The following is a 69,871-nucleotide window of genomic DNA, read 5'->3' as shown; positions in this document are numbered from 1 at the left end:
CAACACTGATCAAGTGACCCATCACTTGCAAAAACATTATATTATAAATATATCATATATGTCGTTATGATGAGTATGACGGGTCAAAACCACGCATGTCGTTAGAAGAAAAAAAATAGTAGTGTATTATGTTTCTAGAACACTTATATATATGTTTTGTAAAGCTTAGACCTAAAAGTGACTGCACATACCGTGTTGAATAAAGTACTTATTTTGAGTCTACCCTATAGACTAGATCGCGGCGCGTTTTTGACATCCAATACTAAGAATGTAAGCGGATTTGGAACAGAAAACGCTGCAGTTGAATGCTATAGAAATTAACCAAATAAAACTTGCTGCGCCTCTAAGTTGTGATTAATAAGAAAATCAGTATGTGTGACACTTTTTCAGATCGGCTCCTATCCGGTGATGACTTTCCGTGGCCACCGTATCACCCAGTATCTCTCTTTGGTGGCTTATAAATAGGTGTTCTCCAGCTCATTTTGAACTCTCTCTCTAATAATTCCTAGCTTGGGCAAACATACCTTGGGAGATATATTGCTAGAGGAGAGCATACCGATGATTAATTGCAAGATCAAGGACTTTTTTAGTGCAAGTGAGTAGCAAGTGTGAATTCCTTTATGCCATTGCCCGGTTCTGGTCAAGTGGAAGTTAGCTTGTTACTAGTGGTGATTGTCATGAACTCATGACCTAAATGAATTGGTACTTGTGGCTTAGTGATCTTCCTCTTGGTGGTGTTTGTTGAGAAGGCCTAGGATTTCTTTGTGCTTAGTTTGAGACCCTCCAATCCAGAGACAAAGAAGGGATACTCTTAGTGGAGCTAAGGCCTTGTGACCCAAGTGTCGGGTATCGATATTAAGGATACCCAAAGCAAGGGAGTTAGCGCCCAAGGTCTCACCCGACCCCAAGGCCGTGGGCTTCGTCTCGCCTGACCTCGAGGCCGCGGGCTCCGTCTCGCCCGACCCCTTGGGTGCGAGCTCCGTCTCACCCGACCCCAAGGACGCGGGTTCCATCTTGCCCAAGGCCACGGGTTCTGTCTCGCCTGACCTCAAGGACGCGGGTTCCGTCTCATCCGACAGGGACCCATACGGCCAACCACTCCAGGTCCAAGCGTATGGGCCTGGGTCAAAACTCTGACGCTAGGGAAGAGGCTAGCACACCTCGATGTAACCCGTGGCCATAACGGGCCATACCTGGGGATTCACATCAAGAACAGTGTCGGGCGTGCCGGTGCTGTTCTGCCTAATCCTCGTACGGACGCTGATAGGAGCGTCAGTTCACCACGACGTCCACCGGGACGGAGTGAAACGCCATGACCGACAGATGATGCCTGCGCATGGCGCTAGTGACGAACAGGGCCACGACACAAAGTCGTCCCTGTTGACATGTACAGGATCGACGACACCGGCATGAAGGAGAAGAAGGACCCGGCAACCCTGGAAGCCTTCTTGTTGGTGCAGAAAGTGACCAACTAGTAAATATTTATAGTTTTGCTGTACGTTATGATCGGAGGTGGCCTAGCACTCAATGACACAGGATTTATACTGGTTCAGGCAACGTGCCCTACGTCTAGTCAGGGTCGGTCGGTGACTTTATTCCTGAGCCCAGGTGCTCGAAGTCTGTAGTGGGGTTACAAACTAGAAGGAGAAAGGAGGGGGTGTACAAGAGGTTCGGTTGGCTCCGATCGGAAGGGTCGCGGTCGGAACTGGGTGGTCTTGTGGTTGGGAGTGTTGATGTCGATCTAGTGAGTCTGAGCTTGAAGAAGTCGATCTCCCCTTGTTGGAGGGAGCGCATCCCCTTTTATAGATGAAGGGGATGGCTTTACAAGTGAGAGGGAGAGAGTAGGAGCCTTTGCCGTCGAAGCCGAAGGCGCTGGGGGAAGATGTGGCTGGGCTAGGGTCAGGATGCCTGGTGGCGGCCTAGGTCGACGAGGTGGTGGAGATCCCGTTTGACGACGAGGCAGATGTCCCGGTAGAGCCGTCGGTGCCGTTGCGGCAACCCGCCGGTGATGTCACAGTAGAGCCGTTGGTGCCGTCATGGGGCCTAGCGGTGGTCCAGTCGGTGGCTAGGACCTCTGGCAGGCCGGTGGTGTCACTGCAGGACTTGGCGGTGGTCTAGTCGGTGGCTAGGACCTCTAGGGGCCTGTGGTGTCACCGTGGGACTTGGCGATGGCACGGTTGGAGGCTGGGCCCTTCGGCAAGGTGCCGGAGGGTGACCTGGAGTGGCCCTGCCCTGAGCACCCAACGAGCGTGTGGTTCATCCTTTGGGACTCCCGAGAGCATCAGCTCTGGGACATCTTTGGGGGCCAAGGGCACGTCGTGGTATTAGAACTCACCAAGCTGACCGCGTAGCTTGAAAGCGCCCGAAAGCAGGCTCTGTTTGCCCGGCAGTTGGTTGAGGGTGACATACAGCTCGCGGCGAAGGTGATTTTCTAGTACTTGTCCTTTACCCTTTGAATCCCTTGTCGGTTGTTTTTAGCGTGCTTACCTTTCATAGGAGATAAGGAAGACGTCGTCCCGCAAGTCCCACTTCCTCCGGTTGGAGTACACTTGGATGGCCGAGCTCGAGTGTTGGGCGGAGTCTGCTTGCCGCAAGTCCCAGGACCGGGCGGCCGCGGTGCGGGCAGAGGGGCAGCGTGTGGAGGAGCGGGCGACTGTAGCTGAGCAAGGGCTCAAGGTGGCAAGGGCCCGCCAGGTGGAGACTGAGGCGGAGTTGTGGGCGTCCCTGGCGAACACCGAGGTGGCGCTTCAGGAGGCCTTGGCGGCCCTTGATCCGGAGCGCGCTGCCATAGAGTCGGCGGAGAAGGCCCTGGAGGTGGAGTGGAGGGCCCGGTCGAAGGCGGATCGAGAGGTGCTCGCGCTCCAGGGCCGAGTGATGGAGACAGAGGATGTGAGTGCCTGGCTGCGTGAGCAGGTGGCCCAGCTGCACGAGCAGGTGGCTCGGCAAGCGGGGGATCTATCCACCCTCGAGGCTTCTCACATCGGTATGTACCCTTTTTGTTTTTTGTTGTGTTGGCTTTTCCCTTAGCCTATTTCTGAGCTCGTTGCTCTTCTCATAGAGCTGGGCAGAAAAGTAGAGGTGCTGGAGCGGGACCTGGAGACGACTAAGGCGATGCTTGGCCGGTGTACGGAGGAGCTGGCCAAGTCCCATGAGGAGCATCGTGCTCTTGAGGGGATCTTGACTAGATTCGCAACGTTGCCTAGCACGTCATTTCGGAGATCTTTGGGTCGGCGCCGAGCACCAGCGCACCCACTGTCCAGCTAGCAAAGGTCCCGGGGGAGGTCCGGGATCTTATCAGATCCGAGCTATTCTACGGAGCGTCGGGGGTGCTGACCGCGGTGGGGATGCACCATCCACACCTGGACTTTGCCACCATATGTAGCAGATACGCTGAAGGCATGAGCATGGTGGACATCCAGTCCATCGGGGAGAGCTTGCTGCCGTATGTGCGATCGGTGGTAGACCAAGTCTCCACCAAGTGGGTAATGGACGTCCGTCGTGAAGACCTAGCTAAAAGCGCGCGTGGAGAGGATGCTACAGAGCTCTCGGATGGCGAGGAGCCTAGGTCGGAGGTGAATGTCACCCCAGTCTTGGCCAAGCCAGATGCTGTGCTGTCGGGAAGTGAGCAGCTCGCGCCTTCGTCGGTTGCACCGTCATCAGATGTCGCTGGGCTGGCCCAGTAGCATGTAAAAATAATAGTAGTTTAGTGGAAGTATATAGTTTTAAGTTTGTGGGGGAAGCCCCCGTATAAAATGTTCGCGTGCTTAACAGTTATAATGACTGCAATTGCTTTTTTGTTTTTGTAATGGAGTTGCTCCGTTCGGGGAAGCTTGTTCCCTTTCGTTCCTTAGTTCTCCCTTAGCATAATTTTGTTTTAAATTTCTTTCTCTCTCGTACCTACCCGTTTGTTCTGTGGGCTGCAACTTTATGAGTCTAGGGCATGGCTTGCGAGGCTCGGCCGGTCATAGCCATAGGAAAAGGCAGGGTGCAATCAGTCGGAATGTTCTAAAGCAAAGTTACATAAGGTAAAACAAAGGAACGAATTGCCCTTTTATTCAGGTAGGAAGGAGTTTCTTTATACAAAAGCAAAAGAGTACTTAAGGTAAAAACAACAACAAAGGGGTAGTAGAGCCCCCTAGTGGAGCCCCCGAGCGCCCCGAGCCGAAAAGTGTTCGGGTCGGGTGCTCTTATAGGAGCGTTCGCTAAGTAAAGGTAAGACTGAAACTTAGGAAAAGAGTAAAAGACATAGCTATTCCAAGGTCGTCGAAGAGAGCGTCATCGTCGTTGTCCTTCAATTAGTAGGCTTTCGGTTGGATCCCCTCGTGCTCCAGTCGTCTGGATCTTTGTCCGCTGTGCCCCCTTCTTCGGTCGCTGCCTCCTCGCCCTTTTCCTCCTTTGGCCTACCGACCTACCTTAGCAGGCGCTTGAGGAGCTGGCAGTCCTTGTAGAGATGGTTGATGAGATAGTTGTGGTTGGTACATGGGCTCTCCATGAGCTCATGAAAGTGGCCTAGAGGGTCTTGCTAGGGATGAGTGCCCACGTAATCTACTGTGGTGGCCAACGCAGAGTTGGTCGGTCGGTGGCGATCCTTTCTATTCTTCTTTCCCCTCTGTGTGGAGGAGCCCTCGTCTTGATCCTAGCGCTTGGCCTTACCTTTGTCACGGCCCTTGTTGAAGCGCGGCAGAAAAGGCGCTTGCTGGGGGTGTTAGACGAAGGTCCGTGGCTCTAGGCTGTCAGGTCTAAAACTCCGGTCGATGCTACGTGTGTCTTGGTTCAGCCCGAGGCACGCGTAGATAGGCGATCGGCACAGGGTGGTCGTCAAGTCAAGACGAGGTGCGGTTGCGGCTTCTTGTGCCATAATCGGTGGTTGTGGCGATGACAGGGTGTAGTGCCCCATCTGTTGCGTCCCTATTCCCCAAATAGGGAGCGAGGTCACGAGTCGGCGTCGAGATACGAAGCACTCCGCTTGTTCAACAGTGGCAGTCTTCAACAGTGCCCGGAGGTTCTAGTGGATTGCTCATCCACGAGGGTCGTTCAGCTCGGGCAAGTCACGTAGGAGCATTGCCGCCGCGGCAATGTTCTAACTGGCCTGAGCAAACTGTGGGGGTCAGTCCCCCGAATCGGAGCGTTACACTAGGGCTAACGGGCGCGACCCTGAGCGCCGCTCGCCGGTCTATGCGCACGGGGCGCAGTATGGTGCACCAAGCATGTTGGTACAGTTGGTGGCTGATGTGGCTACTACCGTCGTAGATCCTCCCCGTGCTCACATGTGAGCTCGGGGGTCCCTACGTGGTGGCCCGATAGGGCATGGGTCCAAAAGGACTCCGTTACCCCTAGCGGATGTTCTGGGGCGTTCGTCGCAGCATACTCCTAGGACCAACAGTGGCTAGGCGCCACGTCGCTAATGCTGGAGCCGTCACTACCGACGTCGTCATCCATGATGTCAAGGAAATAGGTGGGAGCATAGCTCACCATCCCCACGAACTCAGACGTGAGAGGGTGCGGCGCCAGCACCTTTTGGAGTCCCCAGGCGTATGCGTCCGTGGAAGATGCGAGGCCATAGGGGAACCAGCCGTATGGCGGCTATGACGGGGACAATGGTAAACCACCGTGTATTTGGCAGAAGATAGAGCGCAGTAAGTAAATAACAACATGTATATTACTCACAGCGGGGTTTAAGCAGAGAGTTTGCTCGGAATGAAGCGCAGATGTCACGCCGTTGAAGTCGCACGTCCCAGAGTCGATGGAGGACGTCCCTCCGATGGGTGTTGGGTTGCGAGCCTCCTCGTGGAGGTGGAGTACACCGAGCCGGTCGGCGACAAAGTCCAGGCTCCCAAAGCGGAAGGCCTGGAATGGCTCGAAGATGGGTGGAACCCGCATTCTAGCGGGCGAGAGTGTGGGGAACTCAAGCGAGCCGAAATGAATCGTATCGCCCGAGCCCGCCACGACAGGGGTGGCAAAAAAATGGGCCATCCGATGACCAAAAGAGTGTTGAACGTACAACGTCTTCCCCATGGACGGCGCCAACTGTCGGTGCAGAAAGTGACCAACTAGTAAATATTTATAGTTTTGCTGTACGTTATAATCGGAGGTGGCCTAGCACTCAATGACACAGAATTTATACTGGTTTAGGCAACGTGCCCTACGCCCATTTGGGGTCGGTTGGTGACTTTATTCTTGAGCCTAGGTGCTTGAAGTCTGTAGTGGGGTTACAAATGAGAAGGAGAAAGGAGAGGGTGTATAAGAGGTTCGGTTGGCTCTGACTGAAAGGGTGACGGTTGGAACTAGGTGGTCCTACGGTTGGGAGTGTTGATGTCGATCTAGTGAGTCTAAGCTTAAAGAAGTCGATCTCCCCTTGTTGGAGGGAGCGCATCCCCTTTTATAGATGAAGGGGATGGCTTTACAGGTGAGGGGGAGAGAGTACGGATGTTTCTAAGCCTTGCTGCCTACGGTGATGAAAACTGGATAATGGTTGATGCCCCCCCCCAATACTGTCGATGTCACTGTAGGATGTTAGATGTGCACAGGAGGTCGAGCTATCTTCTTCAGGAAGGATGATGTTGGTACCTGCAAAATACTTCTTGATGCCTAGTGGCATGTGAGGAGCCGCGCTATGTTCACTTGGTATGGCAAATACTGGAGCCCATACCGCGATCGATGTCCAGAGACACGTGGGGGGCTTACCATATGAGAGTTTGTACCAGCCCCTATAATACTTTGTGTCAGGGTGGCTGTAGAGCACTATTTCGTGCAGGGTATGGTCCCTGGTATAATGGTTTTGACTTGTGAGCCATGCCTTGCCTTTCTCCGCACGTCTTCTGGTTCCTTTCGAGCGGGGTGTCCCCGGTCGGATGGCCCCAGTCGGCTCTCAGTGTGCCGGTCGGAGAAGAGCGGTGAGGAGGGTTCCCACGAGCCCCAGTCGTGGGGTCGGGGTCAGAAGCAGCGTTTTGGGCTAGGCCTTCCGATTGAAGAGACTGCTTGAGACGGCTGGTGCCTAAAGCGAGTGCTCCGGTCAAAGAGGTGGGTCGAAGAAGTTGACGAACGGACACTTGCTTCTTAAGGGTAGTCCCTCCGGTCGGCGACCGGACTACCCTTCTGGCCCACTATGTTTTAGATTTTTGGGCTGGCCCATGAATTATATGTTGCTCTCCTAGGCCGAGCTCGGGCATGGAAGCCGGTCCTCGAGGGACCCCAGGTTTATAAACCTGCCACTTCTTCTCTCTCTCGTTCTTCTCCTTTTCCTCCTCTTTAACCCGCGCTTTCCCTTCGCCTATAAAAGGGGAAGCAGGGCGCCCCATAAAAGTGGAGATCGGGACGGGGGATCGAGATCTTGACACAAGAGCACGACACAAGCACACAGCTGAGCGACAAGCGAGCTCTCAGCACCCATTCACTCCTTCCACCAGAGACTTGGGATCCTCTCTCTCTCGCCTGTTTGTAACCCCTACTGCAAACCAAGTACCGGTAACACGAGCAGCAGCGAACTAGACATAGGGACGTTCCGCCTGAATTAGTATGAACTCTTGTGTCCTCCAAACACACCATCTGAGCCAGACTTGCAAATATAAAATTACTCATTGGTGGTCCGAAAACACCGACAGTTGGCGCGCCAAGTAGAGGCTTTTTGCGCATCTCGATGTCCACATCAGGCCTCAGATGGCTAGTCATGGCATCAGCTAGGTCCCGGGCGCGCACATACACTTCTGGAACCAGGACTTCATCATTATAATAGAGGGAGAGTTGGCGTAGGTTTTGGTTGTCGTCCAGCCTTTCCACTCCGCCAGCCTCGATGCAATCACCGAGGCACTTGAGGAGCTACAGCTGCACGCACCGGAGGCCCATGCCCCGGGAGCAACCAGCTCCTTGGCTTCGATTACCGAAGGCTAGAGCACCAGCTCAGCACCTTCTTGGGACTTTGACCGTCCCAAGAGGACCTATGCCACCTCACCTTCTTGTTCACCAACATCATGATGCAGCTTGCTAGAGGAGAGCCGCTCTCTCTAGAATACCTCATTCGGAGCGCCCCAACAGTGCTCCCATTTGGTCTACGCAATGCCGTAGAGACCATTAGCCACCTTATGGTGTAGCGCACGCCCCATCCCCTATGAACGATGAGTTCGTGGAGATGACCGAATATGTCATGGAATCTTTCCACGACCTTCTCGCGGGAGAATCGAAGTCGCCCTCCAACTCTGACTCTAGTAGGGGGAGCCATTACCCCTCATGAGAATGTTTCATGGTAGGTACCCCCGAGGGATACATCAAAAGCATCCATGTGGGAGGGGCTACCCTAACGGACGATGCTCGCGAGTTCGTGGAGATGACCGAATACGTCGTATAATCTTTCCATGACCTTCTCATGGGAGAATCGGAGTCGCCCTCTAACTCTGACTCTAGCAGGGGGAGCCATCACCCCTCGCTAGAATGTTTCATGTTAGGTACCCCTAAGGGATACATCAAAAGCATCCATGAGGGAGGGGCTACCCCCAACAGACGATGCTTGTGAGTTCGTGGGGATGACCGAATATGTCACGAAATCTTTTCACGACCTTCTTATGAGAGAATCAGAGTCGCCCTCTGACTCTAACTCCAGCAGGGGAGCCATCACCCCTCAAGAGAATGTTTCATGGCAGGTACCCCCAAGGGATATATCGAAAACATCCATGAGGGAGGGGCTACCCCAATGGATGATGCTCACCAGTTCATAGGGGATGACCGAATACATCGCGAAATCTTTCCACGACCTTCTTACGGGAGAATCGGAGTTGCCCTCCGACTCTGACTCTAGCAGGGGGAGCCATCACCCCTCGTGAGAATGTTTCATGGTTGGTACCCTCGAGGGATACATCAAAAGCATCCACGAGGGAGGGGCTACCCTAACAGACGACCTCGACGATGAAGTCTTTGTCAATGCCTAGAACATCGAACAGCTACATCGCTTTTACCCTTAATCTATGCATGCTTTCTCTTATCGGTTTCCCTATCAACTCCTCGATCTTTAGTGACACCCGACCCTAGCAACGGTAAGGGGTTGGGCCTCACTCGGGGGCTGATAAGAGTATATCTATCCGGTAGACATTCTCTATGTCTGACCCTTTCTCACGTTAAGATCTAGAAGCAAGGGTTGAGGAAAGAAACGCTGAGTAAAACTGGTCGGACCACAAGAAACCTATGCCCCAGCGGCTACGGCATTTTTGCTCACCAGCGTGATCAGGGTTTTGTGCCCACACCCCGAGCTTTTTAGCCTTAACTATAGAAAGAGTCAGAATGCATTAAAGAGTATATTTACCTGACATACATTCTCTGTGCCCGACCCTTTCTCATGTTAAGATCTAGAAGCAAGGGTTGCAGAAATGAAAGCTGAGTAAAACTGGTCAGACTATAAGAAACCTACGTCCTAGCGGCTATGGTGTTTTTGCTCACTAGCGTGATCATAGTTTTTTCACCCGCACCCTGAGCTTTATAGCCTTAATGACGGAAAGGGTCAGAACACATTAACCTTTTTATACAAAAAGGGGAGAAGAGCTAAAAATATGTTTGGCCATAACAAAATTTAAGAGTTTGTCCACTTATTACAAGTTCATTGCCTATCTTATCTACCTAACTAATTTCTTAGGGAGGATGATCTCATCCTCTATCTTGGTAGGTAAGTCCTATGCCAGAGGGGCCACCTCCTTCTCAATGTCGTCTAGCTCGGTGTCGGTGTAGACAGGCATGAGAACCGTCATAGGTAAGGAGGGATACGGAGCTAAAAATACTCCTATGGCCCATTCAGGCTCAGGAGTTCGAAGGCTAGCCCTTCGACGGGTTCACAGCCACTCTAGGGCACCCTTAGAGTGAGGGGTGGAAAGTGATGGGTCCACTAGCGGCCAGTACCTAGGCGCACGAGCGCCATAGGCATCTCAGCCCATGTTTGAGTCTTGGTCGGTTCCTAGTCCATGGTTTTTCCTCGAAGAAAGGCAACGAGCCCTCAGGACCGGTCAAATAGACCCGAGAACTATATGGATTGGCCACTGAGAATCTGGAGTACGCCGGACCCCCCACGAGTGAGAAACCAGGGCCCCACTCGGACTAGCCCATTAATAGTTCACCGAGCACTATGTTTCGTCCATCGAGAAAAAACATGGCATAGATCAGCCCCTCCGTTTTATCGAAAAAACGCTTGAGGGATGACGATCACAAAGACGAGTAGACCCTCGATCGGACCCCTGCTATGCGCGGGGGCTCGAGGGAGGTTGGACTTGCAAGGAGACCGAACACGCGATCATAGTACGCCGGTGGACCGATCAGATCCTAGGGGACTGGAATCAAGAAAAATCTTTCTGACCTCTCGAATCCTATGGTTACATGCCCCCAAGGAGACCGATCATGACAAAAGGGAATCGCCGTCCTACTAGGACATGTCGTGGGCTACAAAACGAAGATCAAGGCCCTAGAGTCCCCCCATCCGAAAAAACCTCCAAAGGAGTATTCTACTCCTCCACAGGATCAGGGGCTACTGTTGGGTATCGATATTAGGGATACCCAAAGCAAGGAAGTTAGCGCCCATGCTGACTTCTCTGGATGGCTTAAGGCATATTAAAAGGTCTTGCCTGACCCTAAGGCCGCAGGCTCTATCTCGCCCGACCCCTTGGGTGTGGGCTCCATCTCATCGGACCCCAAGGACGTGGGTTCCGTCTCACCCATGGCCGCGGGCTCTGTCTCGTCCGACAGGGACCCATACCACCGTGAACCACTCTAGGTCCAAGCGTATGGGCCTAGTCAAAACTTTGATGCCAGGGAAGAGGCTAACACGCCTCGATTAACCTGTGGCCATGACGGGTCATACCTAAAGATGGCAATGGGGCCCCGATACCCGATACTCGATGGGTATTTGATCCATTAGGGGACAGGGATGGGATCATATCTTTACCCATAGACATCTAAATGGGTAAGAATCCATCCCTGACGGGTATAGTGGGTACAGGTACGTTCCCTGTTTACCTGTCCCCGTTACCCATTGGGAAACCTGACTATTTGAGCTATCATGCGAGTATTAGGCCCAAAGAAGCTCAACATAGGTATTTTGGCCCAAATCTGAACAATCATATATATAGTTTGTGTGTTCTAGGAACCCTAGTTCAATTTTTCCTCACCATCTCCGCCAGCAGCACAAGCACGCCTGCCTCATGAGCACTCGTGCCCCTCGCTTCCTTAGTTCGGTCTCTCTACCATCATTGATCGTCCTCCTCACAACCTCGCTCCTTCTCCTCGGCATCTCCGAGACTCTGACACTTATACCCGAGTGAAGAAGAAACGTCTCCGATTGCAAAGCTGCGACCCCAAGTGTCCTTATTTATCGGGTATGCAGTACCCGTCGGGTATCTGTTACCCGACTGATGCTCGACGGGTATGGGGATGGGTAAGAATCTATACCCAAGACAGTTAACGGGGATGGGGATGGGATGAATTCTCTGTAGCGGGGAAGAGAACGTTCCGGCGATACCCGATGGGTACATCCCCGTTGCCATCCTTAGTCATACCTAGGGATTCACATCAAGAATAGTGTCAAGCGTGCCAGTGCTGTTTTGCCTAATTCTCGTACGGACGTTGATAGGCGCGTTAGTTCACCATGATGTCCGTCGGGACGGAGTAGAATGCCATGACCGGCGGATGACGCCTGCGCATGGCGCTAGTGATGAACATGGCCACGACATAGAGCCGTCCCTATTGACATCTACAGGATCGGCGGGGCCCGCATGAAGGAGAAGAAGGACCTGACAACCTTGGAAGCCTTCTTCTCTCTCGTTCTTCTCCTTTTCCTCCTCTTTAACCCATGCTTTCCCTTTGCCTATAAAAGGAAAAGCAGGGCATCCCATGAAAGTGGAGATCGAGATGGGGGATCAAGATCTTGACACAAGAGCATGACATGAGCACACGGCTAAGCGCAAGCAAGCTCTCAACACCCGTTCACTCCTTCCACCAGAGACTTGGGATCCTTTTCCTCTCTCGCCTATTTGTAACCCCTACTGCAAACCAAGTGCCAGTAACACGAGCAACAACGAACTGGACATAGGGACGTTCCGTCCAAACTAGTATAAACCCTTGTGTCCTCCGAGCACACTATCTGAGCCAAGCGGGCAAATACAAATTTACTCGTTGGTGGTCCGAAAACACCGACACTAAGCTAGGGAGCTCTTCCTTTATATTATTAGTGAGTGCTCCAACATAAACTAAGGGTTGTGGCAACACCTCACTAGCCGGGGGGATATATTGTGTCCTATTCCAGTTATTTCTTGCACTTACTTTCTTGTCTTTACTTGTGTAGGTGTACTTCTCTAGAAGCTTAGGGACAACTGTGGGCCTATAGAGAAAAACTCAGGGATGAAGCTGCCTATATATTCTGCTAAAATCATTGTTAGGTCATCACATGCATGGCGGTGGTTGACGTATGCATCATGCAGGCATATGGCTAATTGCTTGCTATCAATAATGTATCCGCGTGTGGGTGGTCCAGTTAGACAAGCAATCCAGCAATCAGAGACCGGTCTCAGATGAACTTCTGTGCCTAGCTTGAGAGCAATAGGATGCTTGTGTTACTTGCTAACAATGTGATTGTGCTACTCATTGTACGAACAAATTAAAACATACCGTACGCACAGCTAGTCAACAAGAAGGCCGTGTGTTTTACCACACCTTCCCTTCTGTGGAAGACCACCTTGCAACTTGCATTGCCCTAGCAAAATCAGCTTGCTCTTCTTTTTGTTCACAAAGATAGTCATCATGGTCTGATGGTCATGGATGTTCTGTTTCAAATGCATGCAGCATGCATGCATGTGCCCTTTGTTCCTGGTGTTGAGCTATGATCCAAATTTAAGCTTGGGCCGAAGCGAAGCGGCCCATTAGCGTTAAGAGGTACTACACCATCTATTAGTTCCGTATTGCTAATAGACGAGGGTGTGGGGTTTTTTCTCCCTATATATACGGACCACCTCCCTCATAGGTATCATAGACTTATATATGGGAAGGCCCCTATAGGTTAGGGTATCCCTAAGTTATAAATCTCCGGCATTTGTAACCTCACCCGATACAGTGAAGATTTGCTGGCTGGTGCCCGTGATTTTTTTTCTTCCACCTTGGGAGGGTTTTCCACATTAAAATCTCATGTCCCCTGTGTTTGATCTACTGTTCTTCGTCGTTTATATTGCCTATCGTTTATAACAAGTGGTACCAGAGCTTGGTTTGACCTTAGAGTTTCATGATGGCATCGATGAAGTTTGATCTACCGCTGCTGGATTACAAGATGAGATTTGCACTGTGGCAAGTCAAGATGCGGATGATTCTAGCACAATCTTCAGATCTTGATGAGGCGCTAGACGGTTTCGGAGAAAAAGGGCAGAAGTCATGGACCACTGAAGAGAAGCGGAAGGATCGTAAGGCTCTGTTTCTGATTCAACTTCATCTATATAATGATATTTTGCAAGAAGTGCTGTAGGAGAAAACTGCCGCAGAACTTTGGCTCAAGCTGGAATTGATCTATATGTCCAAGGATCTAACCAGTAAGATGCATGTGAAGATGAAGTTGTTTACGCACAAGCTGCAAGAAGGTGGTTTGGTGATGAACCACTTATCGATCTTTAAGGAGATCATTGCCGACCTAGTGTCGATGGAGGTAAAATATGATGATGAAGATTTAGCTCTTCTACTACCTACTTCGTTTGCAAATTTCCGAGATACCATATTATTAAGCCATGATGAACTAGCCCTTGCAAAAGTATATGAGGCCCTCCAGACAAGGGAGAAGATGAAAGGTATGGTTCAGTCTGATGTGTCGTCCTCCAAGGGCGAAGTGTTGCAGGTTAGAGGCAGGCCTGAGCAGAAAACCTACAACAACAACAATAATCGAGACAAGAGCAAGAATGGTAAAGGTCGCTCAAAGTCCAGAGGCAGGAATAAGTTCTACAGGTATTGTAAGAAAGATACTCATGTCATTGAGGATTGTTGGAAGCTGCAGAATAAGGAGAAAAGAAACGGTACATATAAACCAAAAAACAAATCTGATGGTGATGGTAAGGCCTCTGTTGTCTCCGCTGTTGATACTTCTGATTCAGGAGATGTTTTGGTTGTTTTTGCTGGTTGTGTTGCTGGTCGTGATGAATGGATACTTGATTCTGCATGCTCGTTTCATATATGCTCTAACAGAGATTGGTTTAGTTCTTATGAGTCTGTGTAGAGTGAAGATGTCGTGCGTATGGGAGATAACAACCCACGTGAGATTGTGGGCATTGGCTCCATTCAGATCAAGATGCATAATGGCATGATACGCACACTAAAAGATGTGAAACACATACCAGGGATGGCCAGAAATCTTATCTCCCTCAGCACACTTGATGCCGAGGGATACAGACACTCCGGTTCAGGTGGAGTGTGTAAGGTATCAAAAGGTTCTCTCATTCATATGATAGGTGATATGAATTCTGTAAAGTTATATGTTCTTAGAGGAAGTACTTTATATGGTTCCGTCACTGATGCTACTGTTTCTAATGATGAACCAAGTAAAACTAATCTCTGGCATATGCGTCTTGGGCATATGAGTGAACTTGGTATGGCAGAATTGATCAAGAGAGACCTGCTGGATGGCTGCATTATGGGTAAGATGAAGTTCTGTGAGCACTGTGTTTTTGGTAAGCACAAGAGGGTAAAATTCAATGCATCTGTTCATACCACCAAAGGTACACTTGATTATGTACATGCTGATTTATGGGGACCGTCTCGTAAGCCCTCTTATGGTGATGCTCGTTACATGCTTACCATTATTGATGATTACTCTAAAAAAGTGTGGCCTTACTCTCTAAAAAATAAAGATGACACTTTTGCTGCTTTTAAAGAGTGGAAAGTTATGATAGAAAGGCAAACTAAAAAGAACGTAAAATTGCTTCGTACTGACAATTGCGGTGAATTCTGTTCGGATGCTTTTAATGATTACTATAGGGAAGAAGGCATTGTTAGGCACCACACCATCCCGTACACTCCTCAGCAGAATGGTGTGGCTGAGCGCATGAACCAAACCATCATCTTGAGGGCTCGTTGCATGCTGTTCAATGCTCGTATGAACAGGCGTTTTTGGGCTGAGGCTGCTAACATCGCCTATTACTTGATCAACCAGTCACCTTCTACCCCACTTAATAAGAAAACTCTCATTGAGGTATGGTATGGTATGCCTGCTAATTATTCACAGTTGAGAGTTTTCGGTTGCACTGTTTATGCTCATGTTGATAATGGAAAGCTAGAACCTAGAGCCATTAAGTGTCTGTTTCTTGGTTATGGTTTTGGAGTTAAAGGATATAAGTTATGGAATCCTGAAACTAAAAAAAACTTTCATGAGCAGGAATGTTGTTTTCAATGAATCTATTATGTTTAACGACAGCTTGTCCACGGATGTTTCACCAGTTGGTTCTGATAAGGAGCAGGAACATGTTAGCGTGCAGGTGGAGCACGTAGATGATCAGGAAACTAAAATTGTTGATAACAATGTTCATGATATTGTTCAGCACTCACCTCCTGTTTTGCAGCCTCAAAATCAGTCTATTGCAGATCGTAGAACAAAGAGGAGTTGTGGACCTCGTCCACGTTTAATTGAGGAATGTGATATTGTTCATTATGCCTTTAGTTGTGCTGAACAGGTGAGAACATTCATGAACCAGCTACGTACACTAAAGCTGTTGTTTCTGGTGACCGCGAGAAGTGGATTTCCGCTATGCAAGAAGAGATGCAGTCACTTGAGAAATGGCACATGGGATGTTGTGCGCTTGCCTAAACACAAGAAGGTCGTTTGTTGTAAATGGATCTTCAAAAGAAAGGAGGGTTTGTCTCCTAGTGAGCCTCCAAGATTTAAGGCAAGGTTAGTAGCAAAAGTTTCAGTCAGATTCCTGGTGTTGATTATAATGATGTGTTCTCTTCAGTTGTAAAGCATAGTTTAATTCGTACATTTTTTGGTATTGTTGCTATGCGAGATCTTGAGCTTGAGCAGTTAGATGTAAAGACTGTGTTTATACATGGAGAGCTCGAGGAGGAGATATATATGGACCAGCCAGAAGGGTTCATAGTACTTGGTAAGGAGGATCATGTTTACAAATTAAAGAGGTCCTTATATGGTTTGAAATAGTCTCCTCATCAATGGTATAAAAGGTTTTATTCTTTTATGATGTCACATGGTTTTAAGAGGTCTGAATTTGATAGCTGTGTGTACATTAAATTTGTTGATGGATCACCTATATACTTGCTGTTATATGTTGATTGCTGCCAAGAGCAAGAAAGAAATCACTACGTTGAAGAAACTGTTGAGTAGTGAGTTTGAGATGAAGGATCTTGGTGCTGCTAAGAAGATTCTAGGTATGGAAATTATAAGAGACAGAAATTCTGGTTTGTTATTTCTTAGTCAGCAAAGTTACATTAAGAAAGTTCTTCATCGTTTCAACATGCATGATGCAAAGTCTGTTAGTACTCCTATTGCTCCTCATTTCAAATTATTAGCTTTACAATGTGCTAGTACGGATGAGGATTTTGAGTACATGTCAAGAGTTCCATATTCTAGTGCTATTGGTTCTTTGATGTATGCCATGGTTTGCTCTCGTCCTGATTTATCATATGCTATGAGTTTGGTTAGTAGATACATGGCTAATCCTGGTAAATAACATTGGAAGGCCGTTCAGTGGATTTTTAGGTACCTTCGTGGTACAACAAATGTCTGTTTGAAGTTTGGCAAGACTGATAAGGGACTCACTGGCTACATGGATTCAGATTTTGCTGCTGATTTGGATAAGAGGAGATCTCTCACAGGTTATGTGTTCACTATTGGTGGTTGTGCTGTGAGTTGGAGGGCAACATTGCAGCCCGTTGTTGCCCTGTCTACCACTGAAGCAGAATATATGGCTATTGCTGAAGCATGTAAAGAATCAGTTTGGTTAAAATATTTGTTTGTTGAGCTTTGTGGAGATGATTCTTACATTAATTTATTGTGGCAGTCAAAGTGCTATATATCTCACTAAAGATCAGATGTTCCATGAGAGAACAAAGCACATTGATGTCAAATACCATTATGTTCGCGATGTGGTCGTGCAAGGTAAGCTGAAGGTATGCAAGATAAGCACACATGATAATCCTGCTGATATGTTGACAAAGCCAGTTCATGTTGCTAAGTTTGAGCTTTGCTCAAGCTTAGTTGGTATAACTGTTTAGCCCAAGAGGCTATTTGGCACCGGAAGTATTTCTTTGTTGTTTCAGGGTGAAGGTTCGTTTAATGCTACACGAAGGAATTTGTCTCAAGGTGGAGTTTGTTGAGCTATGATCTAAATTCAAACTTGGGCCGAAGCGAAGCGGTCCATTAGCGTTAAGAGGGACTACACCATCTATTAGTTCCGTATTGCTAATAGACAAGGGTGTGGGGTTTTTTCTCCCTATATATACGGACCACCTCCCTCATAGGTATCATAGACTTGTATACGGGAAGGCCCCTAGGTTAGGGTATCCCCAAGTTGTAAATCTCTAGCATTTGTAACCTCACCCGATATAGTGAAGATTTGTTGGCCGGTGCCCGTGGTTTTTTCCCTTCCACCTTGAAATGGTTTTCCACGTTAAAATCTCATGTCCTCTGTATTTGATCTACTGTTCTTCGTCCTTTATATGACCTATCCTTTATAACACCTGGCACCGTACCTGCTGGAAACTAACCAGTCATGCAGCGAGGGACCGGAGAGGCAACATGCTGACTGAAAGCATCTGAAAGAACTGAAAGCATCTGAAAGATTTGAACCCGTCCAGGACTGTGTGACGATGCATTTGCATGTTGGAGGAAGAAAGGAATCGGAGAGGCAAGGTAAGACTTTTCCTGCTGGCAAGTGCAGCAATCGACAGCGAAACAAACCACCACGATCATCAGCGAAAGGGAAGGCGAGGTTTCAGCAGCTGTAGCTCTCAAGAATTCCCCGCTCGTTTCTTTTGTTTTTCTTGTAAGAAAAGAGAATCAAAGTAGAAGTAGCTATCATCCGGCATGAAACTTAAAATACACGCTAGTAGCACCCTCGCTCCTGTTTTCTTTTCAACGAGGCACGATTTGACCTGACGAGTCACCAGCGCCAAGCTTAATTTGATACTGTAACGTTCATGGCCATAAAATTGATATAGCATGGAAGTGTACGATGAGTACTTAAATCTGAATGAATAGCACGTCCCACTACCAAAAAAAGCTATGGCTAGTTTAATTGATAGCGTACTCTCTCTGTTCTAAATTATAAGGGCAGTCCCAATGATGTATTGATGATAGTTTCTATCCTTATTAAATGACTTGCCACGTAGATAAAACGCTGACCTGGCAACGTAATTAATGAAGAAAGAGAGCAAAAATCCTAGAAATGGTTTCCTCATGAAGAAATCAGGTCTTCTCTTGACCCAATGCACCAAGAAACCATGAAATCGCCATTGGGGAGAAACCACCAGTTTCTAGGGGGCTCGTGTCGCACTTTCATTGGAGAAAGAAGATAGAGTTGGGAGCGAGAAAGAGAAAATAATTATTACTCATAGAAACCATGGGTTGGAAAGCAGTACTTTTTTTTGTACGGTATCCTATGTTATAGAAACTACCAGTTTCTTTCGTTGGGACTGCCCTAAGTCATTCTAACTTTCTTGAAGAGTCAAAGCATCTCAAGTTTAACTAAAATTATAGAGAGAATTAAAAAGATTTATCACATCAAATAAATATAAATTAAAAATATAATTAATGAAGAATGTAATGATACTTATTTGGTATCATAAATGTTATTATTCTATTATATAAATTTGGTCAAACTTAAGATGCTTTGTCTTTTAAAAAAAAAAGAGTTAGAATGACTTATAATTTGGGATGAAGGAAGTAATATAGTAGATTTTTTTCCTCAAACTTGTCTTGGCACATGCTCTGCATTTCACTAAGAGAATTGATAATTTGATATAGTATGTCTGTATGTGATGATATAGTACATGTTAATAATTAAATTTGCTCAAACTTAGATGAGTTTAAACTAGAAAACTAAAATGACTTAATTTAAAACGGGCCGGCAGTATACGTGTTAAGGCACGTTCGTGAAAAAAAAGAAACAGGATAATATGTAATACTAACTATATGGCTTTATAATGTTGACTAACTAGTAGTAATTGCTAGTACCTATCAAGACTACTCCCTCCGTCCGTTGGTGTACGTGTCGTAAGTTTGATTTGATTTGTAAAAAATATGTGCAACATTTGTATCTTGAAATAAATTTATTAAAAAACTATATTCAAATATCTTTCCAACGATACTAATTATGTACCATCAATATTAATATTTTTTAATCCTTATTCGTTTGAACTTATCAGCGTGGGCTTATCAGCCACAGAAACTATCAGCCGAACAGCTTCGCTCATAGTCGTTTATCAGAAAGCAAAAACAACAAATATATATTTTGTTCTAGAGGTGCAGAACAGGTCAATTTGCTACAGTGACGAACATATATAGCTCTTGGTCTCGGAGCAATGCAGCTGTCAACTTGAGTGACAACCGCAGCGATTGGCACAGGAGTAAGAAAATAGAGCATGTGCGCGTATTAAAAATGTAGGGTTGCTGCCGATTCGTGCCATCCTACAAACAACAACAATGACGGGGTGCGTGCAGGATAGGATCTTATCTGTTCCAGGCCCAAAGATTCGCCGGTCCATTCTCGCCCGGCCCAGCTATCCGAACCAAAGCAAGCTGTTGGCTGTTGGCAGTTGCCACGCATGTGTACTGCCCTCCTCTCCTCCCAGAGCCACAGAAACGCCTGAAGCATACGTATACTATACGCACGTCTCTAGACAAACACACACATGACACATCTCTCTTTTTCCCAGAATCGAAAAAGGCCTTATGCTTGTTGAGGCCGATCCGATCGCAACCGAAATTAAAGAAGCCTTTCGGCTGCTCACAATTTGAGCCGGAATTCACTGTGCGCGGATGGAAAACACTGTTCATGCTCTCGCAAATTTCTTCAGATTCATCTAGATTTCTCTAAATTCCTCTGAACAAACAGGGCCACGACCACGAGATGGGATGGCGATGAGGAAAATTCAGCTGACCGTGATCGATAAGCAAAAACCCTGCCATGAATGACCCGTGAAATTTAATTCGTGGCGCCTCACTGTCCAAAAAAGGTTGGCAGATAAATTAAAACCCGTGAACTGACCCATCTTGGAATCTTGGTACTGGTAATCACTTTCAAGTGTAACTTTGGAACACTACTATACGTAGTAGTCTACGGGCCCCGTTCGCTTCGCTGAAAAAACAAGCCGAAACATTGTTCCGATTGATTTGCTGTGAGAGGAAAATACTGTTCCGGCTAAAAAAATAAGCTGAAAAGTACGAATTATAAGAGAAACGAACAGGACCACGAAGTACTCCCTCCGTCCCCTCAAAAGAATACAATTCTCACTTTTTAAAGAGTTGAGGTCCCCTCAAAAGAATATAATTCTCACTTTTTAAAGAGTCAAACGATTTTAAAGATGATCAAATTAAATCTATAGAAAAAAATTATAAACATTTATGATACAAAGTAAGTATTATTAAATTAATTATGAAATATATTTTTATAGTAAACTTATTTAGAGACATATATGTTGATACTATTTTCTATAAATTTGGCTAAATTTTTTTAAAAATGATTTGCCTTAAACCTAAAATTGTATTTTTTTTAGGGGGGTGGTGAAGACAGGTGAAAGTGAAACAAGAGCAGCTTGGTATGCTCGTTATAATCAAACTGCATCTGAGTTATCCCCAAGCCTCACTGATCTGATCATGGCAAGAAGTAACATCTTGCAGTTTTGGCCCATTAAACATCGAATGTACAGCCCAGCCCAACAGAAACCTGAAATTAAAAGCTGTAGCCATGTGAGAGGTGAGATCATAGGGTTCTCCTTTCCTTGCTGATATGCTTAATAATAATAAGAAGAATACTGTATATATTGACAGCATACATTTGTTGCCAGGAAGGTTCTGGCGATACGAAATGTTCATGGCCAAATCACCGGTGAGATACAATCAGCCACTGTAACTGTAAGCAAACCTATCAAGAGGAGAATCTCCTCTCTATTTATAATTCTAGATCAACAAAAAACCTGGAGAACTGGAAAGCGGCCGGGAGAAAATTGATTTCTGAGGGTAGAGAGCTTTCCCACTACTACAACTATCAATGCTGTGGTATGGTACGCGCCTCATATATCGTAGTCAAGTTCTGTGCTGTTCAGGGCCACTGCCCGCTTGACAAGCTGCCCTTGCTCATCATAGACGTCCAGGTTCTCACATGGCTTCGGGAACACGGGCCTGACGACACGCCCCTCGACGTAGGAGCACTGGAAGATGTGCTTCTTCTTGTAGCTGATGCCTACCGACATGTCCTGGAAGCTTATGTCCCTGATGGGGATGACGTCGCTGCCATGAGCGCGGACAGGCACCCGAACACCCCTCCCATGGATTCCCTTGAACGATATGTTCGTGATGTCTGGGAAGGCTGTCCGGTCATATCCATCATCAGCATGCTCGTTGTAGTCGACCTTTATCACAATCCCAGCACGGAGGTTGTCAAAAGTTATGTTACGATAGGAGATGTTGCGGATGTAGCCGCCTCTTCCTGTGGCAGTCTTTATCCTCACACCTCTCCTTGATTCCCAGATGCGTACATTCTCCACAGTAACATTTGCAACTCCGCCAGACATCTCACTGCCTATTGAAATTCCAGCACTGCACAGAGAGAGAGAGAGTAGATAGTGTAAGCCTGATTGATAATGCTCAGCAATATGCACCATAGTAATTTACTATCTTGAGGTTTGACTTCAAAGGGCTATGCACAAAAGGCAGATCATTTTAGACAAGCAATGTAGTCAAGATATCTCAATTCTCACCTCACAAGAGAACGGGCGGTTACATTGCGGATTAAAATGTTAGAAGATGGGCGACCGTATGCAATACCATACTGATCCCAACCACTCTTTACAGCTATTGCATCATCACCAACTGATATGTAGCAATTCTCAATAAGCACGTCTTGACAAGAATCTGCACACACTTATATGTCAGAAATAGGAATATACATTACAATTTGTGGTCAGCATGACCTGTAACTAGTGTAAGAGTTAATATAGACAGGATGTTATAGTCCGAGAAATGGGTGTATATCTACTGGTACTTCAAATGCTTGGTACAGTGTCAAAGTGTTTAAAATTTGAAAGACGTACTGGAATGCTGTTAAATACAGGTGTAGCAAGAATACCTGGATCTATGCCATCTGTGTTTGGAGCACCAGAAACAGGAGATAAGATAGTAACATTTGAAACAGTTACATTCGTGCAATCATAAGGATGCAAGTGCCAGAAAGGTGAATTCCTCAATGTTATGTTGGCAACAATAATGTCCTTGGACCACATCAGCTGCACAAGAGGAGGTCTTGTGTTATTCAGAATTCTTCTGCGATGCTTCATCCACCAAACTTCACCCTGGCCATTTATGCTCCCATTATGTCCTATTTAACACATCGAAGAAGGAAAAGGAAATATACGAAGATCAGATAACGATATTCAATTAGACAGTGAAATAGAAAGAATCTCATTGTTCTATCAGTATAAGATTGGGAAGGCAAACAAGCTTGATAAGTTACAGCTAAAGAATCTCATTGAGAAGTGCACTTGTTGCATTTGAATGAATTTGCCTGTTTAGTTAGTAAAATATCATTACAGAATATGACAGTTCAAGCTGTAAATGCTAGATCCTATTTCAACAGAAGTGCAGGAGCTCCAGCTATTAATATAGGAAGCACAGGGTACATTTAGACTGGGGGTCAAGTAGTTGCTTTTATGCTACAGACACATGATGCTACAGAGTTGCAACACTTATATTGCTTAAGATGAACATGAGGCACTTTTGCACTGATGTTGCTTAATCCACAATTATGCAAGATGTTCTGTACTGTATAGCTTAAATGCTAGCTATCCAGAGAAATTGCAAACCTGTAATGACTACATCTTTCAAATTCTGTCCATGAATGAGACTCCCAAAGCGCGGTCCTTTGCGCTCCAGCCCATACCCGTACGATGGTAATGCTGGCATCAATGGCCAGTACTTCTCATCCTGTCCAGAAAACATCAGAATGCCAGTTAAATAAGATGGCAACCATAGGCATTCACCAAACTTTGAATGCATACTGGTACTAGTCTAGAGTCTAGATGTTTTCAGCACTAGAGTATTGCCATTTTGTCCAAGAAAATCTCACTCTCCAGGACACATCAGAGATCAGACGGCAAACATTCTTATGTTTGTCGTTAATATATGTCCATAGTCAACTAGCCAAATCACAGAGAGAGAATTATCTATTTGGCACTGAAACAAATCAGTGTTTCGTATTTAGCACTTAAAAATTTGAACTTTCTTATCTGGCACCTAGTTGAAATTTGCTTTCGTAAATGGCACTACCGTCCATTTAGGACAGTAACGGTGTCAAGTGACTGACAAAATGACATGAATACCCTTGTTTGCAGCAGAAACCCATGGTGCCAAATAGGAAAAGAATAAATAAACAGGTTGTCAAATAAAGAAATCATAAAAGGTTATTTGAATTGATGACATTACAATTTTTACAAATTGGAAATAAACCATTACTATTTAGGCTAATATAATTCCACTTATGTTTGAAATCTGTCTTTTTAAATTCTTTATAGACGTTATATAGAGCTTTCCTGTATTCTTATTGCGTAAACTGCCCTTCTACTATTATCTGACATGTGGGCCAACATGACATCTTCCTTTCTTCCCCACGGAGTCCCCTACGAAGTCGAAGCCCCGCGCACAGATGCCCGCCGCCACGAGTCCGCGGCCATGGAGCAGAAACAAAGCTTGACAGCAACAGAAAAGAACATGAAGAACAGCAGCAGGGAAGTGCGGGTGTGCGTGACCGGAGGCGCCGGGTTCATCGGCTCCTGGCTCGTCAAGAAACTCCAAGAGAAAGGCTACACCGTCCACGCCACGCTGCGGAACACCGGTGCGCGAGCTCCTTCTTTCCTTTCCTAGTTTTGGTCGGCGTCCCTCACTCTGATCCGATTGATTTGGTGACCGCACGCAGAGGACGAAGAGAAGACCGGGCTGCTGCGGCGGTTGGTCCCCGGCGCGGCGGATCGGCTGCGGTTGTTCGAAGCCGACCTCTTCGACGCCGCCACCTTCGCGCCGGCCATCGCTGGGTGCCAGTTCGTCTTCCTCGTCGCCACGCCATACGGGCTCGAAGCCGCCGCCGGCTCCAAGGTGAAGTATACCACATCGCACTTCCGTTAGATCCCCTTCGTTCCAAACAAAATTTTCGACTTGGATTTGCAAAGGAATCAAAGGATCTTGATTTATCGTGGGTGCTGTGCGGCGGCTGGTAGTACAAGAGCACGGCGGAAGCTGCAGTGGCCGCGGTGCGCGTGATCCTCCGGCAGTGCGACGAATCCAAGACGGTGAAGCGCGCCCCCCGCGCCCCCCCCCCCCCCCCCCCCCCCCCCCCCCCCCCCCCCTCCCTAGGCCGCGGCTCGTCGAGCAGAGGCCGGGGGCGGCCTCCCGCGGGGTGGCCTGCTCGCGCTCCGGCCGTGGAGGCAGGGCAGCCTCGCAGAGCCGAGAAGAAGGGGAAGAAGGTCGCGGGATCTTGGATTTTTGGGCTCAGTCAAATTTCAGTCTTCTATGGTATATTGGACGTAGGAAGAAAAAATGAACACGATCAAATAAGTCAACTAATAGATGACAAAAAAAAAAAAGAAGCCAGCAGTGTCATTTAAGAAAAAAAATTTTAACTAAGTTTAAATTTTTTAATACCAAATATAAAACACTGATTTGTTTTAGTGTCTCGTAGATAATTATCCGGCAACATGAAAGCAACATTAACTTTTGGTTGGAGGCTTGGAGCTTAGAAAATGCACGTGAGAAGATCTATCTATCTATCTAATTACTAAACTCCCACAGGTAAGTTCACAGAAACAGTGAATTCCTTACCGTAATGCCGAGGATCTCCGCGCCCTCGGCAAGAAACAGCGTCATGTGGCTGGTGAGGTTGAAGGGCGCTGTGAGCCAGCGTCCGGGGGGCACATTGAGCTGCCCACCGCCTCGCTCCGCGAGCGCGGCGATGGTCTCGACGGCGCGCTCGAACGCCTCGGTGTTGACGGCCCGGCCGTCCCCGACGGCGCCGAAGTCCGTGAGGTTGTACGCCGTGGGGCGAAGCCGCGGCGCGGCGCGCGGCGGCGGAGAAGGCGCCGACAGCAGCCTGAGGAACCCTCCGCCGCTGGAGCCGCCAGCGGCGCCTGCGCTGCCGAAGGACATCGAGGCGCTCTGCCACAGGAACACGAGCGCGAACCCGACGACCCACGCGGCGGCCAGCAGCGCCTTGTTCGCCGCGACGAAGGCGACCGCGCCCCGGCGCTGGTGCAGCCTCCCCACGCCCGTCTCCACCATCGCGCCGGCGCGGCGGGGCTCCGCTCCCCCGAGATCTCGCGACCTAGGTCGGACGCCACGCGGCGCGGCGCCGGCCTGGGCTCAGTCGGTGGCGCGGGGCGCGAGGGGCTCGTGTTCCCGGGGGGCGGGCCGTGGGGGAGGGGGTCGGTGTGGGAGGGCGAGAATTTCCGTCATGGGAAGTTGGTGAGGAGGTTTTATAGGATGCGGGAGAAGCCGTTTGAGTGAAGCCGACGCGATGGGATGGCCGAACGGTTGTCTGCGCTCCTCCTGATCATGGTGAGTGCCGCTGTGCAGTGGAAGAAGATGGCCAGAATTACTATGCTGCCACTGTGGAGCCCTGGCCCCTCTGGGGTGTATATGGGCCATTGGATGGACATCGGACGGTGGAGGATTAGCATGCTTGGTGCAGCTTTGGCAACACGGTAATTACAGAAAGATTGCACAAGAATGGATCAATGAAATATTGTAACTCTTAATAAACCTTGTGAAGCCACCACGTTTGATAAAAAAATTTGTTCAAAGAGCTCAAAGAGAAATCAAATTAGTTGGACAAGACATGCAAAAGGCATCACAGATGTTTAGCTAAGCAAACGGATAACGGGACAAGACATGTAATCGTGGAGGCAATTGGCCACCGGTAGATGCTCTAGGGGCGGATCCAGGGCCTGGGCTGCAGCCTAGGGCGAGTTCATGTAGCCCCTGTAACATATGTGGTGTTTAGCCTAAAAAACTATGATCTTAATTAGACAAAAGGAGGCCTAGAAAGCAAGATCAGACTGTTTTGAACGTGAATCAGCAGCTTAGCCCGGGGCGTAGCCCCGTTCTGGATCCGCCCCTGAGATGCTCCACTCTGTCTTTTCTAGGTTCACTTATAACAGACATTATTTGTTGCAGCGTTGAGAGTGATATCTAAATACACTTTCTATTTTGAGTATTACTTTAGACATACACTCTAAGACATATAATGGCCGAATCTAGCCACCATCAGTCCATAGTGGCAGGATGGAGGTCGATGAGGGACGCGTCGCAGTTGGGTTTTAGCCATGCAATAGCTCAGCATGGGTGGACTTTAATTGATCCTGCAAGTATAAAACCTTTTAGATTCAGTTTTCTTTATAAACTGGGTCAGTTTTTTTGACTTAATCGATCGTGACAGTTATGTTAAAGAAAAACTTAGTCTAAATTGGAGAGTAATAAGGGCAGTCTTGACCTAAAAACTAGATGTATTTTATGTTTATTAATTAGGGTATCAACTAAATAAAATGGTGATGTGACATTAGAATTAATATATATATATAGAGAGAGAGAGGAGGCAATGGTTTCTAAGATAAAAAATCATGTCTACTCAGGAATCAAGATATATGGAGAGATCTAATATAATAGGAAAGACAAGAGATGTGATTGGACAAAAAAATATTTTGAAAAAGTCATTTATTAGGATTATGGTTTCTAAGGGCATCTCCAACAATATAGGGCTTGTTCGGCTGGCTTTAAGCCGGCCGGCTGGCTTGTTCCAGCACTCACGAAATCACTGTTCACGTCCTGTCAGAACAGTATTTTTCTCTCACAACAATCAGCCGGAACAGTATTTTTCAGTCCTGCCGAACAAGCCCATAAACTAGCACCGGCTCTAAACTATTAGTCATGGAAGAAAGAGATAATAACATTTATATCACAGTGAGAGAGAGAGAGAGCGGTATCGTGAAACATAGACTATCTCTTTACTCCATGCTAGCTTCTTGTCTTTTGCACTATTCAATGAATAACAAATTAATTCAGTTTACTCAAAACTAGACTATTACATATGTCCTAAATAAAAGACTATTAAATATAGAAACTACTCCATCCGTCCACGAAAGAATGCAATTCTCGTTTTTCGAGAAGTCAAACAGTTTGAATTTTAACTAAATTTATATAAAAATGTGTAAACATTTATGATACAAAATAAGTACAATTAAATTAGTTATAGAATATATTTTTATAATAAATTTATTTAGAGACATAAATGTTAATAATATTTGCTATAAATCTGGTCAAACTTGAACTTTTTTAGCCGGTACGCATCCCATAATTACATTCTTTTGCTGACGGAGGTAGTATCTTATAGGTTTTTTTTGGTTAGGACTATCCTGACAAGAAGCCATGGACTCATAGGCTTTAGCTCTGGACCTAACCTTTTGTAATCGCAGTCAACACTCTGTCGGGTGGGAACAAAACAACTAGAAATCTATCAAACGGAACAACGAACAGCAAGAGCGTACAGCAGATTATAGTTTTCCTTGTAGTTGGAACAATATACATGCAAAAGGTGTCTGCTCTTGCTTTTGTTCAGGTAGCGTCAGCTGTTGGCTAGGCTACTCACTCATGGTAGCATAGCATCGTGCCGTGCTTTTCTCCCTGCAGCTCACCGGCATTGCAGAATGCACAGCACAGGGGTATATGGAGATGGAGACGATAGCAGTTTGGTGTGGGCTGGTGTGGCCATTTCGCCGCCTCTTCCTGACTTGGGTTTGACGCAGCATATAGCAGTAGCAAGTAGGTACGAGTATTCCTTTGGTGACGGACCGGGTGAGCCGTGCCTGTCGTTAGGCGAATAAAGCTCGTCGTGGATCAGCATCACCAGATCAGGGAAAATATAATGCCCGTCCTTTGGATTATCCCATGCACCTACCTGATGCGATGGATGCATCAATTGCAATTGCAATTGCAATTGCAATTGCAATTGCAATATGCCCGTGAGCGTGCACGATTGTACGTTTCGTCCACGCCGCATGTTGCGCAGATGAGTGGCAACGGGACCCTACAGCAGAGACGATGAGCTTCGTCATCAAGTTTCTAGAACATGAGCTGTGTAGATTGACAGACTCAAAATATGTGGATCCCAACCTTTATGATACAACGGATATCGCTCTATAATCTATCACCCCTTACCTCCAAACTCCAACCTTTATGGCACCGAATATCTCTCTATAATACTATCATTCATGTTGCTTTGAGTACGAAACTGCAAAATCTTTAGTGACGTCGTCCTACTCATGTTATGGACTCACTCCCTGAGCCCATTCATGGATCGGATGTGTGACTTGTCTTCCACCTTTGTTTCTTAAAGACACAATAGTTGCACACAAACTCGTATGTAATGTCAGACGTGTGCATATCACTACCACAGACCTGAATATCCTTGAGGGCCGAAAACCCTAAGGAAAGCCCTAAAACCACCAAGGAAATCAATACTGACGGCTAGCACTCAAGAAATGGCCGCCAAGGGTAGAGAGACAGGGAAATAGCTATTTCCTTGAGTGCCGGACGTGACAAATCATTTTCTTAAGGGTTCAACCGCAAGGAAATACTTAAGCGGTCAAATTTTTAACACCTCCAAGGAAAAGTAACAACACTCAAGGATATGCGTTTTCTTGAGGATTGACGACCCCAAAGGAATATAGCTGGCCCCTAAGGATATATATTTTCTTGATGGTTTGTTACCGCCAAGGTATTTGTTGAGCCCCCAAGGATATATATTTTCTTGAGAGTTAGCACCGTCAAGGTAACACAAATAAACCGTCAAAACAATAGCTTTATCTGAGGGCTCACACCCTCAAGGAAATAGGTTTCAATCCCCAAGGAATAATGTGTTTCCTTGGCAGCTAACCCTCGAGGTAATGCATGGCACAGGGGCTTAACTGGCCAAGAAAATATTGATCATTCATTATAAATGTAGACCAAAACAAATATCAAGATAGATGCCACAATTAAACTAAACCAGTGCTAGATTAGATAACACATCCAATATCCATTGGTTCATTACATGTCCATTTTGCAAATATAAGACTTAGATAGCAATAGTGTATCATCCTACATGTCAGCAGGATAGCAGAAGGCAAATACTGCACACAGTTCATAAGGCAATATTGCACTTAGCAAAAGATCAGCCTAATATCATCTTAGTTCCTACCAATCAATAAACCCAAAAGAAAGTCCACATCCCATTGTGCAGTCACTTGGAGTTGTTGGAATTAGTTTGTCTGCATGCATAGTCACTGCTCGGTAAACCCAAAAGAAAGTTCACATACCATTGTGCAGTCACTTGGAGTTGTTGGAATTAGTTTGTCGGCATGCATAAACCCAAAAGAAAGTCCACATCCCATTGGCTTTGGGAGGAGCTACTATCATCACCATCTTCAAGACAGCCATCATCATCATTGTCCTCAATGTGGTCATCATCATCGTCTTCATTGGAGTACTAGACATGATGTTGCCTTGATGGTAGCTACAGTCATCATCATCGCTTTCATGGTAGCTGTAGTCATCATCGTCATCTTCGTCATCAGCGTTGTCATTGCTGCGCCTTTCATCAACAGAATGAGAGCCTCCATGTGACCCAGTAGCCTGCAAAAGGCAATATTGAAATATTTTTGTACAATTATGGAACATAAAAGTTTGGTCTTCAATCTCTAAGAGCCTACTATAAAGTATCAAATAACTGAGGGTAGTTTTGCTATATTATTAAAACAACCTAGTAGATGAGAACCCTAAAAAATAGGCATCTGCCAATCAAAGCTTTTCTTCACTACCTTACCATGAACATAAAACCTAAAAATGGCATTGTTAATCAACAAGAATCCACTTGTTCACTGCTGCAACTCGTATTGGCATTCCGCCACGAAACAATATTAATTCTCTAGATGAATTGTGATCGAAATAAAGAATATGAATTGCACAAACAAATTCAATAAATAATGTAACCTGATGATGACAGGCATCAAGGTCTTGTAGACGTTGAAGCAGTTCAGCAGGTGGTTCTACACCTATCCGATCAAACACACTCTGCAATTGAAAGTATCCAAATGAAATTGTATGCTTAGGACACAGTAATTGCAGATACAATGAAAAAATTATTACCTTGAATAGCTCGCGATGGATTCTATTTTCCTCAGCGAGTATGTCATTATTCGTTTTCAATTGTGCATTTTCTTGTAGCACACTTTCATAATGATCAAGATCTGGTGGCCTAACAGATACAGATTTGGAATGTGCTAGAACAATTGCCTTATCCACAACACCATCACCTATTGGAACGCGGCCATGCTTCATGCCACGTCCTATAGTGTACAATGCTCTTCCGTCCAGTTCTTGTGAATTTGCATCTGGAGCTAATGCCATGTACTCATCCTAACATAGAAACAGGAAAATATATCAAAGGATGCCTCAATTCAGTTTACAGAACAAATAAAAGCGTGTTGTGCAGAGCATACCAATCTTTTTTGTGCTTTCTAGCTAGGAATTGTAGCACTCTTTCCAGTGCTATCCACTTTTTTAACTCCAGATTTCATTGCAGCAAATGTGTTTATCCCACTCTGCCGACGGACAGATTTAAATTCCTGTAAGATTAAAACCACAAATTATGCATGCGTCAGTTATAAGCAGCAAGCAGACATTGTAAGCTACAGATTATAAGCTGCAGAATTATAAGTTGCACAAGAATTATAAGCTACAGATTTCAACGGTTCCTAACTAAAATAGTCAAAACACAAGCATTTGTCACAACTAAAATAAGCTAGCTGCAGAATTATAAGCTGCACAAGAATTATAAGCTGCAGGTTTTTTCAACGGTTCCTAACTAAAATAATCAAGACACAAGCATTTGTCATACCAAGAACTGTTGTGTCTATGCAAAATTTCTTGAACCTCCTCTATTTTGAGCTGGATCATCACAACTCATGCGCGATTGTTGGCCTCTGCGTCTCTTTTCCTTGTACTCATCAGAAGTCCAGTATTTGGCAAGCAAGGCCCAAATTGCCCTGTTGCACCACTCCACCCGACAAGTCAAGTACTGTTCTTCTGTTAGTTCAATGGTGCGGGCTCGAGTATCATCGCAGTCTTCGTTATTTCTATGACACCATTTCTTGACAGCCTCCAAATGGACTTGGTACATCATATTAGTTACTCTCTTGACTAGATAGTTCTCTAGATTTTTTGCAGCACGTGCCCTATGCCATGGATGAGATGTAAACGTACTCTGCGTATGCAAGACAAGTCAAATAAATTACTGACTGCAAATTCTTTAATCTTGCCGAGTAAATATTCAATCCTTTTAGAATTATGCAATCAGGATGCAATGCACTCGACTGAAGAAATAAGAAACGGAGAAAAAAAGATTTAAAGAATAATCTGAATAAGTTAGTGTAATACCCAGAACTCCTGCTTCACTCTTGTCGCACAGCAGATTCCTTTATTTATTTTTTCCAATAATAATCATTCCATGAAAATGCTGGTTTTACTTTCACAATTGTGCCTTTCTCATCATATATTCTGACGATACCTGGGTACTCTCGCTTGAGAATAGTTCCTAACTGTGAGGGGTACTTGCAACATTTAGGATTATAATCAACATATTTGAATTGGCTGTTGTAAACAAGTCAACAAATCAATTATTCAGCTTCATATACAAAAAAAATATGTAGCAGAATGAAAAGAACTACAATGTTAATCACAATTGATATTATATACTTACCAGTGACCTATAGGTTAGGTTCCAGCTGAACTCTACCACTACGTGGAGGTATTTTGTACTTGGTTCTGCACATTTTCGCTCTCCCTCTTTTTGAAGGATCCTGAGAGGACTGGTTGGAACCAATATTCAGTTGTGAGTTATCAAAGTTCACTTGTGAGTTACCACCTTCAACTCCAGCCATTTGAGAGTTAAGACCATTAGCATTGCTCCTTTGTGAGTTACTAGAAACATCTCCAACCATTGAGAGTTAAGACCATTAGCATTGCTCCTTTGTGAGTTACCAACCATTTTAGAGTTAAGACCATTAGCATTGCTCCTTCGTGAATTACCAGAAACATCTCCAACCATTTGAGAGTTAAGACCATTAGAACTGATCCTTTGTGAGTTGCCAGAATCATCTCCAACTGTTTGAGTGTTAAGACCATTCAAACTGGTCCTTTCTAAGTTAGCACCCTCAGTCCCAACCACTTTGGAGCTGACACCCGCAGCATTGCTCCTTGTAGAGTCACCACCATCAGGACTACATGCTAATTGGCCACCAGCAGCACTGCTCCTTATGAGGTTACTAGACTTCTCACCCTCACCATTGCTTGCAAACTGACCACAAGCAGCACTGCTCCTTTTGGTGTTACTACCTTGAGCTCTAGTCCTTCTAGTGTTAATTCTAAACTGCTCACCATCACCAGTACTTGCAAAGTGACCACCAGCAGCACTGCTCTTTTCGGGGTTACTAGCTTCAGCTCTGGTCCTTCTAGTGTTAGGTTTACTAGACCTCACACCATCAACACTACAACCTGTTTGGGTGCCTCCACCCTTTGGTGCAGCCTGCTTACTCGAAAGACTTTTGTGTCAAAGCCCATGCATCTCCTGTTTTATAAGGAAAATAATTAGTAAATTGCACATGTGTCAAGGAAAAACATATCCATAATCATGCAACAACATATGTATATATCACACTTTCTGCACATAACAAGGACAAGAAACAACACATATAACAGGTACTTCAACATAAATCTTGTAGCACCTGGTTTTAAAGGACAAAACCAGATACACACCATATGTGAGCCCAGGAAGTCAAATCACACATATGGCTACAAATAAAAGTAATATTAGAAATTTTAGGGTGTGACAAATCTTGATTAGTTCCATAAGACACTAGTTGTTAAGTGAATACAGAGTACATGTACAATTTAAAAATAGTCAATAATCATTTGGATCATAATCTGGATGGTCAGTTAGATCATAGTCATCGTCATCTTGATCCTCTTCATCATCTTCATATGTATTATCATCCATATCTTCAGCTTCAGTATTCAATTTAGACAGAAACTCCAAGTCCTTAGGATCAGTTATCTCATCTGAAACATCATTATCTAGCTCAATGTTCACATCAATCACAAATGTGCCATCCAATCCCTCTTGAAAAAAATGAGAATTCTTATACTTGTGATGGCCTAGAAGCACTGGAGTCATCACTGATGCCATATAGAGGAATATAGCCACGTGGACTAACTTGATATACAACCCACCATTGAAAGCTCTAGTTTGGTTTTGGTGAATTGATAAAACCCTAAGTGCTAACCTAGTTTATCAAAGTGATTATGAGATAGGTGGCACATTCCAAGTGGTGGAGCAAATGAAGATCATGACATGATGATGGTGATGCCATGGTGATAATCAAGTGCTTGGACTTGAAAAGAAGAAAGAGAAAAACAAAAGGCTCAAGGCAAAGGTATAAGTGGTAGGAGTCATTTCGTTTCGGTGATCAAAACACTTAGCGAGTATGATTACATTTAAGTTCGATAGCCGTACTATTAAGAGAGGTAAAACTCGTATCGAAATACGATTATCAAAGTGGCACTAGATGCTCTAACTCATTGCATATGCATTTAGGATCTAGTGGAGTGCTAATACCCTTGAAAATGTTTGTGAAAATATGCTAACACACATGCACAAAAGTGATACACATTGTGTTTAGCACTTAGGAGCAAGGGTTCGAAACTTCACCGGCGGAGTGCCACCGATGCCCTGTACAGAAAAGACAGGGTTTCACATAATGCACCGGACACTGTCCTCGTAGGACCGAACGCGTCCGGTGGCTAAACCTAGGCATCGGTCAGTCAGCAGAGACTGACCGGACTCTGAGCGAGTCCGGTCATGTGTGACCGGACATGTCCGGTCGCTCAGAGAGCTCTCTAGACTCTCTCTGAGTTGCACAGGATGCTGGCTAATAAAACCGACCGGACGCTACTCTGGCAAGTCCGGTGCTAATGATGTGGCACTCGGGGGTTTGGTCTGCGTGTTGACCGGACGCTGGGTGAGTCCGGTCCGGTCGGCCCAGAGCGGCTGTGGGAGCTCTCTGGATTCGACCAGACACTGCGTCTCCCGCGTCCGGTCGTTTCTAACAGTGCATCCGGTCGCGACTGGAAACCTTACTGGAAGTGACCGGATGCTAGGCAATTGTGCGTCCGGTCCTACATTGTAGTGCGTCCGGTCACAACTTAAGTGTACTGATGACCATTGAGGTCGGGCGATCAACATTTGAAGCAGGGGACACATGGCAAAAATCTGAGGACAGGATGCTGGGGTCCTGCGTCCGGTCAATTCAACCGGTGCGTCCTGTCGCCCCGATTTCTCAATGAACAGAGAGCCAACGGCTCTATTCGTGGGGGCTCTCTATTTAAGCCCTATTGTCGGCTCTAGCTCACTCTCTTGGTCATTTGTATTGACATAGCAACCTTGTGAGCTTAGCTAAAGCCCTCCCACTTATCTCCATCATTGATTCATCATCTTTGTGAGATCGAGAGTGAATCCAAGTGCATTGCTTGAGTGTTTGCATCTAGAGGCACTTGGTGTTCATATTTCGCTGCGGGATTCTCTTATTACTCTTGGTGGTTGCCGCCACCTAGACGGCTTGGAGCAACGAGGATCGTCGAGCGGAGGCTGGTGATTGTCTCTGGCTCCGATCGTGGTGATTGTGAGGGGTTCTTGACCTTTCCCCGAGGAAGAGCCAAAAGGTACTCTAGTAAATTGCTCGTGACTTGTGTGATCCTCATCTTGTGTTGGTTGTGTGGCACCCTATTGAGGGTTTGGCGTGTGATGCCAATTAGCGTGTGAACCTCCAAGAACGAGGACTAGCTTGCCGGTAAGCAAGTGAACCTCAGTAAAAAATCATTGTGCCATCATTTGATTCCGAGGTGATTGATATTCATTCTTGTGATTGATTGGTTCATTCCTCGACTCGGCGGTATAACCATCTTGCTCACTCTCTTTACATTACCGCAAACTAGTTGTCAAGTTCTTTAGTGTAGTTAGTCGTGAGAGCTTGTTAGTTTAGTTAATGTGACATTTTAGTTAGCCTTTGAGAGCACACTAACTTAGTGTAGTGACATAGCTATTGTGTGAATAGAGACTATATAAACTAGAATTGTGGTAGGTGGCTTGCATTTTTAGTAGGCTAGCGCAACACTCGCTTCGCCTCATATTTGTCTAACCGGTTTGCTAAGTATTGTTGTAGAAATTTTTAATAGGCTATTCACCCCCCTTCTAGCCATTAGGACCTTTCAACCATTCAGCTAGATCTAGTCTTTTTCATACAGGCATAAGGTAGATAATAAACTTGTTTAACTTGCCATTACAAAGGGTTTGAAAACTGCAGCATGTTTAACTTCCACCAGCCCTAAATTTTCTGAACGCTTAGTTCCACTTGGTGTTGGATAAAACCAATCACAATCAAATAAAACCATCTCTAGTGGCAAGCTTCCTTCCCATTTTATTTTTATTATGTCCTTGATGACACCATAATATTCTGTCTCATTGTTGTTGTCATCAACACAAGACACACAAACACCACTATTAACCGTAGCTAAGCCTGATTTAGCTCTCTCATGCTCTTTTGATCGAAACCTATAGCCATTGACATCATAGCCCCATAACTGGTTACCCTACTACGAAAACCATAAGATATTTGGCACAAGGCAGCATCAACACCAGTTGTTTGCATGCACTGCAAATTAGTAGTAGGTTAATATATCGGTTTTATTTATAGATAGATTGGTATATTATTTAATTTGAAAAGGCTTAGTAGGATTACTTCTTTGAACCACTCAAAGAAATTAGGCCCACGTTCTCCTCGCATACCCTTCCACCCCTTCAACCTTAACTCCCTAAGTTGTTCAGGTGTTGGGTCTTCTCCAGCCCTTCCACTCTGCCTTCTCAAATTTACTAGGGAAATACAACAAGTAAGCGTACAGCCACAAAAATATACAAAAATGAATTATAGTTTGCAAAATAAGTGTGCGTGTATTACTTGAAGTGTTCGTCCATCTCAGGCATGTTCATCAAAACATATAGGAAAGCAGTCTCATACTCTTCTGTTGTGAGCGAACGAACACCACGAGGGCTAGTACACCGGCCAGGGTATTGAAAGTGTTCGAGGTTGCATGAACTATGATATGTAGAAGCTCCATCATCATATCGAGCAGCTTTATTTCTAACTGATCGGACATGGGACTTGAAATAAAGTGAGAGGAAATTTGTGGCCTCCTCGACTAATTCAGTCTCGATGATGCAACCCTCAACACGGGCCTTATTCCAAACCTTCTTCTTAAGTTGTTGGATTTTCCTATAGGAAAGAAACAGAACTGAGGAAAGAATTATAAAAGAAAGCCCTATATATTTTTCTGTTTCGCTGTTACCTCTCAAATGGATAGTTCCAACGGGCTTGGACAAGACCTCCTAGCCGAGCCTTAGGAAGATGAATAATTAGGTGCTGCATTGGATTGAAGAAACTTGGTGGAAATATCTTCTCCATTTTGCAAAGAACTACTACTTGTTCTAGTGAGCGAATGTTGTCCTTGTTCAATTCTTTGGCACAAAGCTGCCTATAGAAAAAGCTAAGCTCAGCCAAACACAACCATACACTTTCTGGAAGGAACCCTTAAAAAGCAACAGGGAGCAAGCGTTCCATGAAGATGTGGTAATCGTGGCTCTTTAGACCCAAAATCTTCCTTGAAGTCAAGTTGACCCCTCTTCTAATGTTGGCTGCATAGCCATCTGGAAACTTGAGTTCTTGGAACCATTGAAGGATTGTTGGTTTGTCATTCCTGTCAATGCAAAATCGGGCCCGAGGCCTGTCCCACTGGCCATTTGACTTTAGCCACAAATGCTGTGAGGGACGGTGGCAAATTTCAGCTACATCTTGTCGAGCCTTAGCATTATCTTTAGTCCTATCTGATATGTCAAAGCATGTATTCCATATAGCTTCCCCTAAGTTCTTTTCATTATGCATTAAGTCAATGTTGTGGCGCAGCAATAACTTACGGAAGTATGGAAGTTGCCAAAAACAACTAATATGGGTCCAATTGTGCAATTTGCCATAGTTTTGTGTGTCATCCACCAACGTGTTCATTTGGGCTAAGATTTCCTCCCCTGTTAAGTGCCTTGGAGGCTCATCATGCATGACTGTGCCCTTTCTAAATCCATTAGCATCAGATCCGAATACATGATCTATAGGTAAGAAGCGCCTATGGCAATCAAACCAGCATGCCTTGCGACCATTACGGAGTTGGAATGCTTTAGTGTCACACAAGCATACTGGGCATGGAAGCCTACCATGGGTGCTCCATCCAGAAAAGTTACGATAAGCAGGAAAATCATGGATTGACCACAAATAAGCTGCCTGCATTTTAAAGTTTTGCTTGAGTGAGGCATCCCAAGTTTCAACCCCTTCCCATAAGTTCAGTAGTTCATCAACTAAAGGTTGCATAAGTATGTTAAGTTTCTTTCCAGGATGTTCAGGACCTGGGACTACAAGGGCAAGGAATATGTACTCTGACTTCATGATAATGCCGGGAGGAAGATTCAATGGAGTCACAAAAACTGGCCAGCAAGAATAAGGAGCTGCATTTATACTGAAGGGTGTAAAGCCATCTATAGCCACAACAAGGCGGCATTTCTAGGATCAGAAGCAAAATTAGGAAAGTCTTCATCAAACTGTTGCCATGCTTCCCCATCTATAGCCACAACAAGGCGGCATTTCTATTTGATGCGGACCACTTGTGAGACTGCATCAACTTTGCGGTTGTTTCATGTGCATATAATCTTTGTAGCCTATCTTTGATGGGAAGGTACTGCAATACTTTACTTGGGACTCTATCATGCCCTTCCTCATAGCGCGAGGTACCGCAAACATCACACTTCTCTTTACTTATATTGTCCTTATAGTAAAGCATGCAGTTATTATAACACACATCAATTTTCTGATATGGCATGCCTAGGCCCTCCAATAATTTCTTTGATTGGTAGAAGTCTTTGGGAATCTTACCGTCTGAGGGCAAAAATTCATGGATTAACTCTAAATTTGCTTCAAAGTGTGCAATTGACATATTGTACTGTGATTTCAAAGCTAACAAACGTGCTGTAGCAGACAGAGCGGAGTGTGTTGAATTATCAAAGGCTGGTTCATTGGCACTATCAACCATCTTATAAAAAGCTCGAGCTGAGGCTGTAGGCACCTCATCATTGGTCAATGGATGACCATCAGCTAATAGGTCAGCTAACATATCATGCATGCGATCACATTCTTTGAAACTCTCATCACTTCCAACTTCTACATTAGTCTCTCCATGTGCTGTCCATGCTCTGTAATCTTCCCTAAACCCATGTTTACACAAGTGCATCTCTACATCGAACCTTTTATGCCTAACATAGTTTCTACACAAGGCACATGGGCACTTAATGGTGTCATTTTCAACCAGGCTAACCATGGAGAATGCACAGTCTAAAAAGTTGTTTGTGTTTTCAATCCACTCATTAGAGGGGGCCTTCCCACGTGACCAACCACTATACATCCATTCACGATCTACCATGACTCTAAATCTGTTCATGAGAGAATATGAACAAGATGATATATTTTAGTTTTAGAACAAATTGGCACAGGAATCAACCAATAGAGGCATTGTAGTTAATGGCCAAAAAAGATATAGCGAAGCATGCAGCTTACAAACAGATACATCCGACTTAATGTCTAACACACAAATGCCATCTGAATCAAATGCACAATTAATGATACTTACTGCTTTGTTGCTTGAAACCGGTCGATGCTGCTACTGTTACCGTACTGTTACACGATTCACAGATCGTTGCCTCCATAGATCCTCAATTCATACCTAAAAAGTTGCCAGAGACAATCAGATTCTTACACAGGAGAAAGCTATAAATGAATGACAGTCACCATTCACATGGGCAATGAATGGAGCTTACCAGCCAAGCAAAAGGCACAAGCTACTCAGATCAAACCTGAAAAAAGGCACAACAATCTATTTAGCTATGGATGTTAACCACAGAAATAGCAAAATGTCCAGTTGCTACCATAAATATTTTAGTTCACAACTACCAATCCTAAATATATAGACTGTTGCTACCATAAAAAGAACCTTTTTCAGATCACTACACAAGATATGCACTAAAAAAAATACACTTCCTCATCAATGCACTGCATGCATTCTACTACTAGTGTACTTGTTTAACATGCCATCACCAGCCTATATATTAAAAATACCTGCTGGTATTATTTGCTTATTTTCAAAGCCAGCCCAGTGTAGATTAGAAGGAGAATATTGGCAGACTGGGTTTCTTTAAAGATCACCTATAGAAGCAAGATGCAATACTTGCGATAACAATATAAGATGCTTCAGCTACCTACTTACTCATGACGTTCTCGGTTGGCAGCAGTGGTGCTCTAACTCCTACAGCCACAGGCTAGCTTCCATCTTAAGCTTGCTGGCACTAATTTCAACCTTGATGCTATCTGCAGATACAGGCTTCTTGGTCTCAGGTGTCAAATTCCCTTTAGCAACTTCCTTTGATCCTAGAGGCTTATCCAAAATTGGGCCAAATGTTAGAAGAGTGTCTTCCAGAAAATCACATCAGAAGGGGAAAAAAGGGACAATACAGTGTAAGGTCTGAGATGCAGAACTACCAAACATATGCATCGCATCTAAAAACATCATCCTACATACCAACAGATCACTTGTGAATCATTTTTATTAGCTTCATTTTCATTACAGATTGTACAAGGTTTGATACAGAGAACTACAAAACATATGCAATGGATCTGAGGAGATGGTCTTACATATCAATACATCACTTGCATATCATTCTTATTTGCTTCATGGAACCTAGAGATTTATAGACGAATCCAGCAATGCAACTACTTTTGAACCAAAACTGAAATCAAAACAATACAATGTGTCCATCGCTAGGACTGACCTTGGAATCTGTAGGTTTCAAGTCCTACTATCAAATCAGATAAAAAAGAAGGAACCTATAGCAACTAAAAGAATAAACTTGAAGGCGCCGTCAAGCCGGAGGGCGGTATGTGCTGCGCAGCCCGGCAGCCCTCAGATCCAGGATTTTATCAAAGGGTATGCCACGCCAAAATTTTCACATACATTTTGGTAAAAAATCATTTATCAACTCAGAATATAATTGTAAAATTTATGACTCAATTTGATATATAAGCAATAAAAATATGAGAATTATTCAATTTAAAGATTAAGCTGTAAAATTGCATGAACTACAATGTAAATTGTAACCGCCCACATATGGCCCAACCTTTTTTTCTTCCCGTTACAACGCACGGGCATGTTTGCTAGTTAAAGATTAAGTTGTAAAATTGCATGAACTACAATTAAATTGTATACCCTAAAAAAGATAACTGTAAACACATGTCAAACATATATGAATGTGCGATGTAAAGAAAAAATATAAACAGGATGAAAAGAAACGTATGCAAACTAAAATCTATCACAAGCAGAAATAAAAAGATAAAAGAATAACTATATGAGTACTATGTTAAAATAATACTAGCATACAGACTAAATGCTAACTAATTCTGGTTGCAGGATACTTTGATCTCAACTGATAGCAAGGACCGGTAGTCAAGATCTAAAGGAGAAGGACAGAGGATGGTGCAGATGGAGAAGCTTGCCGGTCACTGCGACATGGAGCTCATGAAGATGGCCATGTTCAGACCCGAAGAGACCTTCAGGCAGCAGAAACCACACCACTCGAACGCAAGACACCTGAATTCAGGAATCTAGCTGCCATTCTTCTGCGCAACAGATCAATGAGTTGCGCCGACTGTACCACATCTAGAAGTAGCTGGTGGGCGGCCTGTCCAGGCCATCATCGGAGGCTCGGAGCTCAGCTGCCGGCATCAGGTCGGCCGCATGCAGGTGAATGTGCAGGCGCCGGTCGTTTCATGCCCACGACAGACTAGATGAGTTCCTCTATACTATACACATGGGTGGATTGCAGGGTACCTGTAGATCCGCCACTGGCCACCGACCGCTTGAGCAGGACCCGCCGCAGGAGCCGCTGCTGACCGCGCAGGAGACACCGCCCGCCGTGTAGGAGCCGCTGTCCGCCCGCGCAGGAGACGTCGCCCGGCCACCGACCGCTCAGGAACCGCCTCCCGCCCGGGCAGGAGCCACCGTAGGAGACTCGATTTGGGAGGCAGACGGGGAGGGGCAACTAGATAGGGTTGCTCGGCTGGGCACTAGGCGTGTGGATGGTTAAAAGGCCAGTGTTGGGCTTTTGTTTACAGGCCAAAATCTAGCGCGGGAAGTTTGGCGCCTTCGATGCGCGGCAAAGGGAGAAAAAATTTCTTGACGGCTGACACTCAAGGAAATCAGTGCTTCTTTGAGTGTTTCCAAATACACTCAAGCAAATGCATATTTTTCTTGAATGCGTGAAATAACACTCAAGAAATATACATTTCCTTGAGAGGTTTTAGCCATCGCCAAGGTAATACATATTCCTTGAGGGCTCAATCTCGCCTCGCAAGGAAATTGATGACCCTCAAGGGTATTCCATTTTGTGGTAGTGTATGACTCGTCTTTCGTCTTTCTTGAACGCATAATAATTGCACACAATTGCCACATATTTAAGTTGATTGAGTCAATATATAGTCAAATTCCCATATTTGATTAATATACTTTATTACACTAGCATTTACTATGTGCTTTAGAATTTATTTAATTTAAGATTGGACCAAACTTAATTAAATCTAACTAAAATTGCTAGCTCATTACCATTAGCAGGAGCGCAACAACAAATCATATATCCCGTCGAAACACATGGGTGTGTTTGCTACTCCATCCATCTAAACTTATAAGATATTTTGGCTTTTCTAGATATATAAATTTTCTATGCACCTAGATTATGTTGCAACACATAGATATGTTTGTTTTTAGATCACACGATATATTTGCTAGTATTACTTAAAATACCCCCTCCATTCCAAAAAGAATGTAATCCTAGGTTTCAAATCTTCTCTAAAAAAGAATATAAATGTAGACTTGAAATAAACTTTTCCGATAGGATCCACCTATTAAAAAAACCACTACATGTCTAAAAACTATCATATTCTATTCATCCATGAGAAGAACATTCCGGAATATAACTATTGTTTTTTAGTTTCGAGAATGATAGAGTAGGGGTAAATATATAATTTGACACTACACTAATCTTAGCTCGAAAATTGAGATTTACATTCTTTCGACAGAGGGAGTAATTGTTACTAAGGCTCGAAGGTATACAAACTAGAACTGTTTCGGGACTTTTGACATTTGGGCCTAGCTGGGCTTATGTCTAGCCCAGCACGACGACTGGGCCAGTATAATGCTGTTCAAAAGCCCAACACGACGCCCGCCCCGGAACCACCCAGACGCTGACACCGTCGTCGTCGTCGTCCCCACGCAGCCGGTCCGCCTCCCTCTCACGGCGGCACCTCGTATGCGCCGTCCTCCGCCCACCTCCCTCCTCCTCGTACTGGTCTGCAGAGAACTGGAGATCCATCCATCCGGGCTCTGCATTGATTTCTTCTGTTGGTAAGGAAACCTAATCTGCTCCGACTCTAAGAGGAGTGAGTTCTGAGCAATTATATCGAAATCTTCCTTCCTCTCCTCCGCTAGTCCATTCATCAGTGGTCCGTTTACCTTCCTGAGTGGTTCCGTCTTAATCTAATGCACCCATGTATGGTTCGGTCCAATTGATTTCTTCTTCGTCTTTTTTTCTCCTTTTGATGAACTTCTTCATTAGCGCGCTCAAGATCGACCTCAGTCGATGCCGTAGGAATTGGGACACAACAAGGTGCGGGGTGAGATGTTTGTTTTCCAAGAGATCCGGTTCAACTGGACGCCGCCCTGCAGTAACTCTGTGCCTATTCCGTCACAACCGCTGCAATGCTTTGGGTGATCATGGCATTCGCTGATTCCTTGCGCATTGTGTATTTGTGGTGTTCAGCTCAAAATGAAAGGAGTACTTCAGATTAAGGGGGTATCAGGACGTGAAAAGAAGGCTCCTAAGGAGCTCGAGAGCGTCTTGAACCGATATTTCGGATATTCAGGATTTCGAGGAAAACAACTGGGAGCTATAGAAGCTGTTCTATCAGGTCTGCTCGCTTACTGTGCTTGTGTGTTCTTATATTTATATATATTGGCTAGACTTGAGTTGCTGAGATGTTTCCAACGTTGTGGGTTTTGTTTAATATGTTAAACAATTTATCGGCAGGAAGAGATTGCTTTTGTTTGATGCCAACTGGTGGTGGAAAGTCGATGTGCTATCAGATTCCAGCTCTGGTGAAGACAGGCATTGTTCTTGTCATTTCACCCTTGATAGGTGAACTGATCCGTATATTTTCCATAATGCTATAGCGTTTATTACTTGGAAATTTATACTAACAGATCCTTGATTTGATTGAAAAATCTGCTAACCAGCACTGATGGTAAGATTTATTAGCCATTGATCTCATTTTCCTGTTATTCTTCATATCTCATGGAACATCATGTGCTCAGCATATGAAATTTACAGGAGAACCAGGTTGCCAGCTTGAAAAATAAAGGTATCCCAGCTGAATTTCTCTCTTCAACACAGGCATCTCACACTAAACAAAGGGTATGGTCCCCACACGGTACAAAGTAATGCTCTTCTGGGATAGCTCAATTGATGTGCAAATTTTGGACCCCCCTGTAATCATTCACATCATAACCTCTAACTTGTACACGGCTGATACTCTGAGATTTGGAATTTTTACTTTTGTTTCTGAACTGGGCACTGTCTCTGGTAGCAAAATATGAACAGCTGTTTTATAGCTCTTCTTCTTTTTGGAATTTACAATTTTATTGAATGCATGCTTTCTCTCCTCAGATACATGAAGACCTTGATACTGGTAATCCTTCTTTAAAGTTGCTATATGTCACTCCTGAGCTTGTTGCAACGTCAGGCTTTACAGCAAAGCTAAAGAAGCTTTACAACAGAGGTCTTCTTGGTCTTGTTGCTATTGATGAGGTCTGAATTAAGCAATGCCTTAACACTTTGTTATTCTTTGATCAGTTATAAATGGCATTTGTTGCTTATTTCTGTTACTTATTTCGTACAGGCTCACTGTATTTCGATTTGGGGCCACGATTTCAGGTATGCAGTGATTTGTATGTGTTTTATGAATACTTACAGTCAATCTTAAAATTAGCGAAGCGCTATTTTCATGAACGCAGACCTAGTTACCGCAAACTTTCATCATTGAGGAAGCAGTTCCCAGATATCCCTTTGTTAGCTTTAACTGCAACTGCTGTCCTGAAGTAATGCAACCTGCGAACCTCATCTTTTATCTCTTTACTTTTTCCTCTCAATATTATCATGGTCTCATTTGCTCATTTTTTTCCTACGCCAGGGTCCAGAAAGATGTGATATCATCACTGTGCTTGCAAAATCCAGTAATTCTTAGAGCTTCATTTAATCGACCCAATATATTCTATGAAGGTAACCTTTTGATTTTATTGATCATTTATTTGCCTAGCGGTGCAAGAACTTGTCAACATGAAGGTAGCACTTAGCATCAAGACCCTATCCTTTAGTATTCCACATAAGAAATCCGTTATAGAAACTAATTCAATTGTTGTTCCCGTATAGATTAGGGTGCATTATTTTCTTAATTTCGACACTGTTATATATTTACTTTCTATAGGTCTTCAAATAATCATTGATTCATTGTTGATTAAAATATTCATCTGCCTCTATGTTCTGTTCTCCCTTAATGTATGAATTGTGTTATGAACTAATTGCAGTTCGTTGCAAGGATCTTCTTGATGATGTTTACTCTGATATATCAAATTTACTGAAGTCAAGCGGAAATGTTTGCTCAATTATATATTGTCTTGAACGGGCAGCTTGTGATGATCTAAGCATGCATTTGTCACAGCAGGGTGTCTCTACTGCTGGTATGCCGATTAAAGTCATAATTAGCGGTTAATGACTTCAAGTTGTAGCGAGATTGTTGCACTGGAATTCTTCTGGTGTTTCTATGTGCATCTCCTTAATAGCTTATCATGCTGGCCTAAATAGCAAAGTGCGAAGTTCTATTCTCGATGACTGGCTTTCATCGAGAACTCAAGTCGTTGTTGCAACTGTAGCCTTTGGGTATTGCTTCTCTTCAGTTCTTTTTACGCCATTTCACTCATTTGTATGCTGGTTCCTTGTTCACAAGTTTCAATTCTTAGAACTAATGTTTTTCCATATTTCATGTATATTTTTGCGTCGATATGACACTAACTATTGGTTTGTGGATGCTGCTCCACAGGATGGTACATAATACTCCTGTTGCATTCTATCACGTTCCTGTTTCTGCAGAAGTGCTTGTTCATATATTGTCCTTATTGTATTTTTTAGGGTATTGATAGACAAGATGTCCGTATTGTATGCCACTTCAACTTGCCTAAGTCAATGGAATCCTTCTACCAGGAGTCAGGTCGAGCTGGTCGTGATCAACGACCTTCAAGAAGTGTTTTGTATTACGGATTAGATGACCGGAGGAGAATGGTAACTAGTTTTCAAACAATATATTTTACATTTTGAACAGTAGAACTGACATGTGTGGTTTGACAGGAATTCATTTTGAGAAACCCCAAAACTAACAAATCACAACCGTCTTCCTCTTCAAATGAGCTTTCTGAGAAGGCTCTAGCTGACTTCAGTCAGGTTCTTACTGTCAAACATATATATTGGTGTACTGGGCCATGCAGTTGATTCAAGTTTATTATGTTGCCTCTCTTGATGCAGATTGTTGACTACTGTGAAAGTTCTAGCTGCCGGCGAAAAAAGGTCATTGAGAGCTTTGGAGAGAAAGTATGAGAACAATCCTGAACTTGTCAATATGTTCTCTGCTTTATGCTACGGAATTATCTTTAAAATTGTTTAGGTACGACCAACTTTATGCCAACGCTCATGCGATGCTTGCAAGCAACCAAACTTAGTGTCATCACGTCTGGAGGAACTCCGTCGTGTGCCCAACTGTCGCTTTAATAAGATCTCCCCAGTGTTCCAAAGGTACTTGACAAGGCTTGGCTGTATTTTTTTTAGAATTTTATCTGCTTGATTGATGATTGTAAGTGGGCTTATCCTTTACACTGGCATTTTCTATGCATTGATTTTTTTTTTTGTCTGCATGACAGCTCAGTTAAACCAGCACACTTGGACACAGAATTCTGGAATCGTGAAGTTGAGGCAAGCATATCAGCTGAAGACATCTCAGATTCTGATGGTAGAGTTGTAGAACATTACTCTTTTCATTTCATATTTAGAAGGTACCTCTCTGGTTGTTATTTGGATGACTGCAGTGCACTAATATATGCAGTTATTTATGGTAGATGGGAATGAGGTAGTGAGTAGTATAGCCATTTCAAAGGTTCCAGCAAAAACTGGTCTAGATGCAAAATTTAAAGCCCTGGAGCGTGCTGAAAATGCTTATTACCAAGGCAAATGTCAGACCAAGCAGCAGGTGATTCAAATGCTGCCCCTTTGTTTTTAGTTATTGTTTGTTTATAAACATCTTATGGAGTGGAATCTCAAGACCTAAGTGACATATGGGGTGGTTTTGCATTTCTTCCATTGATGAAATACTAGTTTTCTATTTGAAAAAACCCTCCCCCTTGTTAGATCTTTCATAACTTAATTACTAATTCTAATTTCAAATGGTGACTATTACAGTGTGGTGGTCTTGCTGACAAGAAAAGCATCTCTCAGACGCTAAGAGATGCATACAACAACAACAGCAACAAAGCCTTGAAGTCCCAAACAAGTTGGGGTAGGCTAGAGTTGAAACCCAGCAGAAGCAATCAAGGTTCAGGCACGTGAATAACTGTCTTCCAAGCACTCCTATCTAAGCCTAAGTCTTTGGATATATTCCATCCTTTCAAGTCTCCTTTTATTGCCTCTACCCAAGTCAACTTCGGTCTTCCTCTGCCTCTCTTCACGTTACTATCCTGTCTTAGGATTCCACTACGCACTGGTGCCTCTGGAGGTCTCCGTTGGACATGTTCAAACCATCTCAACCGGTGTTGGACAAGCTTTTCTTCAATTGGTGCTACCCCTAATCTATCACGTATATCATCGTTCCGAACTCGATCCCTTCTTGTATGACCGCAAATCCAACGCAACATACGCATTTCCGCGACACTTATCTGTTGAACATGTCGTCTTTTCGTAGGCCAACATTCTGCACCATACAACATAGCAGGTCTAATCGCCGTCCTATAAAACTTGCCTTTTAGCTTCTGTGGTACCCTTTTGTCACATATGACACCAGATGCTTGCCGCCATTTGTGGTACCCTTTTGTCACATAGGACACCAGATGCTTGCCGCCACTTCATCCACCCTGCTTTGATTCTATGGCTAACATCTTCATCAATATCCCCGTCTCTCTGTAGCATTGATCCTAAATATCGAAAGGTATCCTTCCTAAGAGATGCATGCCGGAAAATATTGTTGGATACTCTTGGACAAGCAAAGCTGCGACTTGGGAATATTCCGTAAGTCTGCTTCCAGTTTGGCACTGTTTGAAAGTGTGGTTTTGACCATTACTCACTTTGCCCAAACTGCTAATTAAAGCATGAGATACATTGTGTTCTGAACTTGTTTTTTCTCATGCACGGTATGACTTCAAGAAAACCCTCGATTTTTACATACTTGTTTGTTGTTCCATGACTTGGCATGCTGTCAGGTGCGAAAATGAGGCTTCTGCTACACACCTTGAAACAGAGTGCTTCAAAAAATATGAGAAAGTGGGCAAGACGTTCTACAACTCACAGATAGCCGCCACAGTTCGGTGGCTGTCATCCGCAACATCCAGTCAGATGCACGACCGCCTCCATGCTCTTATCGACCAAACTAAAGATGATGGTGCGCCAGGCTCCCCCGACATTGTCCGAGAGTCACCTCCAGCATCTCCTGAAATCGTCGGCGCAAGGCCAGGAGAAACCAGTAACTATGAAGCTGACGACATACCACAGCATATTCGTGAGTTGGAAAAGAGGAATCATTCCAATGAGTCTGCAAAGGGTGCTGCGGCATCGACTGTGAACATGGAGCTCCCCGCGATACCAACTGGGAACATGGCGCTCCCCCCGATACCAACGTTCAGAGAATTCTTGAGCCAAAAAGGAAGGGATCGGGCAAAGAGCTATTCAAGTTCTAATGCGGCGAACCAGCCTTCTGGTATTCGTAGGAAGTCTAGTGGTCAGGTTGATAAGGAAGAAACCAGCAAGAGGATGAAATCATGAATGTCTGTCGGGCAACTTGATTTTTTTTTGGGTCTTTTCATCACTGATCAAACATTGCAAATTTACGTTGTAGTAAAGCATTCCTGAATTCTCATGATGATTTTCCTTATCTAGTTTGTACAGTGAAAAGGGTGTCCTTAGCTTCTCGTACGGATGAAATGCATCAAGAAACAGGGCACAGTAGAGTTGCGGCAAACAGTGGTAAATTTAAGTAAGTTAAATACACATGTCGGCCCTAGCATCCTATTTGATCAGCTCTTACAACGGTCAACTACACCGGACTATCTGTATCAAACTTCTGTATCGAACTATGTAGTGTTAAGCCTATCACCCATAGGATCCGAGGAATCCTTCTCAAGCTCAGCGATCAGCTGCTCAATGTTTCTTCTGTATATAGGCATGTAATGATCATTGACCATCATCTTCGAAAGCCTCAGCTTGCCGTACAGAGATCTTGGCGTCAAGAAGATCCCCATGCTGCTATGTGACTCCCCATTCATCGCATCATCCTGATGAACATCGGGCTCCTCTTCATGGACTGCTTCTTCCCTGCTGGAGGTTAATATATGCATGATCTTTCCAGGAGGGTAGAACCTATGCACTTCCTTGGTCTCACTGAGCACATCTTCAGCCACGCCACCCACCTCCTCAGCAGTTGTACTTTCAGTCATATCTTCCACTATGTCATCATCTTCTCCTTCCCTCTTCCGGTACAACTCACTTTCAAGTTGCTGCCACAGCTCCACATCAGTCATCCTGTCCTCGTCATGGTGATCGCCGATGTCATCATCGCTATCTACCTTGTCATCTACCAAGCCAATAGCATCGACCGCCACAGCAACGGAACTCTGAACCTCTTCTGGTACAGCTTCTGATGTAACTGCCTCTGAGGTTTCTACGGTTGTTTCAGTCAACAGCGAAGTGGATTCGGATCCACCGCTTGTAGATGCTCTTATTTCCTCTGATGTGACAGTTGAAGTAGATGAAACATTATTTCGCCGTCTTGGCCCAATACAAGCCCATGAAGATAGTTGCAGTCCAGGTCTTGTCCATGCTGCCTGCGCTACACTGCGAGCTCTCCTCATTACAACCTGGCCATAAGAATATTATCACTGGAGGTCAAGGACAGAGAACACGTTTGAAACTAGAAGACAACTAAGCTTCCTGAAGATGGTGTAACATATGAAGCTTTGAAGGTAACCTGTGTCCCGGTAGATACAGGTCTTAAGATAGCGCCAGCACCAGCTACTCTTGCTTTAGCATTCGCCATAGAAGGAAGTCGCGATCCCAAGGCTGATGCTGAACGATAAAAAGTGCTTAGGATTCTGGTTTGTTCAATTTGGTGACAGAGATCATTTAGCCAAGCAGATGCTGTAACCTGTTATGAAGGATATTGTCATCATCTCATGGTCTACAGAAGAAGTACAGTCAATGCATGTGTGCTAATAAATTTCTATCTAGAAAAGAAAACCTATATTATCATGCGGGATTAACAAAGTCAGGGATATCAGTAACAAACCTCTGAACGAAGATCATCTACTGATGCAGCAGAAAATGTTGGAACTAAATCAGCTCCGTTGATGACTGTAGTGATAAAACGCACACCTGACTCTGCCAGTTCCCATGTCATACACGCAGCTGCAAAACAGAGCATCGTCTAAGAAACACATATATTCCTTAATATCTCTACATAGTTAAATGGAATTTAAGTTTATCCAATATTCTAGTATGATAAAAATATTAAATTTAGGATACATAACTTATAACAGTTCCAATCATAATATCAGCTAAGGACTTATCTACAACATACTTCTAACATTTGGATTTTTATCAATAGAGTTACAGCACCAATCACAAGTTCAGAAGCAGTCTGTACTATCTACTATACCAACCTGCTGCTGTGAGTATGAAAACATGACACAAGCAAGCAAGTATATATGGTAACAAAAATGAGAAAATGCCAATTAAAATTAGAAAGAATGCACAGATCATTTTCATGATTGATTGAGAAATTAATGTTCTAAAAGAGAAAAAACAAACATAGCATGCAAACCTGGAGCAAATGCCACACAAGTAGTAGAGGTAAACTCCTTCTGCTCCCTCAGGATGTATGTCAACAGAGCAGCTGTACCACCCCCCAGTGAATGTCCAACAACCTACATAGATTTGCCAATTGCCATGAACACCCATAGATTGCAACACTTTGAAAGAGGCATGTAAACATACTAACATAGTTATGATGCATTAAGTCCTAAATAGGTTATGCTGTAGTGATGCTCGTACTCTAGCATCAGTCAGAGAATAAAGAAGAGCTACGAAATAACTAATACCTTTATTTTGAAGTCTGGGTACATGTGCAATGCTTGTGCCAGACAAGGCCCTGAGAGCTTCGCAATCCACCTAGCAGCCGCAACCATCCCAAAATGAGCATATCCTAGTATTAAGTCGCTAACACCACCTTCCTGTACAATTGTATGGTGAAATGGAACCACAGCACCAGTGGCAGCTGTTAATGTATCTCTGATGCTATGAGTTCCCCTAATTAATAGAAGTATGGACTTTTTGTCTCTATCAAGCAAAATGGTGAAAGCTGGCTTCAAAATCTGCAAGGAAACCACAGAAATTCCTGGATCAACGCAAGTAGACCGTGTTCTTGTGCATAACTATTGGAATACAATGTCAGCAACAGAATGGCCATAAGAAAACAACAGATAGTTTTCACTCACTCCTGCTTTAGGTTCTTGCATAAGAACATCCTCCGCAGAGTAGCCAGTCGCCTCCAAAAACAACGGGAATGGCTTTTTGGAGAAATGCCAGCAAAGTGTCAGCAAATTGAGAAGATACTTTAAGTCAGAAATTACGTCAGCTCCTTTGAGCTCCACACTATCATTTCCAGCGTATATGCTTGCTACAGATAGGTTTCCCTGGAACACATTTCAGAAGCAGAGCTATCAGAAACTTTGTAGGAGTATTGGCAATCACAATGCAATCTTAATTTTCAGTTCATCAAATAACAGAACTAATCAAATTTCACAATAGACAGCTCTGTCCTGGTTATGTATTGTCATAGAGGAAGGCTTTAAAGGATGACATAGGCAAAATAGGAGTGAAATGCCAAGCTTCAATGTACAGCACTCCACATTGGTTTTCAACCTCCAAGAACCAGAACAAGATCAAATGAAACAAAACTACCAACAAAGTGTGAGCCACCAACCTGTCTCTTGAGGAGGAAACTGATGCCGAAAGCCAGGTCACCGATCGGCCACTTCCCAAGGGTCTCTGAATACGTGAACCGCAGCGTCTCTGACAGCGTCGAGATAGTCTCAAGCCAGGTGGCAGGGGCACGGACGTCCCTCCGCGACACCCGGCTCCTGCTGGGAGAACCCGGCACGGCCCTGGGCGCCACATTCCTGCTGTTGCTGCACTCCCCTTCCTGATTCAGCCTCTCTGTCTGCAGGCGGCGGTTCAGCGTGTAGTAAAGCAGTGCCGCGGCACCCGCTGCGGTTGCCATTGTCGCTGTCGCCATATCGTGGGGCGCAGGCTGTAGGGGCTTCGTCAGTTGCAATGTACCCCTCCCGGGCAGTTCAAACCCAAAGGTGAAAGGTTATTAATGGCGCAGTCAGACAGCGTTATTTAACCCCCCGAGGCTTCCACTGGCGATGCGATCTTGATCCTTGGGGGCAGTACAAAGTCAAACCTGGTACCACAGACAGAAAAACCGAGTTTTCATTCCAGGAAGGCCATCGATTGGGTGGCACTGATCACCGATTGGATTGGGTGGAATGAACAGTTGAAGCATCCCCACCACATCCAATTGAACAGTAGTACACTAGAGTGATTCACACAAACCACTAATAACAGGTCCAAGTCCAACACAGGTGAACTAAGAAGAAACCGGACGGACACGGGAAAAAAAAGTACCGAGAATGAAAACAAGAAAATCATCCAGGGAGAGATGTTCGATTGGCGACGTTACCTCGACTGCTCAACAAACGCGCGCGGCAGCGGTCGATCGGATTGGCCTGGGAGGCCGAACCCGCTAGGGTTTTGGGAGGGGAGCGGGAGTCCGGAGGCGCCTACCAACCGGTGCGGATTTTGCGGGAGGGAAAGGGAAAGGGAGAGGGAGAGGGAGAGGGAGAGACAACAAATAAGGAGACGGGGCAGGAAGCAGGAGATGGTGGCCAAATTCGCGTCGAATCTTGCGGGGCGGCGACGGCGGATGGGGAGGGGAAGAAGGGCTTCCGTCCCGCCGGACGAGGAGCGTTTCCTTTTGCCCTTTCCGGGAAGAAGCGGTTGCGCTAGGGGAGCTGCTGCCTCTGCCTGCCGGTGACCGATGGGACCCGCGTTGGAGCGGTGGGTTTTCTTTGCGGTGCGGCAGGGCAAAGCAGCCAGAGACAACCCAACGCGCAAGACACGGTGGGTGGCCGACCCAGGACGCGAGCCGCGTTTGAAGGTCCGGACGCCGGGTTGCTTCGAGAGAAGGCCAAAAGCCCACGGACGTTCCAAGGGGTTTGTCGATAGAGCAGGCGCAGCCAGTTTGGACCCGCAGGTCTACTTTTATGTCAAACGTGCTCCTCTCAATTTAGTTTCTGGATTTAAGGTCTTGTTTAAATTTGGGACTTAAAATTTTAAGGTACCACATCGATTGTCGTACGAAGGTGTCATATAGAATATTCGGATACTAATAAAAAAATAAATTACAGAATCCGTGAGACAAATTTATTAAGCCTAATTAATCCATCATTAGCACATGTATTACTGTAGCACTAAATTGTCAAAACATAAACTAATTAGGCTTAAAAGATTCGTATCGTAAAATAGTCGCAAACTATGTAATTAATTATTGTTTTACACTGCAAGAAAATCGAACATCAAAGACCAGATCCCGTCGGATGACATTAGCTGACTTTTCATTACCTTTAGATGCTTCTCGACGACCACAATTGTGTTGGTCGTTGTCTAGTTTTATAATGCGGTCGCTATCTCTATTTTCCCGGATGGAGTCGATCGAGTTCTGGAATTTTTCCACAATACTTCTTGAAATAATAAAATACGTAGAAACAAAGCTGAACCACCAGGGATCGAACATGTTACCCGCTGAATACTGATCGGTGACTCACCACTAGGCAACAGCTAACGTTTCATTCAAAGGAAGGAAATATATTATTTTGTAAATCAAATTTAGAAGAATATTAAGTTGAATAAAAGCTTCATCTAGTAGTTCCATAAGAATGGAGTAAATCTAAATCAGCTACTCCATTCGATTTCAAATATTTATCTATCCATACAAAAAAAGTGGCCTTATAGAAAATGACCCCTCTATGTTAAATGTAAATTTTGCTCGGGAACACTGCTCATACATGGTAGTTGATGAACACACCGTCAACTCGTAAATTTATTGAACCATATGAATTTGTATTTCTTTGCCACTGGATACACCATCTATTAAAATATTTTAATTTTGCATTCTGGAAGAGAGAAAGATGGGTGAATAAAATATTTTATGTGCATATATTTTGTTATATTACGAAAAATTTCCTCTCATATATATTTTGGTTTGCCGTATTTGAATAGTATGCACTTCTTTTTTGGCGCTAAAATAACGTGGGATGCTGATCCATTCTGTTTTGGCGCTAAAAATGCAGAATTATCTATTCACTTTTGGCGCAAACTTCATTTTTCTGCAGGTACATAAATGAGAAGTCTCGTATCTATCTAACCTTTGACCACCGCTGAGCTGTCCAGAGCCTAGCGATCCACAAGGACGGTTTCTACAGCGGCGCGGATCATAGAGCTGCCGCCTCACCGGCCCCTCCTGCGGCGGCCGTCGTCTCGCTGCCCTTCTATCCCTGCGCCTCATGACGCAGCAGTCCACCGCTTCCCTGCACCTCCTCCCGCCGTCATCTCCTCCGGGCGCGGATCTTACAGCCGCCGCCTCACCGGCCCTTCCTGCTGCGGCCGTCCTCGCCGCCCTTGGGAATGTCCAACGGTCTCCGGAGGAGTGCTTCTCTACTTGTACTGCAGTGGCCTCCCCATCGTTGTCCACTGGTGCCTCTTGTGGGTCAGTCAACTTCAATTTCCATCTCCCTAATCCTATTTCTCTGCATTGATATGATACAAAACCCTGCACCTGAGGATCTGATGCCCCTTTTTTCACTTGAAATTAGCTTTACTGATCTGATATTGTGTAAACAACTGAACGTGTAGTAGTTGTAGATACAAACTAATTTCATAATTTTGCAATGCAGATGATAGATATCTCTGTTATAGTATGTTGATAACCATCTTGTTATAGAGATCCAAAATTACACGTTTTGCTTGATTATAGTTCTTTTCTTTTAAGCTGCAGTTGTGTAGAGAGAAGGTTGTTCTAGACATTGCATCCTGTGGTCCTAAACAAGGCAGTATGTATCCTCTCTTCATTACCTAATTCATTGTTCTGCAAGTGTTTTTTTGCCTTTTGTTAAGCTTTGACAGTGATGTAGGCTTAATTGATCTAAACAAAGATGATAGATCGGCTCTGTTTTGACTCCATATTTATTTATATTTGCATTTGTTTATTACTTACTTTTGTTGTATCAATCTAAGATCATCTAAACAAGCGTGCATTTTGATTCCAGGATTCTAACTGAGGCATTTGTGTCAAAAAGTCATGGATGCAGGGATTGTAATTGAGGGCAAATTTTGATTACTCATAGTTCTTTGTTTTTTTCCTGCAGTTGAGAGGCTGTAGGGTGTTCTCAAAGACAGTGCATCCTCTGATCCTAAAAAGGCAGTATGTATTTGCTCTTTATTATTAAAACCTCTTTACTGTGAAAATTTGAAAGAATGTGGAATCTGAAACTGCTGCCTGGTGGCTGATTTCCATTCACTTAGGCCTGTAGATACCTCTATTTTGACTCCATATTTATTCTATAGTCAATCATATATATGCTATATGGCACCAAGTAAGGCATGGATGGACCTAGTTGATGATCCTATTAGTGATGAATGTTTAGATGGAAACACCTCAAAAAAAAGATACTTATTTGGCTGGTGTTAAAAAGTTCCTAGATTATGCCTTCAGTAGGACTGGTGGGGATGTTGAAATCAAATGTCCACGTGTAGGATGTTGCAATACATACTCTAGGTCTCGTGAAGTAGTGTATTCTCATCTTAAAATCTTTGGAATCATATAAAACTATAGATTTTGGTATCATCATGGAGAAGTTTCGGGTGAGGCTGAGTCAGATTCAGAAGTCGAAGAGCATCCTGATTCCCATGGAGCAACTAAAGAAGGTTATAATGGAATGGAGGAGCTACTAATGGATTTATTTCCCTAGCAAATTAATCGGCCAATTAATGAAGGTACAACACATACATCTCCAAAAGAAGCATTTGAAGAACAGCCAAATGATGAAGCGCGAAAGTTCTATAAACTCCTTGATGACTTGAACCAGCCTCTCCATGAAGGGTCTCGTACTTCCAAACTATCTGGTATAGTTAAATTGCTTAATACAAAGAATTTGGGGAAGTGGAGTAACAAGTCCTATACCATGTTAGTGGAATTAATCTATAAGGACTTCCTACCAGAAAACTCTACTTTGCCAAATTCTTATTACAAAGCAAAAAAAAAATCATGAAGGACCTAGGACTAAGTTACCAGGAAATCGATGCTTGCAAAAATGATTGCATGCTGTACTTGGGAGATGATATAGGTGCTCAGTTTTGCAAAGTATGTGAAAGATCAAGATGGAAGAAAAGTAAGCACTCTGGTGAAGACATGGTGTCAACCAAAGGGAAGAAGATTGCAGAAAATACTATGCGATATTTTCCTATTACGCCAAGACTTCAGCGACTATATATGTGTAGGAAAATTGCATTTTTCTGTAGATGGCATATAGAGGGCAGGGTAGATGATGGTGTGATGCGTCATCCTACTGATTCTAAAGCATGGAAACATTTTGATGAGTCCCTTCTTGATTTTAAATTTGAACCTCACAATTTAAGGCTATGCCTTGCCGGTGATGGTTTCCAACCATTTTCTACCACTAAAACCTCATATAGCATTTGGCCTATACTCCTTGTTCCTCTCAATTTGCCACCTTGGCTGTGCACAAAGCAGCAAAATGTATTGCTTTCTGTGTTGATTTCTGGGCCAGATGGTCCTGGGGATGCAATTGATATTTACCTACAACCATTGATTGACGAACTGATTGCGCTATGGGAGGACGTGTTGACACCTATGATGCATCAACAAAGACTAATTTCAAGCTTCGAGTAGCCCTTCTTTGGATGGTTCATGACTTCCTAGCATATGGAAATCTATTTGGACATAGCACTAAGGGGCGGCTGGCTTGTCCTGTTTGTCAGAATAAAACTTGCTCATTGTGGTTATCAAAGGGTAAATTTTTTTGCTACATGGGCTATCGACGATTTCTTCCTAAAGATCATAAATGGAGAAAAGATAAAGCATCTTTTGATGGTAATAGAGTTTCGTGACCCACCAGAGCCATTAACCGAAGATGAGGTGCTACATTAGGTGAACAATCTAGAAGGGATAGTCTTATCAAAAGATCCTAGTAAGAAGACCAAGATATCACACAGTGAAAGAGGAGATAATTGGTTAAAGAAAAGCATATTTTTTTTGTTTACCTTATTTCAACACACTTTTGCTGCATCATAATCTAGACGTGATGCATATAGAAAAGAATATCTGTGAGAGTATTCTTGGAACTCTTCTCAGCATAATAGGAAAGACAAAAGATAATGCTGATAGTCTTGATTTGCAACAAATGAATCTAAAGCCACATCTGCATCCTATTGAAGATGGTGGCAAGACTGATCTTCTGCCAGCACCTTATGTTCTCCCTCCAGAAAAGAAGTCAACACTATTACAGTTCTTCAAAGAATTGAAAGTTCCAGATAGCTTTTCTTCTAATCTTAGTCGATGCGTTAATTTGAAGGAGCAAAAGCTTTCTAGATTAAAGAGACATGATTGCCATGTCATCTTGAATCATATACTTCCTTTTGCATTACGAGGACTTTTACCAACAAGTATTTATGAATCTTTGGTAGAGCTTTCCCAATTCTTCTGCACATTGAACTCCAAAGCATTATCAGTTGAACAGTTGAAGCAACTTGACTCTCTAATAGCAAGAACATTATGTAAGCTCAAAATGGAGTTTCCTCCTTTTTTTTATCCAATGGTGCATTTGCCTGTCCATTTGGTTACTGAGGCTTTGATTGGTGGACCTACAGTATATCATTGGATGTATCAATTTGAGAGACAAATAAAATTTCTAAAATCCCTAATTCGCAACTTGGCTCACCCTAAGGGTTCGATAGCAGAGGGATATAATGCATATGAATTTATAAACCTGAGTTCGAGGTACTTGGATGATGTAGAGACAATGCACAATCGTGATGGACGAATCAATGATACATCAGACCAAGAAAACTTCTATTTATCAATATTCTCTTCTACTGGACGACCACTTGGTGCTCACAAAACACGGGATCTTGATATGCTTGAGTTACAATAGGCTCGTATTTATGTACCCAGGAATTGTGACGAGGTCCAACCATTTATAAGGTATTGTTTTTTATATGTCATTCTTATTCTAACATACTCTTTTATCTTTACCTACTCTTATTTTTATTTATTATTTATGTAAGAAAAATGGACCCTTGGCCCATTTACTTTGGATTTTGGTGTTTGATGACCAACATAACCAAATTGGACTAATGAATTTGCAAGTGATTGTTTTGAAGTTCAATAGGATGCAAGACGTGACTTGGACAAAGGCGACGTGATGATCCGATGATCAACACCATAAGCAAGACCCTAGAAGCACAAGAGAAGACCCAAGATATCAAGCAAAGTCCAAGAACGAAGATAGGAACCAAGCCGTATGTAAGATCGCGAAGAAACGAGCTCACAGAGGTGACCGGACGCTGGAGGAAAGTGATCGGACGCTCCGATCAAGAGGCTCGGCAACAAGCGTGACCGGATGTTGGACCAAACGCTAGCGACAGATCGACCGGACGTAGGACAACAGAGTCCGGTCGAGTATAGAGAGGTTCTAGAGCGGCGAAAATGCGACCGGACACGTCCGGTGGCATGTGACCGGACGTTGGCAGCGTCCGATCAGTGAATCACGGCTCCAACGGTCAGGACGACCGGACGCGTCCGGTCAGGACGTGATCAGCATTCGATCAGTAGCAGAAAAGCGGGATTTCGTCCCAACAGCTACTTTCTCAGTGGGGCTTATAAATAGACCCCCAACTGGCCATTTGAAGTGTGTGGAGCTAAGGAAACATATCAAGAGTGTTGATACACCATTTTAGTGATCTCCACTTGCAAAGTGCTTAGTGATTCATTAGGTGATTAGCGTAGGTGCTTTGTGAAGTGCTTAGGTTGATTAGACCACTGCTTATGCGTTTGCTCTAGGTTTGGGCCTAGTGTTTAGTGAGGTTTGCAGACCTCTTACCACTCGGTGCTTGCGCGCACCATTGTTGTACATCGGACGGGCTTGTAGTCTTGCGAGATCACACCAACCGCATTTGTGGTGTGGCCGCCACCGTGTACTAGAGGGAACAAGGCCCGCGGCGTTTTGGCCGGAAGTTTGATAGTGAAGACGGTAGGGAGCATCCGGGAGATGCTTGCCAGAAGGCACGTCGGAGACCCACTTGCACATGGGGAAGGCCTGAGGCTGCGAGGGATTCCTTGCGAGGGGGTCCAACGAAGACTAGGGGGACGCTTGCACGCTTCTCGATATCTCAGTAAAAATATCGGAGTCGTCGACAGGAGTTTGCATATCTCTACCTTGCTCTTTAGCTTCCGCATTTACATTGATTGCATTACTCCTTTTGCGGTAGAGATAGCAACACACTAGCAAAACCGTAGTTGCACATTTAGATAGTTTATCTTTTGCACATGTTTTGCTAAGATTAGAAAAAGAGGCCATAGTTTAGAGTTAGATTTTTAAGTTGCCTAATTCACCCCCCCCCCTCTTAGGCGTCACGGTCCCCTTCAATTTATATATGTTGAATTGCAGTGAGTACAGCAACAATCAAGAGGGCTCTGAGTTGCAGCCATTTACACCCAGCTGGAATCAAAATTTTATTATGTGGTTTAAAGATAAGGTACATGACAATGTTTTTGTTTTAAAAACAGAAGTTGTGTAAATTTATTTTAGGAGCTTTACATGATTTATTATCAATTTGCAGGTACATCAGTTACATGAAAATGATAAAAGTCAACAAATGGAAGACCTATTGTCACTGTCACAAGGCCCTATGATAAACATAACTTGTTTTTCTGGCTTCGACACGCATGGATATAGATTTCGCATTGAAAGTCTTGATAGAAATCGGTGCACACAGAATAGTGGGGTGGCTGTTATTTCTAAAGAAAATATGGATGGTGACCATGTAGACTACTATGGTGTCTTGACAGAGATACTTGAGCTTCAGTTTTTAGGTGGAAGGCGTGTGCCATTATTTTGCTGCAAGTGGGTTGACATCTTTAATAAAACCCAAGGGATAAACACAAATTTTTATGGTCTTATTAGTGTAAACTTCAAATGTTTACTTCGAACAGATGAGCTATTTGTCTTAGCTAGCCAAGCTTCCCAAGTATTTTATGTTAAGGACAATATAATCAAAGGATGGCACATGGTCTCCAAAATGCATCCACATGACACTTATGATGTACCCCCTAGAGATTCAATTAATGAATGTGATGAAACCCATTAAGAATCCTAATAAACCCACGAAGAGTGATGAAAAGAAAATTCATTTCAATGCTAGAGCAAAAAATTGCTTGTTTAAATCTTTTAGCATGGATGTGTTTAACCAAGTGTTCACTTTATATACGGCACATGAAATTTGGTTAAAACTTCAAGAGCTCCATGGTGGTACAAGTAATGTCCGTGAGCAAAAACATTGTCTAGTTAAATAAAATTATGATTCCTTCGAAATGAAAGATGATGAGCTTGTTCGTGATATGTATTGTCATTTGAATCTAATTATCAATGAGCTCCATTCTATAGGATTAACAAAGCTAGATGATGCAAACATCATGAGGAAGATCATCTCTATGCTACCACAAAAGAAATATGCAAGTATCATCACCATCCTTCACAATATGGAGGACTTGAGTACCATGACCTCGGCCATAGTCGTTGGCAAGATAGTGGCATTTGAAATGTCACGCAAGATGGGTCAAGAAGAAGCCTCTTCATCAAGCAAAGGCAAAGCTCTTGCATGTGGCAAGAAAAAGAAGATGAAGGGTAAGCAAGTTGAGACAAGCTCAAGCTCAAGCTCATCAAGTGAAGATAAAGAAGAAGATGAGGATGATGATGAAGATTCAAGTGATGATCAATCTTCTTCCTCCACCTCTAACCTTGATGAAGAATCAATCAAACTAATCAACAAGGTGGAGAAGATGATCCAAAGGCTCAATGTCAAGGGTGTGCCCATCCAAATTCAAGATCTCATTTTCACCAATCAAAGAAATGAGCAAAGAAAGAGAGGATGCTATAGATGCAGCGAGTTGGGACACTTTGTGGAAGTTTGTCCAAACAAGCCCACACCCAAGACAAAGAAGGCATGCAAGAACCAAGCCCTCACATCAATAAGGTCATGGGATGACTCTTCAAGTGAAGAACACCATCACAAGAGGCGAGGGCGCAAGCACTCATCATCAAGCTCTTCTCGTATGTGCCTTATGGCACGAGGTAATGAAAGCTCATCCTCTAGTGAGAGTGATAGTGATGATGAAATGCCTTTCTTATGATGAACTTGTGTAACAAAATCTTAATTATGCTAAAGTTTGCACTAGTCAACAAAAGAAGCTCAAAAAATTAAAAGAAAAGTTAGATAGTTCACAAGAAGCATACAAAACTTTGCTTGAACAATATGAGAATTTTGCTAATCTCAATGTTGAACTATCTACTAAAATTGAGCAACTTAAAGCTAGTGCAACAACAAATGCATGCACAATCAATGATGAGCAACTTATAAAGAAAAATGAAAGATTGAAAGAAAAGTTAGCTAGCTCACAAGATGCTTATAAAGTTTGCTTGCTAAAATGGAAACCATGTGCAAACATTGTGATGAGCTAACTAATAAAGTTGCTAATCTTGAAGCCGTTAGTTCAACCCCCACCAAGGCATCTAAAAAGAAAAGTTCTATCTTTAACATGTTTAAAAAGGATGCCTCTACTTCTTGTAATGATTTATGTTTAGACTTATCTTTGTGCAACCAAGTTTGTGTTAAGAAAGTTGTTGTAGATACATGCACATAAGAGGTTGTAAAGGAGAATGAGCAACTCAAGCAAGAAGTAGCTCGTCTCACTAAGGACTTGACTCAAGAGAAAGGCAAGGCAAAGCAAGCCCAACTTCATCAAGATAACACCGTCAAGGGAGTGAAGAAGCTTGATGAAGGACAAACTGTGGTTTACTACGTGTGCCACAAGAAAGGCCACAAGTCCTATGAGTGCAAGGTGAAGAATGGGGGAGGAGCTAAGAAGAAAGAGAAGAAGCAAACAAGCAAGCTCTCCAACACCTACACCAACAAGGTGGACAAGAAGGCATCCACACCATACTTGTTAAAGAAGAAGAAAAATGACAAGGTGGTGGCCATCAAGGTGAACAAGCAAGCCAACAATGGGGTCAAACACTTTTGGGTGCCAAAGGAAATCATTTCCAACATGAAGAGCACCAAGAAGGTTTGGATCCCTAAAGGGAAGTGAGAAGTCCAATGGACAATAGGGAATTTGGAGACTTGGCAAAAGTATGGATGCATTTCATGAGGGTGCATCATGATGGACAAAATCATTGCCAAGTGGGTTAGTGAATACTGTGGACCAAAATTCCCCTTCCCATGTTAGGTAACTAGATTCAATTTACTTCAATTGGTATTAGATTTAAATTTTCCTACAATTGGTATCTTTTAGCATCTAGTTACTCTTCATGCCTAGGTTTGCATTTGCATTCTTATATATTTTGTCATGCATACTCTAGGTATTTCATATGGTAGGCTTGCTCGGTTTCATTCTTATTCCTTGGAGCAATTCTACATGGTTTAAAATTGTTTAGGAGCATGGCACATAGCTTGTCCTTCAATTGTTCATCTAATATGTGCCAAAGTCCAAATTGTAGATAATTTCTCCCAAATATCGCCATCGAAAATAACCCTCACATTCATATGATGTCATCTTTCATGTGGCATTTTTTATTCTAAAATCAATGTGCATGTTTCCTACAAGTATTTTATACTTGTGTGCACAAATTTAGGGGAGGTTACTCTACAAGTTGGATGCTTTGAGACTAACACCTTTTCAAGCTTATCATGTGTGTAGTAGTCTCATTGCAAGAAAAATGGAGTCCCCAGAGTTAAGCATCATACTTCAAATATCCACCACCGATTGCAAGTGGTAGAAATCCATGTGGTATTTCTAAACCAATATCATCATGTTGATTTCATTTTGATATTTATATGCTTTCTCCGTGCATTATATAGATTAAATTACCTTATGCAATACTTTGCCAATTATGCATATGCTTTGCCTTCTATCATATGTATGCATATATTTAGGGGGATCTTAATCTATATAATGTGAGAGTCAAATTTTGTGACCTATTCCACTCTACACACAAAGGATCATAAAGTTTGACCCTTCCTTGTGCTACTAATGTCTTCCTTTTTTGTGTTTGATTCTAAAGGGGGAGAATTTGGAGGACCAAAAGCAAGCACTAATTTGTAGGACCAAAGCTAGATCATAATAATTTACAAGTGGTAATGGTCTACAAGTGGTGTCTACAAGTGATAATGGTCCGAGAAAGGGAGGATAGTAGATTATGGATTAGCCTATGTAATGGGGAGAATTTGTGGCTTAAATCCATGATACAACATGGGGATTTTTGCAAGGGCAAGATAAGTGTTCGAGTGGTATCTTCTAGTCTTTCAAGTAGTATATTTTAGCATCATATAACCTTGCCCCTTGCATTGCATCCTAGCAAATAGATAGTTTTTTAATTCCAAATTTTTATTATTTGCTTGCTTTGGTCGTGTTGTCATGGATCACCAAAAGGGGGGAGATTGTAAGGAAAATGGACCCTTGGTTCATTTACTTTGGATTTTGGTGTTTGATGACCAACACAACCAAATTGGACTAATGAATTTGCAAGTGATTGTTTTGAAGTTCAATAGGATGCAAGACGTGACTTGGACAAAGGCGACATGATGATCTGATGATCAACACCATAAGCAAGACTCTAGAAGCACAAGAGAAGACCCAAGATATCAAGCAAAGTCCAAGAACGAAGATAGGAACCAAGCCGTATGCAAGATCGCGAAGAAACGAGCTCATAGAGGTGACCGAACGATGGAGGAAAGTGATTGAATGCTCCGATCAAGAGGCTCAGCAATAGGCATGACTGGACGCTAGCAGCAGATCGACCAGATGTAGGACAACAGAGTCCAGTCAAGTACAGAGAGGTTCTAGAGCGGCAAAAATGCGACCGGACGTGTCCAGTGGCATGTGACCGGACGCTGGCAGTGTCCGATCAGTGGATCACGGCTCCAATAGTAGGGACAACCGGACGTGTCCGGTTAGGATGTGATCAGTGTCTGGTTAGTAGCAAAAAAGCAGGATTTTGTCCCAACGGCTACTCTCTCAGTGGGGCTTATAAATAGACCCCCAACCGGCCATTTGAAGTGTGTGGAGCTGAGGAAACATATCAAGGGTGTCGATACACCATTTTAGTGATCTCCACTTGCAAAGTGCTTAGTGATTCATTAGGTGATTAGCATAGGTGCTTTGCAAAGTGCTTAGGTTGATTAGACCACCGCTTATGTGCTTGCTCTAGGTTTAGGTCTAGTGTTTAGTGAGGTTTGCAGACCTCTTACCACTCGGTGCTTGCGTGCACTATTTTTGTACATTGGAGGGGCTTATAGTCTTGCGAGATCACACCAACCGCATTTATGGTGTGGTCGCCATCGTCTACCGGAGGGAACAAGGCCCGCGGCGTTTCGGCTGGAAGCTTGATAGTGAAGACGGCGGGGAGCATCTGGGAGAGGCTTGCCGGAAGGCACGCCGGAGACCCACTTGCGCCTGGGGAAGGCCTAAGGCTATCCACGGAGTTACCCAACTAGGAGCTTGGCCCTTGCGAGGGATTCCTTGCGAGGGGCTCCAACAAGGACTAGGGGGAAGCTTACACGCTTCTCGATACCTCAGTAAAAATACCGGAGTCGTCGATGGGAGTTTTTATATCTCTACCTTGCTCTTTAGCTTCCGCATTTACATTGATTGCATTACTCCTTTTGCGGTATAGATAGCAACACACTAGCAAAACCGTAGTTGCACATTTAGATAGTTTATCTTTTGCATAGGTTTTGCTAAGATTAGAAAAAGAGGCCATAGTTTAGAGTTAGATTTTTAAGTTGCCTAGTTCACCCCCCTCTTAGGCGTCACGGTCCCCTTCAATTTATATATGTTGAATTGCAGTGAGTACATCAACAGTCAAGAGGGCTCTGAGTTGCAGCCATTTACACCCAGCTGGAATCAAAATTTTATTATGTGGTTTAAAGATAAGGTACATGATAATGTTTTTGTTTTAAAAACAGAAGTTGTGTAAATTTATTTTAGGAGCTTTACATGATTTATTATCAATTTGCAGGTACATCAGTTACATGAAAATGATAAAAGTCAACAAATGGAAGACCTACTGTCACTGTCACAAGGCCCTATGATAAACATAACTTGTTTTCTGGCTTCGACACGCATGGATATAGATTTCGCATTGAAAGTCTTGATAGAAATCGGTGCACACAGAATAGTGGGGTGGCTGTTATTTCTAAAGAAAATATGGACGGTGACCATGTAGACTACTATGGTGTCTTGACAGAGATACTTGAGGTTCAGTTTTTAGGTGGAAGGCGTGTGCCATTATTTCGCTGCAAGTGGGTTGACATCTTTAATAAAACCCAAGGGATAAACACAAATTTTTATGGTCTTATTAGTGTAAACTTCAAATGTTTACTTCGAATAGATGAGCCATTTGTCTTAGCTAGCCAAGCTTCCCAAGTATTTTATGTTAAGGACAATATAATCAAAGGATGGCACATGGTCTCCAAAATGCATCCACGTGACACTTATGATGGACCCCCCCTGGAGATTTAGTTAATGAAGGTGATGAACCTGAGGATAATGATGGAGATGATTACAGGGACATGCCTGAAGATGCCTCAGCCATATTGCTCCGTGGAAAGAGAAAATTGCGATGATCCAATGTTTGACATTGCTAGACTAGACATAGGAGCATTTGTCACATTTGCATTAGTTTTGGAACTTTTGCTTGTCGAGTTAGACAACAACTATTATAATATTCAGTGATTTATTTTTCCCATAATCTTTCTTTAATTTTCAATGCAATTGCAGGGTTCAATGCTTACCACATTGATGTTACTCTTGTACTATCACACCACTTATAAATTAATTGATATGGTTGCTATTTGTGCAGGTCCTCACAATGCAATGGGGCAGGTATGGAAATCTCACAGCCACAGCATTGAAAAGATCACAGTTCATAAGTCTTGGATTGCTTCGTCAACAGCAAGTGAGGCGAACCTACCCAAACATTAGTAGTGACACAACAATCCACAATAGTCTAAATGAAGACACCAATAATGTTCATACATCAGTCAGGAAAACTACTCAAGTACTAGAAGCAGGTTAAGGATGTTATATCTAAGTTATCTCTATTTAACTGAAAGTTCATTACAATGTATGTCTAAGAAATAGTTTACATAACCTGTTGTTCCACTTAACATTGTATTCCTATAGATGACTTAGAACATGGAGGAGATACTTTGTCTGATAGGATAGTAAAAGCAAAGAAATCCAAATATGCAAGTCAGCCATGTTCTTCATATGCTAGCGAAAATTCAGATGATGAAGAAGCAACAGATGGATGGCATCAATGGAACAGGAAAACAAAGAAGTTTAAATGTTAGACTCTAGCATCTTAAATGAGTAGGAAATCTATATCGAACTAAATTTCATTATTTACAGTTAGCACTTATGTGTTGCAGCCACCTTTAGTAGAGATGACTGTAGGGCTGTTGATCAAGATAGGATGCTTGCTGGAAGGAGTAGAGATGGCAACATGCCTATTGATCAGTATGGGGCACGTGCTGCAAGGAGTAGCGATGATCACAGGGCCATTGATCAACAAAACACGCATGCTGAAAGGAGACGGATTCCACAGAGTTCTAAATGTTCAATGCAGGATGGTATGGAAAAAATACTTATGTGAAACACTTTGTAGATGAACATTTATTTTTTTGACAGTGCATATTGTGACAAAAATTACCAATCATAGATGAAGAAAAATCATAATGAGGTGCTAATAACATTTTCAGGAATAAGAGTTTAGTGCACATGTTACAATACTCATTTACTGATAGATACTCCATTTGGACCATTTACTTTTAGATGAATTATAGGATAATGACAACATGGAAACTGAGGAAGTACAAGAGCAGCAGCGACCTATAGATACATCAAATGGTCTGGACACTAAACCAAGTAAAAAATACTTTTCTTTACCAAAATGAGTTTGACTCTTCTTCTATATTTGTTTTAGGTGGCAAAACAGTATAGAAATGGCGAGGCCATGGAAGAAATAAATGTAAGAAGGTTGCAAAACTAAAGGTAGGCGAGAAAATTAAAGTAATGTTCTACAACAATCGGGCTTTATCTAAAACATTCCCAAGATAGTTGGGTAGAATAGTCCATGATTCTAACATTACTCCAATCAGAGTGAAGAAATGGACTGATATAAGTCCAGCAGCTCAAAAACACATTTTTGATGCAATTAAGGTACATGCTTCCTTACATATAAAAGTCAGCATACTTAGTTTTTTCCTTCAAGAATCTTGTACTCATATTGAAACATTGGTTTAATATCTATGCAGGACAAGTATGAAAATGCAAATCCAGACATTGAAATTGATGTATACAAAGCTGAGATCATGGAGCATGCTAGAGATCTATGGAATAATTGGCATGGAGACTTGAATCAGCAATTTGTGAAGCCAGCAAGGAATATGTAGCAAGCTATTATTAAGAACTGCCCTAAAGGGATTAAAAAACCTGATTGGGAGTGGCTTGTCAAGGAACATTTCTACAGCAAGGATTTCATAGTAAGTGTTAATCTTCTCACTTACATAGTAACAACTTGTGTGTTGCACATTTTATCCCTTGTGACTATGGTTAGTAAAATTATTTCATGGAACTGTAGGATAAGAGCAAGAGAAACTCCAAAAACAGATCCAACTTGAAAATTCTTCATCACAGTGGTAGCAAACCATACAGACAGATCATATGGGACAATGTATGTATAGTATTCTGCGCTCACTTTTTTCAGTTATTAGCTCTCGTTACTTGTGTTTTGATGTTCTACCTATAATAGGGTGGCAAGGAAAACAATCCTCCAACTTTGGATAAATTATTTTCTCTCACTCACATGAAGGATGGCACCTTTGTGGATTCTGAAACCTCTACCAAGCACATAAGTTTATAGTTGCCTTTGGATTCATTTTGTGAGGCATTATTGTAGATTAGTTACAAATGTATTCGGATATATCCCTGTTACACAAGAATAAATACACATTTGTTGGTAGAAGCACCTAATTCTAATTGCTTTGTTCACAGGCAGAGATTGAGGTGGAAAGGCTACTGAACCCTTCCCTTTCTAATGTGGAACTTATGGATAAGTGCTTTGAATCAAATAGGCATGACCATGCTGTTGGTTATGGTGGTGGAATAAAAGCAAGAGACTTACGGAGTCTGATTGTTACCAAAGCTGAACTGATAGAAAAGCTTACACAGTCTGAATAGGAAAAGAAAGAACTTCAAGAAGATAATCGAGCACTTCATGAGGAAAATCGAATGATTACCAATCATGTTAATCGAATGGAAGAAGAATGAGCAGAATTAAAGCGTAATATGAGTGCTAGTTCAGCTCATGAATAAAAAGTGATCATCTATAAGTATCTACACCTAGAAAGATTATTTATACCAGATCTCTTTATTTGATTTTATTTGTTTGTTGTTGATATGAAATTTGCATATTGCAGGGAGCAAGATGAAGAGCAACATTAGCAGCATGACCTCACAATTGTTCATGAGAAGGCATCTGATGGGTGAATCCCTTCAAGCATAGCTTAGTGCTACCTTGTTATTTGTAGTCTTAAGTCAGCTACTATTTGTTTCATGTTTTGGATTGTATTTACCCCCTTGGTCACATGAACCATCGAGGACCATTGTGAAGTTGAGTTTGTGGAATGTTGCAAATTAATTAATCTATAAATTGCCTATTGTGAAAGCATGCCATTGTTTATGTCGCATATTGGTTGCTGATGCTATTGCCATTCCAATATAAAATTATTAGTGATAAATGTGTGGTTGTTAATGCTATAAAAGTGGTCACTACTACCCTCCATATAGTACATATAGTACCTTGTAAAAACAACTAGCGACCACAAATGTGGTTGTTAATGCATTATGGTAGATGGCACTATGATATTAACAATGACGAATGTGGTTGTTGTTAATATAAATGTGGTTGTTAATGCTATAGTATCAACGACCACATATTATCCCGTAGTTGAAAAGTTAACGACGGGAAATTGTGTGTGGTCGTTAATAGTATTAACGATGGAGCCTTTAACGACCATGGACGACCACCACATATCGACTTTTAACGACCACATATCCCAACGTTAATACCACTTTTTCTTGCAGTCTTTAGTCTATATTTAATACTCCATGCATGTGTCCAAACATTCGATAGGATAGGGAGTAAACTTTAGGGGGGAACTAAATAAGGCCTAAAAATGGAAATACTGTGCGCATGCCATCCATTTTGTCCCCATGCGCATAGGTGGGCCTCAACATGCATCTGAACGGCCCAATACTGTCATCGCACAAACGCACCCATCTCGCGTTGGTCAAAATAAAAAATCTCCATCACTTTCCTATCGAATCGTAGCTACGCCCGTATGAAAGGTCCTAAGTGGCTAGAGGGTGGTGAATAGCCTAATTAAAAATCTACAAATCATTAGAGCAAAATGATTGGTACAACAAATGGTGATAGCAAATTTTGTTCTATCTCTACCAAGTGATGTAAGCCACCTATCCAAACAATTCTAGTGAATTATAATTTCTATGGCACACAAAGGTCTAGGTTGCTAATTCTACA

General features: G+C 43.5%; 5 protein-coding genes and 1 pseudogene across 13 annotated transcripts; 3 read left to right on the top strand and 3 right to left on the bottom strand.

Annotated features, from left to right (window-relative positions):
- Positions 1 to 20,762: 20,762 nt before the first annotated feature.
- Positions 20,763 to 26,052, bottom strand: LOC136467870 (probable polygalacturonase). 2 transcript variants are annotated; one of them, XR_010761646.1, is made up of 6 exons: positions 25,031 to 26,052; positions 23,023 to 23,143; positions 22,290 to 22,538; positions 21,922 to 22,075; positions 20,998 to 21,760; positions 20,763 to 20,888 (listed from the first exon to the last, which is right to left on the bottom strand). XR_010761646.1 is itself a non-coding variant. In XM_066466669.1 (5 exons), the coding sequence occupies exons 1-5, from the start codon at positions 25,484 to 25,486 to the stop codon at positions 21,235 to 21,237; spliced, it is 1,506 nt and encodes a 501-aa protein (XP_066322766.1). In that variant the 5' UTR covers positions 25,487 to 26,052; the 3' UTR covers positions 20,963 to 21,234. The 2 variants fall into 2 exon arrangements, 1 of the variants encoding a protein (XP_066322766.1); XM_066466669.1 differs by lacking the exon at positions 20,763 to 20,888 and having other exon boundaries at positions 20,963 to 21,760.
- LOC136467873 (NADPH HC-toxin reductase 1-like) lies at positions 23,214 to 41,330 on the top strand. Of its 4 annotated transcripts, XR_010761647.1 has the most exons (5): positions 23,214 to 24,050; positions 24,132 to 24,307; positions 37,788 to 38,177; positions 38,425 to 38,548; positions 40,904 to 41,330. XR_010761647.1 is itself a non-coding variant. In XM_066466675.1 (3 exons), exons 1-3 carry the CDS (start codon positions 23,792 to 23,794, stop codon positions 40,937 to 40,939), a joined length of 471 nt encoding a protein of 156 aa, XP_066322772.1. In that variant the 5' UTR covers positions 23,214 to 23,791; the 3' UTR covers positions 40,940 to 41,330. The 4 variants fall into 4 exon arrangements, 2 of the variants coding, with proteins under 2 accessions (XP_066322772.1, XP_066322773.1); XR_010761648.1 differs by lacking the exon at positions 38,425 to 38,548; XM_066466675.1 differs by lacking the exons at positions 37,788 to 38,177; positions 38,425 to 38,548.
- LOC136467871 (uncharacterized) lies at positions 29,236 to 41,463 on the bottom strand. 5 transcript variants are annotated; one of them, XM_066466670.1, is made up of 11 exons: positions 41,324 to 41,463; positions 39,707 to 39,874; positions 39,261 to 39,296; positions 39,074 to 39,166; positions 31,998 to 32,864; positions 31,676 to 31,888; positions 31,137 to 31,502; positions 30,739 to 30,864; positions 30,386 to 30,655; positions 30,230 to 30,310; positions 29,236 to 29,872 (listed from the first exon to the last, which is right to left on the bottom strand). In XM_066466670.1, exons 9-11 carry the CDS (start codon positions 30,644 to 30,646, stop codon positions 29,567 to 29,569), a joined length of 648 nt encoding a protein of 215 aa, XP_066322767.1. In that variant the 5' UTR covers positions 30,647 to 30,655; positions 30,739 to 30,864; positions 31,137 to 31,502; positions 31,676 to 31,888; positions 31,998 to 32,864; positions 39,074 to 39,166; positions 39,261 to 39,296; positions 39,707 to 39,874; positions 41,324 to 41,463; the 3' UTR covers positions 29,236 to 29,566. The 5 variants fall into 5 exon arrangements, with proteins under 5 accessions (XP_066322767.1, XP_066322768.1, XP_066322770.1 ...); XM_066466671.1 differs by having other exon boundaries at positions 39,707 to 39,867; positions 41,324 to 41,458; XM_066466673.1 differs by lacking the exon at positions 41,324 to 41,463 and having other exon boundaries at positions 39,699 to 40,261.
- Positions 41,464 to 42,722: 1,259 nt separating this feature from the next.
- Positions 42,723 to 48,643, top strand: LOC136467869 (ATP-dependent DNA helicase Q-like 3). The gene is made up of 22 exons (XM_066466668.1): positions 42,723 to 42,892; positions 43,104 to 43,212; positions 43,308 to 43,455; positions 43,575 to 43,682; positions 43,781 to 43,788; positions 43,875 to 43,958; positions 44,211 to 44,351; positions 44,443 to 44,477; positions 44,558 to 44,641; positions 44,734 to 44,822; positions 45,128 to 45,280; positions 45,383 to 45,479; positions 45,640 to 45,643; positions 45,729 to 45,878; positions 45,945 to 46,037; positions 46,119 to 46,184; positions 46,258 to 46,385; positions 46,511 to 46,599; positions 46,706 to 46,836; positions 47,046 to 47,083; positions 47,796 to 47,867; positions 48,059 to 48,643. Exons 1-22 carry the CDS (start codon positions 42,798 to 42,800, stop codon positions 48,615 to 48,617), a joined length of 2,481 nt encoding a protein of 826 aa, XP_066322765.1. The 5' UTR covers positions 42,723 to 42,797; the 3' UTR covers positions 48,618 to 48,643.
- Positions 48,644 to 48,764: 121 nt separating this feature from the next.
- LOC136467868 (uncharacterized) lies at positions 48,765 to 53,057 on the bottom strand. Its single transcript, XM_066466667.1, has 8 exons — positions 52,594 to 53,057; positions 51,832 to 52,314; positions 51,344 to 51,541; positions 50,948 to 51,220; positions 50,671 to 50,773; positions 50,137 to 50,255; positions 49,819 to 49,995; positions 48,765 to 49,708 (listed from the first exon to the last, which is right to left on the bottom strand). Exons 2-8 carry the CDS (start codon positions 52,141 to 52,143, stop codon positions 48,926 to 48,928), a joined length of 1,965 nt encoding a protein of 654 aa, XP_066322764.1. The 5' UTR covers positions 52,144 to 52,314; positions 52,594 to 53,057; the 3' UTR covers positions 48,765 to 48,925.
- Positions 53,058 to 67,640: 14,583 nt separating this feature from the next.
- On the top strand, positions 67,641 to 68,598 carry LOC136464645 (uncharacterized; annotated as a pseudogene).
- Positions 68,599 to 69,871: the final 1,273 nt, after the last annotated feature.

This window comes from Miscanthus floridulus, chromosome 7 (assembly GCF_019320115.1).
Source record: "Miscanthus floridulus cultivar M001 chromosome 7, ASM1932011v1, whole genome shotgun sequence".
NCBI classification, from domain to species: domain Eukaryota; kingdom Viridiplantae; phylum Streptophyta; class Magnoliopsida; order Poales; family Poaceae; genus Miscanthus; species Miscanthus floridulus.
The sequence above is the reverse complement of the archived record's forward strand: the minus strand, read 5'-3'. Positions and strand labels throughout refer to the sequence as shown.

Coding starts and splice junctions, on each gene's coding strand:
- LOC136467868 (XM_066466667.1), bottom strand. CDS start 52,143: ATGGCGACAGCGACAATGGCAACCGCAGCGGGTGCCGCGGCACTGCTT. Junction 51,542..51,831: donor GTTTCCTCCTCAAGAGACAG/GTTGGTGGCTCA, acceptor AATGTGTTCCAG/GGAAACCTATCTGTAGCAAG. Junction 50,256..50,670: donor TTGTGTGGCATTTGCTCCAG/GTTTGCATGCTA, acceptor TCTGTTTTGCAG/CTGCGTGTATGACATGGGAA.
- LOC136467871 (XM_066466670.1), bottom strand. CDS start 30,646: ATGGCATTAGCTCCAGATGCAAATTCACAAGAACTGGACGGAAGAGCA. Junction 30,311..30,385: donor TCCATCGCGAGCTATTCAAG/GTAATAATTTTT, acceptor TTTCAATTGCAG/AGTGTGTTTGATCGGATAGG. Junction 29,873..30,229: donor TTGATGCCTGTCATCATCAG/GTTACATTATTT, acceptor TGCCTTTTGCAG/GCTACTGGGTCACATGGAGG.
- LOC136467873 (XM_066466675.1), top strand. CDS start 23,792: ATGTGGGCCAACATGACATCTTCCTTTCTTCCCCACGGAGTCCCCTAC. Junction 24,051..24,131: donor CGCCACGCTGCGGAACACCG/GTGCGCGAGCTC, acceptor GACCGCACGCAG/AGGACGAAGAGAAGACCGGG. Junction 24,308..40,903: donor AAGCCGCCGCCGGCTCCAAG/GTGAAGTATACC, acceptor TTCTGGTTGCAG/GATACTTTGATCTCAACTGA.
- LOC136467869 (XM_066466668.1), top strand. CDS start 42,798: ATGCGCCGTCCTCCGCCCACCTCCCTCCTCCTCGTACTGGTCTGCAGA. Junction 44,642..44,733: donor ACTGCAACTGCTGTCCTGAA/GTAATGCAACCT, acceptor TTCCTACGCCAG/GGTCCAGAAAGATGTGATAT. Junction 46,837..47,045: donor AATGTCAGACCAAGCAGCAG/GTGATTCAAATG, acceptor TGACTATTACAG/TGTGGTGGTCTTGCTGACAA.
- LOC136467870 (XM_066466669.1), bottom strand. CDS start 25,486: ATGGTGGAGACGGGCGTGGGGAGGCTGCACCAGCGCCGGGGCGCGGTC. Junction 23,144..25,030: donor CGGAGATCCTCGGCATTACG/GTAAGGAATTCA, acceptor TTTTCTGGACAG/GATGAGAAGTACTGGCCATT. Junction 22,076..22,289: donor CACAGATGGCATAGATCCAG/GTATTCTTGCTA, acceptor AAGTGTGTGCAG/ATTCTTGTCAAGACGTGCTT.